This window comes from Ornithodoros turicata, chromosome 5 (assembly GCF_037126465.1).
Source record: "Ornithodoros turicata isolate Travis chromosome 5, ASM3712646v1, whole genome shotgun sequence".
Classification (NCBI taxonomy): Eukaryota; Metazoa; Arthropoda; class Arachnida; order Ixodida; family Argasidae; genus Ornithodoros; species Ornithodoros turicata.
The window spans coordinates 28,684,170-28,756,258 of NC_088205.1; the positions used below are offsets into that span (position 1 = coordinate 28,684,170).

Below are 72,089 nucleotides of genomic sequence, written 5' to 3' on the forward strand. Positions count from 1 at the left end.
TACTTCAAGAAAAATCTGAATAATCGGTTGCCGTTGTGATATGTACTGTGCACAGCTCATGAATGGAACATGTTACCTCATTGCATTGTCTCCATGTGAGCACTAGAACAGGCAGCTTTTTTGGTCGCTGTTTCCGTGTTTTTCTATTGTCTTTTTTTGTTTTCTGTTTTTGCAATAGCAAGCATGGCCATAGTGAATCACAAGCAACCAAGGACAGGATGAGACATCTACAATGCGACTGCTAGCTCTAAACTGATATATTTATTAGCAGACTCTGGAATATACACACATATGCTGCTAAGAAAATGACAATTTAACCAATAGAATAACGGACAAGAAAAAGGGTTATATATCTTCCCCTCTCCTCATTCTATTTCACAGGCAGCCCTAGTATCATTCTGAGTGTGTCCGTGCGTTCCCTTTGAGATAACGTATCTCTGACAGAAGCAAATCCAACAGCGGACTGCTTACGGATGGAACTATCTTGGATTTCTCTAACCACTTGTTATTTAACCGCTGCCTTGAGCTGTGTGTTCTGGAAATTTAGGCAGCATCCAGAGTCCCTGCAATGTGCTGCCATGTTTCGCGAGGGCCTGTGTTTCACTATGGCTCTCAGATACAAACTACCCCATTTCAACACAGTAGAAAACACAGATTTGTAAATAGCATCTGTTGATTGCACTGTACATACCCCCCACATAAAGGATCATAGTCGATACTACATCTTGTGCGATAATGTCAGGAACACAAAAAAGCTAGATTTGAAACCACTCTTACGTCGTAGTAGTAGTATTTGTGTGAGGCTGCGCAATTCCTGTCCTGCAAATAATTTAAACCACATGTTTCATCTGCCAGCTTGATGATCCCCTGAAAAGCAATCCACATTTGGCGGGAACTACCGGTTCTGAAACCTATCCCTGACATGTGTAGCCATCAGGGAGGAAACCCAAGGGCTGCGGTGGAAAAGACAAACACACACGGGCTATATTCTCTCTGTGTATCAGCTGCTCTGGCTACTAAGAAGAACATGTTCCAAATTAATATAACATGGCTTGACATGATACGCCAGCGAAAGCTAACCAATAAAATTAGTAGTTAAATGTACAATACGTAAACACTTGCCATAACATGACAGTTTCCTTCCTGCATTCATGCGCTACCATTCAACCCACACAAACAGTGTACTGAATTTTTTTATAGCATTACAGGTTGTTTGACAGAACTTGAACAAGATTATATAGCACACGATAAAAGTAGAGTGAACATAATGTGCAGAAAAAATGGCTGCAAGCAAGCGAGCTGGTGAAGATGATGCATATGTAAAACCCCGAGACTAGGGAACACAAAGGGACATGTTTGTGTCTGTCCCTTCGTGTTCCCTAGTCTTGGGGTTTTACATCATGGATAATGTGCAGGTTTCTATTCACGCTTAATGGCCGTAGCAGTAATGCATGAAGACCACTGCTAAGTTGTGTTGAGAAACACCACTTTATGTTTGCCATGTCTAAATGAAACGTACCTGACCTGATCCAAATTAACCGTTCTGAGTCTGGAACACACAAAGAGAAAAACGCAACACACGCCACAACATTAACAGATAGCAAATGAGCTGTAGCGAGCTCCACCTTGGGACAAAGTCAACAAGTAATTCACCAAAAGTCAATGAGCGCCTGAAATGTAACATCTCCAGTGGCGTAGCCAGACCTCAAAGGTAGGGGGGGGCTCGATACGAAAACTCGCCCCCCTCCCCCCTCTGATCCTGTGTCGACAACACACACACACTTGTGCACACTGCAAACTGAGGATTAAAAAAGGGAACGAAAATAGTTGATTTAGACGTTCACAGTACGATTACATGTATAGGCTGTCATGACCAATGAAGTGGTGTCATGAGATTGGAAGTATTTTGCTCATACTTGCTCATACCGGCCTAGAAAAAACTGTAAACTATAATGAGCAGTACGATCGCAGACTGAATATTGAAATTCATGGCGTACAGTACACCCACGGCGAAGAGCTTGTCAAAGTGCTTGATGAGCTCGCCACAAAGATTAAGGTTATGCCTATCGCAAATACGCCGGTAGAGGCTTATCACCGACTTCAGACTAGGTCAACGACTAAGCCGCCAGTTATCCTGATAAGGTTTAAGGATCGTTCCGACGTACAGTCGTGGCTTCTCGCAAAATCAGAAGTTAAGAAATTATCTATCGAGCATCCGTATGTAGGTCTGTTTGTGTGCGAGAACCTTACCCGCCAAAACAAAAACATTCTGCGGCTGGCCAAAGAACGAGCGAAAGAACAAGGGTACATGTACGTGTGGGTACGAAACGGTCGTATCTTCGTTAAAAAAAATGACAAAGCTGAGCGCATTTGTATTGAACATGTGAATGATATTCAGAGGCTGTAGAGCGGCCCTCACTGCTTATTTTTTTTTTCTTTTTTTGGTATGTCCCTGCTTTCTGTGGATGATTTCTGTGACGAAACGCACAACTCTGGCTTCTCTGCCGCGCATTTAAACATTCGTAGTTTATATAAACATTTCGATGATGTACAAACGTTGCTTTCGTCGGCAAGTATACAGATATTTGCTCTTTCTGAAACATGGCTTGATGATGAAACCTCTCAGTTTTTTCATATAACTGGTTACTCGGCAATCTTTTGTAACAGAGCTGAGAGAGAGCATGGAGGCGTTGCATTATACGTGAAGGAGGACTTGCCATTCAGACAGCGACCCGACCTGTCCATAAGTGTTCCAATGTGCGAAAGTTTATTTATCGAGTTACCGAAGCTGACTATCGACAGGGCTATGCCATTCAGAAACTCATCCCTGATTGTTGGTGTAGTTTACAAGTCTCCTTCAGTAAATGCCTCTGTGTTCTTAAATGAGTTGGAGGCTACATTGCACTCACTATGGACAACTAAATCAAATGTACTGATCCTTGGTGACTTCAATATTGATTGTCTGAAGCAGGGCTCTGTTGCTGTCAACTATTTGGAACTCCTAACGAACTATGGTGTAAATCAGTTGGTCAAAGTCCCGACTAGGTTTACAGATGATGGATCGTCAACCATTATTGATCACATTACAACTATTTTTTATGAAAATGAGGTTGTTTGTGAAGTTGTTGCAACAGGGATCACGGATCACGAACTAGTCTTCATTTCTGTTAAAGCAGCTTGTCCACGAGATGCTAGCATCAGGGAAAAGACGTTCACTGATTTTGTGGCATTGGGAACATTGCTGGAAGCGGTAGATTGGTCGTTCTTAAATTCTGGTGCCTCAGTTGATGTTAAGTGTAATGACTTTCTTACAAATCTCTCCACATCAATACAAGCTGCGACACATACTGTAACAGTTAGTAAGAGGAATAAGATAAGGAAGCCATGGGTAACACCTGCAATGCTAAGAAGCATTAAACACAAAAACAATTTATATAAAAAAGTTCGTATTCATCCACATAACGTAACGTTAAAGGATCGTTATTCCGCATACGCTGCCATTTTACACAGAGTGCTACGCCATGCAAAAATATTGTACTACCAGGAAAGCATCAATAACGCCGTTGGTAATAGCAAAAAGGTTTGGAGTACGATTAATCAAGTTCTGTGTCGAACAGCTCCAGTGAATGACGTTCCTGCGCTCCGTGGTACTGGCGGACAGCTTGTTAACGACAAGCAAACAATTGCAGAGATGCTCAGTGAAAGTTTTGTCATAAGCGATGTCGATGGAGATAATGATGTTCCAAAACTGCCACTGCCTCCGCGCAATCCGGACTCGTTTTTCCTTGCGCCAGTTACTCCATTAGAAATCGAGAGTATCATTCAGAAATTAAACAATACAAAATCAGCTGGGCATGATGGGATATCTGTTTCTGTGTTGAAACGCTTCCGACATGTATTATCTGTTCCTTTAGCTAAATTAGTTAACTCCATGTATCAAGAGGGGTCTTTTCCAGACGAATTAAAGATTGCGAAGGTGGTGCCTGTTTTCAAAAAAGGTGACAGGTTGGCTACCACAAATTATCGTCCAATATCTGTTCTGTCTGTGATCAGTAAAGTAATTGAGAGAAGTATATTATCCAGGTTGCAGAAATTTTTTTCTGATAAAAACTTACTTTCGCCTTCGCAATATGGATTCACGAAGAAAAAATCCACTGAAATCGCGTTGGTTGATATTGTTGAGTATTTAAAGAACAACATGGATAGCAAAATTTTAACATTGGGCACATTTATTGATTTTACAAAGGCATTTGACCTCATTAATCATAATATTTTATTAATTAAACTAGAACGCTATGGGGTACGAGGGCTACCTCTTGATCTCTTCAGGAGTTACTTAACCAACAGAAAACAGTATGTTAAAATTGATAGCAAACGCTCGTCAATGCGTGTGACTTCTTGCGGTGTCCCGCAAGGGTCTATACTAGGACCTTTTCTATTTTTGGTCTATGTGAATGACCTGCCCAAGTACTTATCAACAGTTACAGCTTTGTACGCAGATGACACAAACATTTTTGTTGAAGGCAATACTGTACCTGACTGTCTCTATGGGTCGCTGCAAATCAGCTAAAAATTAATCTAACCAAGTCATGTTACATGATTTTTCATCCACGGCAAAGGAAAATCGCAAATCACAGTTTGAATATTATTTGTTGTGATGCAACACTCCAGAAAGTCGACTCTGTCAAATTCCTGGGTGTACATTTAGATTCTTGTCTCACTTGGTCTCCACATATTCTCCATGTGAGAAAGATTTCACAGGGCTTATTTGCACTTGCTCGTTTAGGACACCTGGTGCCATTGAGTGTTTCTGTGTTAGTCTATCATGCGCTTATTCATAGTCACATTTCGTATTGTCTGGAAGCATATGGGGTTACCTACAAGACAAGTATTCAACCAATATTTCTTTTGCAAAAGAAGGCCTTGCGTATTATGATGGGACTCCCCCCATATGAGTCTGTTACATTTTGTTTCGCCTTACTGGGCATTAGAAACATCTATTCCTTAGTAAAATACAAATGTCTGTTACTTTTGTTTAAACTTTTGCACAATATGGTCAATTCATCATTAATTTCAGTTAGTTATGCTGCTAGTCAGTATTGCTTCAGAAATAGTGAATTTTGTGTAACGCTTCCCCAGCCCCGCACGAATTATAATCTACAGTTATTCTGTTACTTCGCGGGAAAGCATTGGAATAGTCTTCCGTCACAGGTACGAGAAGTACCTAGTTTCGAGATGTTTAAACGGCTGTTGTCGAATCTGCTGTGATTGATTTCTTCTATTTATTCCTTCTTGTAACGCTTATTGCTGTTTATGTATTTACGCTGAAACTGTCTCGGTAAAGTTATTTCTGATCTTTTTTTTTTTGTTGTTTTCATTGTCTTGTAAAAAGTGTTGTGTTTTTTTCTAGGCGTATCAGATCATTAGTAATCACTGTAATTTTTACGGGGACCGCATTACAGGCGTGCCTAGCGGTCCCGCTTATAATTTGTAATGTATAGAATGTTTAAATAAAGCACTTATCTATCTATCTATCATACTTTGAAAACCATTCAAGAGTGCTTCTTAGATAGACGCCATGAACTGCAAGAACTTTCGCGATAGTCACACTGGTCCCCCCCTCCCATATATTATGTTCTCGGATTTGCACGATTTGTGTGGGTCGGTCCGTGGCAGGTAGGGGGGCTCGAGCCCCCCCTAGCCCCCCCGTGGCTACGCCACTGAACATCTCTGACTGGTAACATGACGGTCCACGTTCAATTCCTGGTGCTAGCACTGACTGGCTTTTTCATGAATTATTTGTTGGAAGTTTTGATGTGCTTGAGAACCATTCGTCAACCATTGTATCCTCATGAGGTGATGAGGGTTTGTCATCCCAGAGAGACTCCCTTTCTGGCATGTGTCCTTATGGATGCTCATCACTGCAGAAAAAAAGAAAGAAAGAAAGGAAAAGCATTTAATGACAAGAAATGGATAGTCACATTTACTGTATAATGATTGTGCACAACAGAAAGAATACTTTTGCACAGAAGGCCTGTACTTCTTGATGTCTAACATCAAGTTACAAAATTCCAGAATATATGACATGTTGTAAGGTAGAGAATAAGTAGAGTTATTGGGTTGTCGAGTTCAGTTGAGGGGGGAGTTGTACCCCCTTTTTATTTTATTATATATGATTATACAATTATCTTTATGTCTGTACCACCCCTCGCTCTCTACATTACAACATGTTTTATATATTCTGGGATTTTGTAACTTCATGTTAGACATTAACAAGAGCAGCCTTGTGCACGAAAGTCTGGTCTCATTAAATTTAGATGCTCTCAACAGTCTTCTTTCTTTTGTGAATCTCTATCGCAGCATACCTGCACATTGCTGTTCTACGTACTGTGACTTTGCAGTAAGAGTATAGACTTTGGGTAAGAAGACTACACAGCACTGCTCAGGTATTTTTGCCTATCGAACAGTATGTATGCATGCAGTATGCACACAGTATTTGTGCACCGGACCCACTAAAAATGTAGTGAATGTGGCATTGCCCACGGTAATGCACCAAGTTGAACACAAGTATTGTAGAATCCAGGTATTTTAGCTTACATGTCAAGCCAGTACCACACCAGTATCCAGTGTGAAGTTTCCATTTTTCTTAGCTGTCAGAAAACAGACAGTGAATTAATAAGAGTAGACAATGTTAACATGAATTCTGGGCTATTCTTCAGTTGAAGATTCACAGATAGTAAAGGCACCTTCCTCAATGGACGTTGATGACACTGAAAATTCTAAAACGTTATCAGAGGCGACATCAGCTTCGGTGTGTCAAAGGATTGTATGTCCAACAGTAATCCAGCTAACAGTAACAAAAATGTGCAAAAGACAAATTAACTGAACTAATGTAACGTACCTTCTATATCAGACAGTGAAGCTTGTAACACCTCATCCACAGGAACCAGTGTCCAGACAAAAAAGTGCTTGAACTGGGAGATAGCAGCTAATCGGAATGGCGACCTTTGTTTTCAACCCTGAAAGCACAGGTTGTAACTTTGAGGGCAGATTTAAAAGTGGTGTCAAGATGTCTGCATGCGAGTGCACATGAAAAGTTGAACATAGATGAATACTCAAATTATAACATCACATTGTCATACCTGTTGGTGGAGGGGGACTGCAACTAACGTGTCAGCAATTTCTTCATGACCAGATGCAAGCCAGATCATGCTTCATTTCCGCCTTCAGCGTGCACCTGTGATAATTCAGAAGTTAGATTATCAATAGTACTATTGTGTTGTTTATCGGGGTTATATCAGAGTAAGCGCAGTAGGACAGCTGCACAGTCGATTCATTAAGCTTGCTATTTTTTATATCTGAACCTCGACTTACCATTTTCTGCACTCGTTTTTTGCCTTGATCCTCCGTGGCACGTTCAAAATGTTATGCGTCGGGCACCTCCGATTTTCATCAGACGATATCGTGCCGAGATTCCAAATTGCCTCTGGAGTCGCGCGTAACCTATGGTAACATTCGTGGACGAAATCCTTGCAGTGGAAATTACCAGGCACCACTGTCAGCCAAGAGCTTCGCACTGCTTGGTCTTTTGGCAGCTTATAATAGGTAACACTTGAATGCTCCGATGAACTGTTCTAACAGCGTAGCACTGTCGCATCTTCGACAACTTCGCCGTGGCATATTCACGAATCATATCGCTCCAGCCCATAAAAGGCAAGGTCAGAACAAGGAAGTGCACTTTCCAAACGACGCTGTGCCAAAAAAAAAAAAAACATTCACATGCTTTGTTTCCGGCTTAGCAACAACATAACAGCTGTTCGCTTATGTACGATGCACAGAGGAGGAAACGAAAGAAGCCAAGCAGCCAAGCCAAGAGTCCATGCCAAGCCAAAGACAGATAAACCGAGAGCAGTGACGTCGATGCGCCCGTGCGCAGGGTTTGCCGACGGTCTGACGGCCGGGCGTGGGAACTAAAAAAACTGTTTTCTAAAAAACTACGAACAGTTGGAGCAAGATATTTCGCACACATATTCAGTGTTCGGTAATGAACACACAGCGCGAGTATCGCTCAGTTCTGCGGCACTTCAAAATCGGCATATCTGACCTTTAACACTCCCCCGCCCGATGCGTCTCAAAAGCTAGACCTCTAGAGGATGAAGTAGCTGAATTGGTCTTCTGATGAAGGAACCAGTGACTGTCTTGAGCGTGCACGATCGTACAAGTCCATCACGTCCAGTATGAAGCTCCTGCACCCTTGCTAGCTTCCAAAACATCCTTGGCTGCCGCCAGTAGTACGAGTTGATGCGGTTGAACGCTGTTGGAGGTTGCATGCCGACTCAGGTTTGCAGATCTAAGCTGTAGCAAGTAGTCCTTGTTCCACTGCCTCCAGTATGCAGTGAGGAGCCTTTCCTTTGCTTGCAGTGACCAGCTCCGGTGGCGCAGCGGTAACGCGTGCGCTTGGAGACTGGGAGTTCCGCGGTTCGAATCCGCGGGCCGGCTGTGCCGTCTGGGGTTTTTCCTGGGTTTTCCTCAGATGTGTAATAGGCGTATGCCGGCACAGTTCCCCTGAAGTCGGCCCATGGACGCAGCTATCCTCCCCCCGAGCGGATTCCGCTCGGTCTTCCACTTCACCCTTTCCTCTCCACCACCTTTCCCTTCCCGAGAAACATGCCGCCTAATCAGGCAGGCAGACCTCTCGGGTTCCTCCCAACGACACTCCTCCTCCTCCTCCTTTGCTTGCAGCACCTCTAACGGTTCGGCGTCTACGCACGCTGTCTGACGTCTCTTAATTGGCGGCAACGCCGTGAGTCGCTTCCCCAATATCAGATGCGACGGAGACAAAGCTTGGGTATCGCCAGGATCTTCTGACATTTGTGTCAATGGCCGTGAGTTGACGATCGCTTCGACTTCTGTTAACACGGTCAGCAACTGTTGAAAGTCTAGCTGACTCCGACGTAGTGTTCTTCTGAGGGCATCTTTAACTGAGCGTACCATACGCTCCCAGAAGCCTCCCCACCAGGCGGCACGTTCGGCAATAAACTCCCATGTTATTCGTGCTTGTGTCGCATACTCCCGTACCGCATGGAACTGATTCGCAAGCAAGGCAGGAATCTCTCGAGCGGCTTTCTTAAAAGTTAAGAAGTTATCTGAATAGACCTTCCTTGGCAAACGTCGGCGTGCTACAAAGCGTCTGACGGCCATAAGGAAGGTCCCGAAGGATTGGTCGGAGACGAGCTCAAGATGAATTGCCCTGGTGACTGCGCAAGTAAAAAGAGCCACGTACGCTTTCCGTTGCCCTTCTGCCGTTCTGTAATAAAGTGGCCCCGCAAAATCTACACCAACGACTTCAAACGCAAGTTGCTGAGTGACCCTATCGGCAGGTAAGGGTGCCTCCTGCTCTGTGCAGGGGCGTGTCTTCAGTCGTCTACAAAAAAGACATAGATAAAGAGCATACTTCACTGACTGACGACCTTTGGTTACCCAGAATTCTTCTCTTAACTGGTGCAGAGTTTCCTGTACACCGGCGTGAGACATCCTTAAGTGCTCTCTGAGTATGATCAGCAACGTGAACCAAGCCTCTGACGCTGGCGGCAACAGTATGGGATGCTTGGCTGCTTGTGACTGCTGAGAGCACTGCAGACGACCCTCTAGTCGCAGTAGTCCATCGTTATCCTGGTAATGGCGAAAGTTCTCGACATGAGAGGACCTTTCTGTAAGTAGCTTTGTCTGAGTAGCCTTGATCCAGTACAGCTCTGATGACGCCATTTCTTCAGTAGAGAGGACCTGTTTTCTTGACGTTTGACCGCTTCGAGTTGTGTACGTAGCGCAGTATCCATGCGGTGACTCTAATAAGTCGACTGGCACTACTGAAACGTTCGGGTGAAAGTAAACGTGCCATGCAGCTGACCAATGCCACCTGAGCATCCAAGCATTCCTCGTCTCCTTCAGTATGATCTGGAAATGCTGTGTGCGGCCATAAATCTGGCTGAGCCAGCCATCGTGGGCCTTTCCACCAAACTTCACAGTCACGCAGCTCATGCCCCTTAATCCCTCTCGTGAGAAAGTCTGCCGGATTCTCTTCACCAGGACAATGACACCATCTTTCAGGAGAAGTCAGCTCATGTATCTGGCGCACCCGGTTTGCCACGTGGGTCTTCCATCTGGATGCCGATCCCTTGATCCAACGCAAGGTGATTAAGGAATCTGTCCAACATACATAATCGAGCTCTGTCTGCAAAGCAGTGGATACAAAGCGATATAATCTGGCAGCAAGAAGAGCTGCTGTGAGTTCAAGCCTCGGAAGTGTCTGGCGCTTGAGAGATGAGACTCTGCTTTTGCTAAGTAGAAATGCCATGCCGCGAGAACCGTCGTCGGACTAATGCTCGAGGTAGACTACCGCACCATATGCCCTTGGGCTGGCGTCTGCGAAAATATGCAACTTGCGTAGCCTGTCGACGAATGAGTTGCTCGCTATCACACTAGGAACAGATATATGTTGCAGTTCCGCGACTCCTTTGCACCACTCTCTCCACTCTGCATCGATGTCTGAAGGTAACTGATCATTCCATTGCAATCCTGCCTCCCAAATCTTCTGGAGCACGATCTTGCCCGAAATAGCGAAGGGTCCTAACAGGCCAAATGGGTCATAAATCCTGGAAATGGTCTGCAGTACATGTCTCTTGACACTCTTCTTTTGGAGAGTGTCCATGTCCTCTCATGGAGTCCAGGACAGACGCAACTGAACATCGTAACTGATCATGTTGAAGATCCCATATGACCCCCAGAACCTTCTTAGTCTGATTCTGTGTAGTCTCCGTTGTAGAGTTCCCCTTTTTAAACATCTTTCGTAGTTCCTCATCCTCGTCGTTCGTGACCCACTTCTTTATCTTCATGCCGGCCGCTTCGAATATGCTCAGAGTTTCCTCATGAAGTGTCCTGGCATTTTCTGATGTGCTGACACTGACCACTAAATCGTCCACGTAAAAGGATTGCTCCAAGAGCGTAGCAGTCTGCAAGTAATCCTTCTCTGCTTGCTGTAAATGATGATGAATGGTCGCGGGCAGCAGGAACGGACTAGATCGTGCTCCGAAGGGCACTCGTGTCATGCGCCATGTCTCAATAGACGGTGTAGGTTGTTCTGCGATCGGCGTCGTTACTTCAACTGGAATGGAACTTCCCTCGGACTTCAACTGAGCAAGAGATTTCCGGTCAATATTAGGAAGATTGCCGATGCAGATTTCTGATATCTCAAGAGCTTCAATGCAAACTTCCTCGGAAGTATACTGCGACCGAAGCCTGACTTTCACCCTACGATGCAACGATTCGGTTCCAGCCTTGCCTACCGTATTGATGACCAAATGCTCTTTCCCAACAGTCGGTAATTGCAACTTCTTGGACAGTGCTCGCTTAACGAAACTTCTTTGACTTCCCCCATCTATGAGGATACGGACGCACTTCTCTTTTCCTCCAGCCGCGCAAACGACTACTTGCGCAGTCTGCAGCAGGACTATGTCCTGTCGCAAAACTGTACGTTGCCACGTGCCACATGCGAGTACCGTCCCTCCAGACCTTGGTACTGTACTCTTCTGCTTGCACAGCACAGTTAAGTGTCGTCTATTACATTTTCTGCATTTGAGGCTACGAAATGATAGGCAGACCTTTGCTGTATGATACTGCTTGCTGCATCGGAAGCATCTGTGGCTGCTACGAAGCCTTTCTACCAACTCTGCCACATTTGCTTGTAAGTTGCAATTCAGCACCTCGTGATCATTCCCGCAAAGGAAGCAGGGCTCCGTCTTGTCACGAGCGGTAGTCGGTTTCCTGGCTTCGACGCCAAGAGCGGAGGCGGACGACAGTCTTTCAGAAGAAGTTTGCCGTAACTTCCTCTGGGTCGTCGGAATAGGCCTCCTCGTGTCGAAGACACTGTCTGCTGTAGCCAGTGGCAGTTGCTCCCTGCACTCAGCTTCCATCTTGATAAAGTCTAGCAACTTCGTGAGAAGTATCTCATACCGATCTTCTGCCGATGTAGTTCCAAACGCTTGTTCGTCGCCGTGAACCTTCCTCTGGAAGCTGAGATTCATATCTTGCGGAACCGCTTGTTGTAGAACAGGAAACAGTAGAGAGCAAAACGACTTTGAGGTACAGTCGGACCTCGTTTTATGAACCCTCGATATACGAATTCCCTCAACTTACGAACGGCTCCACAGGGAACCAAACTTTTTCCGTGTATTTTGACCTCGTTTTACGAACCCTCGATATCCGAACTATGAACGGATTATTAGGGAACGGACCCAAAGTAGCCAAGCCATTCTGACCTCGATATACGAACGGGCGTTATGAACGTACAGAGGACCAGGCCAATGGACCGGAGGATAATTAAAGTTCCTCAGTACATGCTGCCATGGTCAAACATACAATGTCCCAACGTCGCTACGTTCCACAAACATGATTCACCATTTCCTGAAAGAATAATTCGGGCGTTTACAGCCGAACGGTTGTGAGTTTGGACCAGGTCTCCGAGATGGAAACGTCTTGCCGTTCCAAGAGAAGGCGTTCAGTCCTGACAGCCGGTGACAAGCGTAATATTTGCCGTTGGAAACAGTCTCATCCGCGCGCGATACGGTACTTTGAGGACCGGGTGGTGAGTCAAGTATCAGACTTCTGTCATCTCTTCTAAACAGGATAGACCCCGCAGAAAGTATGGTGCAAAGCACAATTACGCAGTATTTTCAAAAATAAAACTTATTCAAATTAATTTCCCGTGTTTATGTGAGGTATTTGTGCACTGCACTCCTCGGACCTCGATTTACGAATACCTCGATTTACGAAAGATTTTTTGAGAAACGAAGGGTGTTCGTAAAGCGAGGTTTGACTGTAGTACCCAGCGCTTCTCACTCCTCAAACTCCTCATATGAGCATTCACTGTGTCGCGAAGACGACTCAGTTCGAGAACATTGCGGGAGGAGCGTACTGGCTGAAGACCTAGCAACCGCTTCAGATGAAACTGTACCAGCATGTTTGGATTTCCAAATCTTTCGTTAATCATCTTGACCGCAGTGCCGTACATATCTCCCGTCAGCTGGAGGCCCTTTATTGAAGCTGCAGCCTCGCCAGTAAGAACCGCTGTCAGGTAGGACATCTTCTCGTTGTTCCACAAGGAAGCATTGCTGTCTACCAGGGATTCGATCCTTATCCAAAATTCCTGCCAGTGCTCTTGACTGCCATTATATTTGAGGAGTTTCAACTTCGGTAACTGCGGTCTGTGACGGCTATCTCCTACAGTTCGACTACGTTCTCCAATGGGAAGCGCCATCTCACCAGGATTTCTGGACTCCAGTATGGAAGCAGCTCTCAAAGACTGTGTGACGATATGTTTCTTCAGTAAGCAGGTGATGGTGGTTACCCGGTCTTGATAGTCGATCATTCTCTCCAGTTCCGCTTCAACCTCTTCGACTGTAAACATAGGCTCCAACTTTCTGTCCACGTCATCCAGGCTGGCGGAGAATCTGACGATGCGCTGAAGCAGTACCTCACAACGAGTGGTGTGATCCTGAGAGCTTTCAACGACCTGCATAGCTTGCTCGGCTTCATTCAGTACAGTGGTCAATCTCTGCCGAAACGACTTCCTCTTTTGCAGGAGAAAAGCCCTCGCAGTCGATTCCTGTGACGCCTCCGTCATCGTGCTGGCCTGTGAATGTCCTCCACTCTCAAGTCCCTAGCAGGGGTTCCCGGGTTTCGGCACCAAATTTGTGTAGAGGAAGAGCCAGACGATCGGAGCCAAAGCAAAACGTTTACTGAACAAACCCCAAAAGAATAATAATGCACGCCTTCTTAGCTCGGGGATTACCACGAGCCCAGCTGTTTGTCCACATCTTCCTTAACAACGACATCGGGCCCGGGCCGGGTGCGGGCCGTAGCAGCCGGTCCAGGGTAGGGCACGGGCCTGAAAATTAGGCCCGTGCAGTGCTGTAGTAGGCAGTACTCCGGCACGTAGGTAAATGGCAACTCCGGCCGCTCAGTTGCCCTTGCCACTGCGACGCGCACCGCAGCATAAATGTTACATGGTCCACTAGAAAAAGTCAGTGGTCGATATCTCTGTTAAACTGCTGGACATAAATGTTTTGTGGTCCTCGGACTGTAAAATAAGCCGACGAAAATGCAGTCACGCCAGGGAAATTGCCAACAGCGAACACAGACTAACCTGGATGAAAAATGCAAACACCCAACTTGAACTACTCTGATAATACGCTAACCAACATGCTGTGCTTTGCTAAGCATGACGGTCGTCGAAATGTGGCTTTCATTGACTAAGACAATTTTGACAGATATCGAAGACTCGTGAAGCTAAGAGGTTAATCAGCACTATCCGCTTTTTAAACATGGAATGTCATCTTACGGAGCAATCAAGCATTATCTATGTTTCCAGGCCGCCAATTTCCAGGAAACGAAGAGGAAGCTCTGGTGGCGAATAGTCGCAATATTCATGAGCTCTGCATCTTTTGGTACGGCTAAGCCTAGCCGGGAAATGGTTTATACTGATGCACCTGACTACAAGATGATCCTGCCTATACGCCAACAGGTAGTGTCGCTTTCAACACTGTTCTCTTACAAGCTGACCCATGCGGCCGGCCTTACCGAGTGAACGACTTTACTGACGCCCTGAAGCAAATAATGTCGCCTCCTTTGGTAAATTCATGTTTAATCATGTCTGTGCCCTCACGTTGGAGTCAGCCCTTTTGAAGGAGAAGCTCCTTGTACAGAGGGAACTGCTGGTCAAAGGCAAGAAGTGCATAGTCCTCGACCCCAATAAAAGAGAACTTTCCGCCAAGATCTACTGGTTGCCAAACATGTTCCAGATGCAGAGGTGAAGAAGGCTTTGTCTGTATTTGGTAAAGTTGGAGACATTACCAGAAAAAAGTGGAAGCGCGACTTCTTTGCGGGTGTCGAATCTACCAACCGCAATGTTGTTCTGGAGTTCGACGGGGGCACCACTGTTGACAGTTTGCCGCACTTCCTATATATCATGGGTTCTCAGGTCCTTCTCGCTGTGCCTGGCAGGCCTCCCCCCTGCTAACGTTGCAAGCATGTCATCCACGAAAGCAATGCCACACACTTTGGTGCCGGAGGTGTCATGCCTTTGGCCACGTACGCTACTAGAGCTCAGGGGCACAACGTTACTTTTGATGACGCTGTGGAGTTTGATGATGGGGCGCATATTGATCCTGCCGCAAACCAAGATTGTACTGCTGCAAAACAAGATCGTACTGCTCCAAAGGAGATCGGTGCCATACAGAAGCAGTGACACCTGTGGTGGACGCAGCTCCGACGGGCTCCATGGGCAGCTGGAGCCCCTGGGTGCTTTGTATGGAGATAGACGAGCCTGTAAACAATGCGCCGTTGCCAGTACACGCGAAGTCAGAGGAGGATACGGAGGTGGATGGGAGGTTTAGCGACCGTGACAACGAAGAGCTTGCTGGTGCCAGATCCTGGGCTGACGCTAGCATGGGTGAAAAGGTTTCCTCGGAGCGGCCGCAGACGGTTCGTAGGGATACTAGCCAGGTCGGGTGGAACCGTGTGGTGAAGCGCCGGATGAGCGCGGCAGTCACTAGAAACGGTCGTCTAAGCAAGTGTGGGGCCGAGGGGCCTCTTTCCCAGGCAGAGCCAAGTACCCAGTGAGACTACAGTCGCAGCCCTGCACGTACACAATGCGCTACTCCAAGGGAGCTTGTGTTTGTGTGTGTTCGACTCTGTCAGTTCTTTTTATTTGCATCTCTATGGCGGGTAATAGGACGCCAGCCTCATGTTCTCTTCAGGACAAGTCTCCTACTATATTCCAATGGAACTCAAGGAGTCTTCGATCCAAGGTGTCGGAGTTTCGTCAATTTACCTGGAGGCACAAGTTTCCATTGATGTGCATCTCTGAATGTGGGGTCACAGAGGACATCCGCCTCTCCAATCATGTGACGTTTGTTTCGAGACCGTCTGGTGCGAAAAGCCGAGCTGCTCTGTTCGTCCGCTCCGATATTGCTGCAACTCGCAGAGACATACAGGTGACTGGAATTGACGAGCACGTTTGTTGCAGAGTTCGCTTCGGCCACCTGGACATCTCTATCATTTCGTTCTACCCCCCACCGGCAATTTCCTGCAACGTGGACAACCTTGAAGCACTTCTAAACAGCGTCCCCGCTCCGTACATACTATGCGGCGACTTCAATGCGCACCATCCTACACTCTAAATCGTTTTACACCTTAAAGGGTGTAAATCAAAATGTTCATGGCGCACACCTTTTAAGGTGTATTTTAACACCCTCATGGCAATTGGGATGCAAAGGGTGTAACGGCGAATAAAACTGTTGGGTTTGTGGCAATATGCTGGTAACTGTGTTTTCACAATTACCAGCATATTGCGTATAATCACATTGAGGTCCATATATGTATGCACATCAAGGTGACTAAATATGTATGTAAACATGCACAGCCGACATACAGACAATCATGTATGGCATGGCAGCTGTGCATGGCAATGAACCATGGCAGCTGTATATAGCTTTTCGTGAAACTGTAGACCTTCTCATGAGCAGGCACCTCCCCCATATGCATGTTCATTACTTAGAACGGTGCATTTATTCGCTGCATATTTCTTCAAGGCTTCGCAGTGTTGTACCCACAAATATCTAACCCCTGTAAAATGCATTACGTTGTTCATCATCCGCGACTCATCAGGATGTTTGGTCCTTTCCTATCTGTATGGTTGTACGCGTTTCGAAGGGAAACACCGGCATTTTAAAGATGTTGCTAGAAAAATCGACATTTTAAGAACATAACCCTTTCATTACCAAGAAGACATCAATTTTATCAAATGTATGTGTGGTCGCAGCCCTTCATGAGAAATGCCACATCTACTGATGGTTCCAAGGAGATACTACTTCAACATGCCCCAGAAGCAATTCAGAGTTACATTCATGACCGTGATATTCACGCAGAATCTATAGTCTATGTGAAAAGTGCAGTTGATAATGATAACACATTTGCTATTGGCTTGCCAAAGAATCTTCCGAGGAGGACTTACCCGTGTTCATTGAGATTGCAGGCGTACATGTTATTAACTCTGATACCATTTTTCTCATACAAACATTAAGTACAGTTGAGTATGATGAGCACTATCAAGTATTTGTTCTGTCTTGCAATGAGGAGCAACGTGTTTTAAGAAATTTAAGCACTATCTCAACAGATCTTCTAAATCTGCATGCATTACCAGATGGTATAGACGTGTTGTAAATCCAGGGCATGCACTTTTGTAATGTAACTTCCTGCTCCCTGTTGTTGTATATATTTACTTTTGTTCATGTGAACGAAAACAAACGTACTCCCTTTCTACACCCAGGTGACACACTATCGCCATATATTTCACCTGAGGGTGTAGTACACCATTGTTACACCCTCAGGAGCTTCCAAAACAAAGTTGTAGGGTGTGAAAGGGGTGTGATCTTTGTTAATACACCTATTTTACACCTTTAAAGGTGTGAAACGATTTAGAGTGTATGTGGGGCAGTGTTCGCTCTGACACGAGAGGTGCTCGTCTTGCTGCGCTATTCGAGCGAATGGACCTCTGTTGTCTAAACGACGGCACTCCAACGCTCATCCAGTCTACCCGTATGTCATCGTGTTTGGACCTTAAAGTTGTATCATCGATAGCGCAGCGCATATCATGGCTGACTGGAGCGGACGCCATTGGGAGCGACCATCTTCTCATCCTGGTTCACCTTCGTGGTACCATGGGTCCCCATCTCACGCACAATGTCAAGAAGACAAATTGGACTTATTTTCGTGCTACTCTCGAAGATGCAATCGTTCGAGGAGAAGTTGACTGCGGGCCCAATTTCTGTTGGACCGCCGCTAACGTCACGCGTCCTGCCACAAGGGAGTACCATCTACCTAAGAAAGTTCACTGCGGTCGACGCCAAGTATGAGCGACTGCGGGCAATTCGTCGTCGTGCCGAACGAAGAGCTCGTTGTTCAGGTCTTCCCTGCCATGTCGCTGATGCTCGCCGTATACAGAAGGCTATTCAAAAGCATCTTTACAGGCTTGCAACAGACGGCTGGAGAAGTTTTACGTCCTCTCTCTCTCCGGGGACGCCGCTCTCTCGAATATGGAGTGTGGTCAAGGGCCTATCTGCACCTGTCGTTCAGCGGAACCCTTTCAGGTCGTTGTCTGTGACCCCCGCGCGCTTGGAAGTCGAGATTGCGGATGAGTATCTCCGCCTGCGGATGAGTCCGCCTTACTGCAACGCCTGGGGCGGTGCCACCCTTGGCACGTGACATCCCTGAAGCCTTCGAGTCATCGGAAGATCCAGCTCTTGATGTTTCTTTTTCGCTAACAGAGATGTTGGCTGCCATCTGAAACACCCCTGCTCACACTTCTCCTGGACACGACCACATACGTACAAGGCGCTTCAGAACCTTCCTCCGATCGCTCATGAGATTCTTTTGTCCACTTACAACGACAGTTGGCAGAGTGGCACTGTCCCAAACGACTGGAAGCTCGCATTGGTTCTGTTGTTCAAGCATGGCAAGTCGCCACACAATCTGGACACGTTTTCCGACCAATAGCCCTACTAGTTGTGTTGGGAGAACTATGGAACGGATGGTGCACTCACGACTGAATTGGTATCTCGAGTCTACTCGATTCAACCGGGCAGTTATGGCTGGTTTTCGTCAAAGTTGGTCTGTGACGGACAGCATCATCGACCTAGTGCGGCGGTGCGTCCGAAGGTCCGAAGGTAAGCTTACCGCCGCTGTCTTCCTTGATGTGAAGAAAGTTTACGACACTGCTTTTCACAGCGCTGTTGTCGCGTCACTTCACGAGACCGGCGTGGGAGGTCGCACTCCTCTGGGTTCAGGATTTCCTCATTGACAAACAACTTTTGGTACGCACTACTGAGGGTGATAGCGCCGTCTACCCTGTGCAGCGTGGCATCCCACAAGGGAGCGTTCTGAGTCCACTTTTATTTAACGTCATCATGGCTTTACTCCCAACACAGGTACGTAACCATACCCGTATCACCCTCTACGCCGACGATATTTGCATATGGACTTCTGCTATCCGCCGGGATACTCTTCAGCGTAGTTTGCAGCAAGCTATGGACACCACGCTCTCCTATCTCGCGGAACGCGGTCTCTCCATTTCGCCAAGTAAGACAACAGCGGTGGTGTTTATGCGCCGCTCTTTCCACAAATACCCAATATTTGTGGAGGGCTCTGCTCCCACGTCCGCTATCTTGGCGTGATAATTGACCGCAGGCTCACGTGGGCACGGCAAATTCGGGCGATTGGTGCAACCACAAAAAAGTTTGTCAATGCCATCAGAGTAGTAATAGGCCTTGTCCAGACTACAGGGTGTACAAACTACAGGATCCCTGCCCTTGAGCGTATTTTTCCCTGCGCAGCGCGTTTGCGGAGGCTTGTCCGCGCGCTTATAACATGCAGAGACATGCAAAGAAGGGTCATACACAAAACGTACGAGTGAAAATATATTTATTAATGCCAATTGTAATGCCAATCAAGTTGCGATATATTTATTAAAGCCAATTGTGCTGGGAATTGTGCCAATTGTGATGCCAATCAGGTGAAGGAGAAAAACCCAGCCGAAAAACCTTCACGACCTGTAACAGAAGAAACACAATAAACATAATAAAGAATATACTTACTCATTGCCAATTTCACAGCTTCCATATGGGTATGACTCAACTGCATTAAAGAGATATCTCTTATCATCATAGGGCATGAGTGCAAGCTTAGTCGTTTCCACTGTATACATACATTGGCGCTTACTACATATGGTCTTTTGTGGATGACTTACCTTCACACTATTAAACAAAACATTTTTATATACATCATGATGCAATTCCCTATGAGCAATACTTTTCTTAACACCTTTTGCTCTAGCAATTTGACTATCGTCACTCAATCGGATAGAATACATTTTTGCTTTCAGAGCAACCACCTCTTCAATTATCCTACCTCCAGTCTCATCCTTGAAGTGGAACAATGCACCCTTATTTTTATTGCTATAGAGTGGATGATCAATGGGATAGGATGAAAGATCGAGGTGATCATCTGCAATCTTTTTGATTTCCTCTTCATACTCTGACGTATGAAACACACCGATGATAGAATCGGTATCCGAATACATGATGGTGATGGGACAATTCAACTTTTCCAAGAGAGTGCAATAGACAAATTCATACATTACCAACTTACTATAATCTAAAATACAAAAACCAATCTGCAATGGAAAGCTACACTTTACCTTCCTTTTCTTCATCTCATACAACACACAATTCTCAGACAAAATTTCAAATCGAATGCAGTCATTCGAGGAGCTATATCTTTGGGCCTCTTCTTTGCTGAATGCTATCTTAATTGATCTAAATCGCCTGGGGGAAAGGAGCGTCCTGCCATAAAGGGCATTACAACTTAATTTTAGTATCTTCTTCTCAAAGTCTGTTTGCGCTGCAATGCGTCGCTTAATGTTCATTTCAATGTACGGGCCAAAGATCGTACCCTGACGAAATTTCAACACTCTATGAATTTTGCTAACTCACATACCTAACTTACAATACAGACTCAACAAACGATAATGTACAACATACTCTGTTTTATCATTACAAGTGAGAAGTAACTTACCCTGTGCTGCAGGTTTGTAATTCAATTGGTCTTTTAGAGCCAACTGATACTCAGACAACCAACTCTCGTCAACCTTTTGCTTCATTGGAGCTAGTGGGAAATACCTGGTCTTCTGGTGTAGCTCCGGTGGGTAGACGAGGTCGCACACATAAATGTAGCCATACTCTGCATCCTGAGGATGGTTAATGATGTCCAAAGTCGAAAATTCGGATTCGGGTACCCACTCGAATCTTCCAATAGGCAATGGCAATGTCTGGCAACCAGCATACAAACTGTTTGCATCCCAATAGGAGATGTAACTTTGTGGTTTATCCGGGTCAAGGTTCGCACAATATTTGTTATTGGCAGCAGCATACCTCAATCCTTGTTGGCAAATACCACCTCTAATAGAAGACTCGATGGTTCGATACATATCTTCATCTGTAAGCAGCTCGATCTCAGCCTTTGTATACTTGAGAGCAGCCTGCCAACTGAATCCGGGAAGACTGACAAAGTGCAGCACTTCCAATCCATATGTCTTCATAGAAAGCTGTCTAAAATGCTGCATAACATCTAACAGGAGCAGGACATCACATTCCAAATAGATCATTGTATAATCTTTCAATGACTTGCAATCAAAATGATCATATGTTTCCCGAGCGAAAGCATAGTCATCTTCGCTGATGTGTGTTCCATTCAAATCATCATAAAAACCATCCTTGGCCGGCAGGCATTCTTCATTGTAGACTTGAAAGCTTTTGATCCAGGAATATGGGTACACACCTTTCCTAGTTAAACGTACAAAGTCATTACCATACACTTGCTGTAGGCACTTAAATGACTCAATTCCTTCCAACACCTTCAAACTATCCACCAAACAAGAAAGGGAACTATTTAAAAATTGTGTGGTGTCCCTGAACATGAGATTGCCATATTCAAAATTGCGAATCTTCTCCGAGCTCGTCGCGATGAGCCTGGGCGGGCATTTCCATTTCAAAGCATGGAAACAATGTAACAAGGAGCTGATGTCGTACTGAAGGTTGTGGATGAGCACAGGAATTTTGCCATGATTGCTGCAACTGACGTTACATTCGTTACAAATGCTAGCCGAAAAGTTGCTGATATTGCTTTCACGACTGTGATCGTGATGACGAACCTTTTTCCTGGCAACACTAAATAACACACCACAATACTCGCAGTGCGTTGCAGCGATATGCTTACGAGTTTCTTCGTCTGTGAGTTTAATGGGGGCAGGGCAACGGCTGATATCGACCACCTTGTTATGAAAATGTAGCAGGCAGTCGACGCACCTGGAAGCGGCATCGGGGTCTAAATATTTTTCATTTGCGAGTATTTTCGAATCATAGGTTCTGATTAGAATGCAGCAGAAGGAACTCATAACATGCTTCTGCATGGCACTTTTCACATTCGTATTAGGATCGAAGACAGACTCTGTATCGAGTCCGATAATACATGGAAATGCAAACATGTGACCAAACTTGTTAAATTTTAGAACATTCTTACCTGGCTCAGGGAACTCCAACAAAAGCTCCTCAAAATTCCTGCACACTCTCCTATGTGACACTAGGTTTTCCTGTGTTGCAAACCCCCTCGTACACTTTTCACAAAAAAAATCTACTTTTCTTACCATTCAATGTATTAAAATTCCTTATCCCAAAAAAATGATTATCAAATTCTAATAATTGCACTTTATCGTTAAATGCGAGACGCGGAACACGCGAAGTGTGGATACTCCCATCCTGATATGAGTACACATACACTTCAATTTGATTCCGTTCTTCAAATTCTGCAATCTCCGAATACGATACCGGACCGTCGGGCCACCATTTGACCCGTGCCAATGGATTCGAATCGAGATCCACAAGATAATTACGATATCGTTTCCAATCATTTCCATCTGTTTTTTGAGGATGCAATAGCGCTAAAGTATTATATTTGAAACACTCATTGTCGGGGCATTTTACATTTGTGAGTGTTTTCTTTCTTTTTTTCAATTCGGCAGGAATTACAGTGTCACAGCCAATATTCTTTTTTTCAATCGCGCTTATGTTCAATTCGATTTCGGATACGTCTCGGGAGACGTAACCGCTACCTTCACCCTGATAATTTTCAAGGTTGCGCGCTAACTCGCTAATCATTTCATTTAGCGCAACCATTATATCCGCGAGACAATGAATTTCTCGCGACACGGCACTTAGAAAAGCAAAATGGCTACTCATCGAATCGCCAACTTGCTTTACCATCAATACTTTCACACGCATATAAAATTTAAAAGGCATGGGATGTTGTTGTAATATGGAAACTATATCGTGCTGGTAATGTACCAGGTATTCGAATGGATCCTCGACAAAGTCATCATACGGTGACGCGAACAGGACGTAACGTCCAAGGTACCCTTCAAAGGCCGGAGCGGTTTCAAAGAACGGAAAGTATGGTACGCTAACACCAGGATGAGCCACCGAAACATGTTCCGCGAGATTGTTCACAACAGGCTCTGGGCTATCAGGATTTTGCACGGCATCTGCCGGCGTATTATCATCAAAAACTCCATCCATCAAAACCTGATCAAATTCTAATCCCCACTCTTCATCAAACAAAGCAGGATCTAAATTTGGAACGTTAGCATCCTCCTCCATGCGACGAATTACCTCCTCAACGCAATCATACCCACAGATTCCACAGCGAGGCACTAGAAACAGACATTCCATAAATTAAAATAAGAACAATAAGCAAGAAGCAGACTTACTTTTCAAAGATCTCGGCAGCACACCAAAACAAATTTTTTGGCAAAGGAAACAAGCACTGCAACCAGGGCAACAGAACTTGGTGGAAAAAACAACCCGCCAGCCACTATTTTATAGTAAATGTGGGCGGAACCGAAAATTGCATATAGAAAATCGTTAACCAATGGCATACTAAGAAAACCAATAGGCATCATTTCCATCTCATTCTCTCCCAAATCAACGATGGAAACAGACGAGTGCTATTCACTCTCCCTGGAGGACTGTGAGTTTTTTTACAGCTTTTCTCCTCTCTTTCCAGTAACTTAAGGAGATTTTTTTGTTTTAGATTACGCGTGTCTTCTGACAGGCGACTTGCCCATTGTGCAAACATTGAAGACACCACCCAGAAGTTTCTTTATACAAAATGGCGATCATCTGAGACAATGTCGCTGCGGGGGATTGATTTCATCGAAATCGTCAGACTGGCTAGATCATAACATCAGACCATATCTCGGATGTCATCCCAACTCGGATTGAGTATGAACTCGGCTGAGAGATTTCACTTGACTATACAATGGATGATGTATAAGGACCTGATGAAATTAAACTCGTATTTGAATTGCAACGGACCTGAGAGTGACTTCACACTCATCTTGCGATGTTTACCCTATCAACTCAAAACAAGACGTGGACAACTAAGGAAGAGACTACAAAAGTTTGTCGCTGTGAAATGTGACTTGTTAAGACGATACCGTGATGGTGAACAGATTTCACCGGCCATTATCAATGCCGGTTTGAGAAGACCGATCCTTCGGAATTATTACATTCAGCATTCGCACTACATCGTCCAACGAAAAGAAGACGGATCTCGCAAGATAGTGAGTCTGGAGGATTATCTTCAAAGTGCTTGTACATTGAATAAATGAGAGAATTTTTCTTAAATGAGGTATTCCTCTTCAGTCATTTTTATTACCTTGAGATCGTTGTGTACAAGGTTATTGTCAAATAATAACATAATGCTTTTGAGTGAATAATTCTTACAAAGATGGGAAGCAAATACGGAAACAAATAGGCCACAGTGGGAGCTGTAGAGACTCTGTATACACTTGTCACAATATTCGTCAACAGGTAGATCTAGCAGTTCCTCTTCAATTGGTGGTAGACCAAAGCTGTCCACATAGATGAATCTATCATTTCGATCCATCATGTACAACAACCAATGCTCTCCCGGGCCGTCGTATGGATGCGTATTAATGACAATGAAACCTTCTTCTTGAAGTGGCGAAACTCTGTCGACAGCGTAGGTTCCTCGATACATTCTCACAGTTTGAGGGTTCATTGAAAACAATAATTCAAGATCTAGAACGTCCATGATTTAATCCAAATGAATTGCAAGGTCAGCATTGACTGTCAATATCTTGGGGCTCTCACTTATAAGTATAATCGACACAGCGTGAGGCAATGGTTTTGCAAATGTAAGTTCAATTCTACAATTTCCCTTACGTATCGGATTAAAGTAGCCGCCAACGGACTCGTCTGCACTGAGGTTCCAATGCAATATGAATGAATTAGTTTTATAATTCTGATAACGCAGCTCGACGCTTCTATCATTCAGTTGAGATAGGAAATCATAATAGCTTCCTCTGCATAGGTCATTGTCCCAGTCATATGAGAGTTGTTTTCGATGTCCATCAATTGTTAGTGTTACTGAACTCACGTTGAAATGTTCAAAATTGAAAGGACTCAGTTTGAAGTCACCCTGATAGGCGTCGGTCCGTGTCATAACCATTGAGATCCGATCTGGAATGCGATCGGTGTATAGATTGTCGAAAATACCATCCACTGAGCCAGCAGTTATTGTCTTAATTTTGCTCTCTAAACCTCAGTAGTAATGTAACAACCCAAGATTTACACAGAAAATCCACGGCAAGTATTGCACATTTTACTTTAAATTATTTTAAAATTACTTTAAATTTTTTAAAAAAATTTAAATTTTTAAAATTTTGAAATTTGGCAAAATCTGACTCAGTGCAATACTTGTCGTGGATTTTCTATGTAAAACTCGGGTTGTATGAAATAAAAAAAACTAGATAGAAAGGAAGCAGACAGTAGGAAATGATTTATTTGAAAATCAACGACGCCATCTTGAAGAAATCCCGCCGGGGCGACTGGAGCACGACGGTTGCAGAGGCAGGTGGCACGCTAGTTCCAAGGCATCACACCAGATGGCGCCAGCATCGTAGCTCTATACGAGAAAGAGAACATGAAAGTACTAGCGACACGTAAAAATGGCAACACTGCTCGACAAGTCTAAGCATACCAGAGCGCGGGGAAAAGGCCTAACCGCTACTGCTAAACAGCACGGAGAAAACACTACACATCGGGGGGAAAGGCTTAAGGCAATCGACAAGGCCTAACCACAGCGTCACAACACTTCGCGGCTAACACAAGGCGGGAACCACACGATGGTAAACGTGCGTCAACAGGCTTGGACACCGCTAAACAAGTCTAAACATGCGAGAAAAGGCTTAACACGAGCACGGTAAAACAACGCGCAAACATCGGTAAATCACTCACCTTTTTTCCCCGCTGCGACGGAGCGTCCGCTCTCGTCGACAGCCAGGGATCAAGTGACGACGGAGCGAACGACCGCACGTCTTCTCCCAACGAGAGCCAGAGGTGGACTGACGTAAGCGCCACTCTACGGGTGCTACGCATGCGCGCGCTCCTAGCGCCCTCTGCTCCACCCGACCGCGCATGCGCGCGCGCGCTCCTAGCTCCCTCTGCGCCGCCCGCGGGTGTTTTCGGTTTCGGCTCTCCGCTGCGCGCGCGCGCGCTCCTAGCGGCGACGGGTGGCTTCTGACTTCCGGTTTTACTCTCGTTTCTTTGCGCGCGCGTTTATCTGTATAAAGGCAGCGCGCACCGCGCTCGCGTCATCACTACGTGAATATGTTCAGCTACCACTCTTTACAAAATTGTTCCCGCACCCACGCTTCTTGGGAAGAAGTGGAGAAGGAATGTTTCAACAGCGAAAGTCCCCGCAACGAGCTCGTCATCACTGCTTTTCGCTACGTGATAGACATGGTAGGCTTTGGCAATATAGGAGAGATCTCGCCGGGGCCGCTGCAGGAGATGGTGCGTCGAATTTACGCCCGTTACAAGAACGTCTGCATAACGGTTCCGGACGGACCCCTGGGACTAATGAGCGAATTTGTGAGCTTGTCCAACGCAGAATTCAACTACATCGCTGCAGACATCGTGGACCTTCTCGCTCGTGCCATCGCTCATATTAAGCACGCTCTACGGAAGCAGCGACATTTGCAAGCAGTCTACATCGCCAACTTTGTCATTGATTTATTGAAATACCGCTTAGTTATTGACATGCAACGCATTAAACAGTCCGAATAACGTTGACGAGACTCTGTCTTTTCTTTCACTGAAACATGTTTATTGAATACAAACAAAGGAGTTGGACGATAGATGCCTGCCCCCTCCCCCCTCCCTGACTTGTCTGATCTAACGAACAGAACGAGATGATCAGACGTGTCAGAAAAGGGGAATCTTCATCGCAGCGTCGTCATTGCACGGGTCACGGTACCAGTACGATGACGGTATGGACATTCTTTTCGTGCACCCATTCCGCTACCGCACTGCCACGATGACCCCTGCTTCTCCTGTCTGCGAGAGAGAGAGAGAGAGAGAGAGAGAAGCATATCTCGACTACAACTTTTATTCTCGATTACATGCGCGTGCAGCTCTTTGTTCCGCGGTTACTCGATCCCTGACGACGACGCTCTCGGGCTCTCTTCCGGGTTTTCCGATGCTGCACAAAGAGAGAGCACTATCGTAATCCTATACGCGTCAAAACACTAGGAAAGCTTACCGTATTCGCAGCTTCCATAAGGGAAGGAGTGTACGGAATCCACGAGATAGCGCTTGTCGTCGTAGGGGACCAAGCTCTTCTTGAGTCTCGAAATGGTGTACATTGTTTGCTTTATACTCTGGATGGTGCACTGCTTCTGAGAGACTGTCTTTTCATTGAACAGAGAATCTCGGTACACTTCGTGCAATAAATGTTTCCTCACCACGTCTTTCTTAACTCCCTTCGCTCTCGCGATCTGTTTGTGTGACCCAGCCAAGAGAATGCTGTACATTTTCGCTCGGATGGCTACGACTTCCTGAATAACACCACCTCCCGTCTCGTCTTTGAAGTACCCCATCTGGTTCGCGTGCTCGTCGTTGAAAAGCGGGTGGTCCGGTGGATAGGAAGACAGATCTAACTCATTCTCAATCTTCATGAGCTGTTCTTCCAGGCTTTCACACGTGAGAGAAAAAATTATGCTGTCCGTATCGCTATAGATCAATTGCACTGGACACGTCAAGCGAGAAAAGAGAGACTCGTAGATGAAGCTGTACATTCGGACTTTGGATATCTCTAGAATGGCAAAGCCCACGTAAAGGGGGTGCGTGCATTTGACCCTCCTATTCTGCATCTCGTATAAGATGCACTTGTCACTCAGAATGTGAAAATGCTGACTGCTGACGGAGCTAGCTTTTCGGAGCGCGCTTTCTTTGTCGTAGGCTATAGCGTACCTTTTCATGCGTCTCACATTTTGTATCGACTTACCGAACGTACTGTTGGACATGGTTTTGTACAAAAGTCGTTCGAATTTCGTGGTGGCGGCATTCCTCAACGTGACGTTTCTGTGCACGAAGGCTCGCAAAAAATTGTCTTGGCGGAACGAAAGAATGCTGTGAACACGCTTTATTTTCATGCCCAACCTCACATACAGTGCGAGCAATGCATAATGAACGACGTAGCGTTCTTTATCGTAGCACGTCAGCAAGAGTTTCTTTGTGGGAGGGGCGTTCAGCGCCAACGCGTCTTTCAAGTGTCGCTGGTAGGGGGAGAGTTCGTTCTCGTTCACACACCTGTGTTCGGGTGCCAGGGGAAAATCCCTGGTGAGTGCGTGCAGTTCTTCGGGGTATGTCAAGTCTACCACGTAGACGTAACCCACTTCCGAATCGTGAGGAATGTTGAGAAAATCGATCTCGCTCCACCTCGAAGGATCGACCCACTCAAAACCACCTGTCGGGAGATGGAAAGTCATCGCGTACGGGTACAAACTATTCACGTCGAGGTACTGGATAAAAGTCTTTTCTTGCTGTGGATCGTAATCGTCGCACTCCTCGTGATTAGCCCGACAGTATCTATGGAAGCTGTTACAAATGCCTCCCCTGATTCCTTTCTCGATCGTTTCGTACATCTCCTGATCACTTATGAGCTCGAGCTTGACTTTAGTGAACTTCAGAGCGCTGCTCCACGCGTAACTGGCAAGGGACACGGTGCGTAAGATATCTATCCTATCCGTTTCTTGCGCAATTCTCCTGAAATGCAGCACGACGTCGCAGAGCTGACAAGTGTCGAGCGTAACGTAGAGACGCGTGTAATCGCCCAGGTCCTTGCATTCGAACAATTCGAAAATCTCGAGGGCGTACTGATAGTCCTCGTCCGTGATCTCTTGGTCGTTCAGGTCACTTTTGAAAGCTTCCTTTGGCGGTAGTGCGGGCAAATTGTACGCTTCGAAACTGTCGACGAAGGTGTACGGGTAAATTCCCTTCTTGAGGAGGCGTCGGAAACGGTCACCAAACATTTGACGAGTACAATGAAACGCGCTCTCACCACCGCTGGCACCAGCGGCATGGCCGAGTGGGCTAAGGCGTCCGCTCGTTGGTGGTAACCAAGGTCGTGCTGAAGACTGGGAGGTGGTGGGTTCGAATCCTACCGCCGGCTGTGCTGTCTGAGGTTTTCCCTGGGTTTTCCGAAGACTTTCCAGACGAATGTCGGCACAGTTCCCCCTGAAGTCGGCCCAGGACGCATACTAACCCCCCTGTCCCCCACTCCTTCCTGCTATCCTCTCTCCGTCTGTCCACATCTGTACGTCGCTCATAGCCACAGTTGCTTCGCGGCGCTAACACCCAATCAAAAAAAAAAAAAAAAAAAAAAAAAAAAAAAACCACCGCTGGCGAGCAGAGTTTCCACCAGGTTCGACAAGGACAGGTTGAAAAACTGCGTGGTATCGCGGAAATGGAGATCTCCAATATTGAACCCTCTTATCTTTTCCGAACTCGAAGCTAAGATCCACGGTTCACCCATATTTAGAACGTGCATGTATCGGAGAAGGGAGCTCAAATCGTATTGCAGGTTGTGCACGCACACGACGAGTTCTTTGGTATTACGACACGTAAGGTTACACGTATCACACAGCGTCGCGACAAAATTCGAAGAACCGGGCTCTACGAAGTGGGTGTGGTCGTGATGCGACACTTTCCGTGTGTGTCGGTTAAATTCGATTCCACAAAATTCGCAGTGCGTAGCGCTCGCGTGCCGAAAGTGGTCTTCCACACTCATGACCAACGGTGAGGGAAGACGGTTCAGCCTATGGATTTGTTCGCTAAATCCCTTGAGCGCGAACAAGCATTTTTCTGCCGCGTTGGGTCCCAAATAGCCATCTACGCCCATTATTTTCCCGTCACAACTCCGCACTACAACGATGCTGTACGAACTCATCCTGTGCACACTCACGGCGTCCTTAACAAGTGCATCCTTTTCCAAGACGCTCTCCGTGTCTAACACCGCGAAATAGGGGTAGGGATGCGTGTACTGTATCTTGTTGAAGGAGACACTCTCCCCCGCTTTTGGCATTTCGAGGATCACTTCGTCTACGTCTCGACACAGACGTTCGTGCTGCTCCAACGCCTGTCTTGTCCCATAGCCGCTCGTACACTTCTCACAATAAAAATAGTCACCACGTCCCATGAAAGTGCTAAATTTTTTAATGCCATAGAAATGCTCCCTAACCTCGAGCAGATAGACTTTATCCTTATAGAGCGTACAGGGAACCCGTCCGGTAGATATCGAACTCGTCTGCTCGTCGAACACGTAGATGTACACGGAGATTTTGTTTTTTCTCTCCCACAGGGTAATGTCTTCGTAAGTGACTGGGAAGTAGGGGGGCCAGTACGTCACGCGCGTCTCCGGGTTCCGCGGATTCATATATTTGTGATATCTGACATAATGGTTTGCATTCCTCTTTAACGGATGCAAGAGTGCCAGCACGCTATACTTGAAACATTCGTTTTCGTGGTTCGGTGGAAGTTTGACGTTTGTGAGAGTCTTTCGTTTTCTTTTTAGCAGCTCGGGAAGCTCGATCGTGCACCCAATCCGCTTCGGTTTTAAGCGCGTTAGTTTTAAGTCGACACATTGGACGTCGTTCGAGGTGAAACCAGACCCTTCTCTCGCATAGTTTTCAACGCGTTGCGAGGATTCTGCGATAGCAGCATTTATCGCACCTTCGATTTCTTGACGGTTATGAACCACTCTCATGTGAAGGTTCACGTGAAGGAGATGAGAAGTCAACCCGTCGGCTCCGTCCTTAACCATGAGCGCTTTCGAGCACAGACAAATTTGAAAGGCATGGGATAAGCTTCGAGGACGCGCGCGATTACTGGAGCTATGCTCGGTAGATAGAGTCGCAAATCGTCGACGTTGTCGTCGTGCGGGGAGCAGAGAAGCGTGTACCTAGTAGCCGTTCCGTCGAATGCCTCGTCTGTGACAAAAAAAGGAAGGAATCGTCTCTCCGTGACGGAGGGATGATTCTCTACGACGTGTTCTCGCAATTCAATGATTCTACGACCCTGGACAGGCTCAGCTTCGTTTTGAAATTCTGGACTTGCACCTGGTGATTCATCTCTAGCCCAAGCAGACAGAGGAATGAAATCTGCATAGGACTGATCCCCTTCCCACATGAGCAATTCGTCTGCATTGTCGTGCCCATCTAGGGGTTCGTCGTCGTCGTCGTCGTCATCCGTTTCAGGTATTACGAAAGGAGGACTACTGACTCTGTCGTCGTCATCTGAAAGGACGACTGGGCTGTTACCGAGATTCTCTATTCTAGCTTCGTGCTCTCTTTCTACGGCCACGAGCATGGCATCGATGGGGTCGTACTGACATACGAGACAGCGCGGCACTGCGGTCAAACAAAATCAGTACGAGATTTCCTCTCACGAAACAATGCTCACTTTTCCATTCAGTTGAGGAACGCTTGAGATTGATGATGAGAGAAAGGATGGGATGAGTCCCTGTGTGTGTGTTCAGTGTCATGCGGTGACAGCGGCTATTGGTTCCTGAAAAACAATGTCATACATAGAATACACTCTCACAGCAGAGACGGTCAACTTACATTCTGCTCCACGAAACGCCTCGCGTCGTGGATGGATGCCCCTTGTGGGCTTTCGATCAATCGTCGTAGAACCAGCGCACCTTTTATAGTCGCTACACCGCTCTCCTCCTCGTCCTCGCATTGCGACGGTGTCGTCTGTACTTTGACCACCCCGCCTTCCGTCTTTCGCGCCTTTTTGCGATGTCGCATATGACAATGATAATACCATCGACGTTGAATAAAACATTACACTATTTTCTAGCTAACACTCTGGGCCGACTTGTATATGATGACGAGAAGACCCAGAGTGGGATTCGAACCCAGGATCCTTCTACACTGGGCGCGACACACTAACCACCAGTCTAATTCGTGCTGCGTGACGTTTTTCGTATTGCGGGGTTCGTGTCTACACACGTCACAACATGTTCAAACACGTCCAAACATGTTCAGACACGTTCAATGACGTCATAGAGAGGGTGAGAGGAACGAGTGTGTCCAGGGGCGACTTCGCCGCCCGTGTCTGAACACGTCCAAACATGTTCAAACACGTCTTAACATGTTCAAACACGTTCAATGACGTCATAGAGAGTGAGAGGCAAAGCTTTACTATAAATGTCGAAGCGAATGGTCGATCGTCATTCCATCATGATCAGCTTGGTAGATCCTCGTAAGTAATACCCATGACGTCATCATCGCCGAAATGTTTGAAGAGTTTCGTTTCCAGTGTACAACACTTTTGCTGCGCGTGAAGTCGGTTTTTTCCCGCCTCACATATTTCGGGAGATTGGCAGCGCCCGCTTCTTCTGCACCAATTGTGGTGGATTGTGGTCCAAAGGTACGCTTCCTCGTTATTTTTTTAATACGTTCTATAACCAGTCACATTTTTTTCAGAGCAAAAGCATTGGACGGACCGATTGATTCGCCCGTTTCTCGGTTGTCGGACGGTACCGTTCGACGTACGTTGCGAAGGACTTCGACTATTGAAGGAAGATGGAGAAGATGGACCATCAGTGTCACTCTGTGACTGAAGAAGATTGTACGTGTGTGTGTGTTTGAGTTAAAAAAACACGCGTTTCTCACACTCCTTTCGTTGCAGATTACGAATGGCTACTGACGGGAGATCTACCCCTGGTCCTAACCTTCAAGCCTCCTCCAAAGACCTTCTTTTTGCGAATCGGCGATCAACTGACTACCTGTCGCTGCGGTGGACTCTGGCCGAGAAACCCCAGCCATTGGTTAGACTCGAGCCTTCGTCCGTATTTGGGCTGCCTTCCCGGCTACGAAACCAAAGCTGGAGCCTAATTTTTGTGTAACGAGAAATAAAAAAAGGTTGTCTACTCTCATTCCGTCTCAGTCATGATGACGCCCGAGCAGAGGTTTGCCACCTTTGTGCAAACGCGAATGTATCGGGACTTGCTGCGATTACGCGATTATATTCACGGCGATAGCTGCGAGGGAGACTTTCGCTCGATTCTCAAGACGATACCCCTACGTCTGTTCACCGTCAGTGGGAAGATTGCAAAGAAAATGAAGCGTTTCGTAGATTACAAGCTCGAGCTGTTGGAAAAGTATAGACGAGGAGAGACAGTCGACCCGTGTCTCATCAACGCGGGTTTCAACCGACCTATCGTCCGTCGCTACTGGCTTCTCCACACATCCCTCGACGTCACGGTGCAGACCGGCGACGACGACGGCGGTGAGCGTCGGGTCAGCACGTTGGAAGATCGTCTCGCAAGGGTCTTGTGTATGTCGTGAAAAAATAAATAGTCTATTTTTTACGAAACGAGTTCGCTCACGAGGAGACGTTTTATTGTTTCGTCATTCTCTTCGAGGTTACAGGAAAACATGGATACACAACTTTTCAAGCTGTAGCGTTTCGACATGCGCGTGGCTACGTAGATACAAAAAAGCCCGCAGTAAGGCGAAAAAGGCGATTGAATACACTTGTCGTTATACTCGTCCACTACAGGTAAAGTCTTTCGAAGGTTTGCTTCGATGGGGGGAAGTCCGTAGCTGTCGAAAAACACGGCAGACCCGTCGTAGTTTTTCAGGTAGAGCACCCAGTGCTGCCCGCGCCTTCTTCGCTCTTCCGTATTGATGATTAAATAACCGGGCTTGCGTAAAACGAAGGCTTCGTCGGAAGCGCAAATGCCTCTCAGCATGGAGGAAGCGAGGGGGTTCAGGGACACGAGTTCCAAGATGTCGCTCTCGTACATCTTTTCTTATGGGAAGGTGACCGTACGGTCCTTGTCGACGTACATGAGCTTGGGACACTCGGAAATCAAGAGGACGGTGACCGCGTGTGGAAGGGCTTTAGCGAAGCGTAATTGCAGGCGAACGTTTCCTTTTCGCCACTCGTTCAAATGCGAAGGAGAAGAACACTTGTCCACGTCCAAGTTGAAGTAGAGAAGGAACCCGTTCGTTTTAAATCGCTCGTAGCTATACTTGAAATGTTTCTCTCCCAGTTCTTGCAAGAAGTTAAAGTAGGGAATTTTGACGAGGTCGTTCTGAAAGTCGTACTCGGCTCGCACTTGCTGGCCGTCCACGGAGAGCATCGAATGAGACAGGTCGTAATGACGGAATTTGTAGGGGTTCGATTGGATGTCGCCGAGAAAGTCGGACGTGGCGAGCAGGGCGACGCATAATTTGGAAGGTACCCTTTCGGGGTAAACGTTTTCAAAGTGAGCGTCCAAGCTCCCGGCACTCAAGCTCCGCACCTTGGTTTCCAATCCGCGTAACACGTAGATGGCCGGCGTGGTCTGAAGCCGCCGCTCGTATTCCAAAAACAGGGAAGGTGCCAGCGTCACCTTTTTCAAGTGTAACGTCATTTCTTTAATGTCCACCTCGTAATTGTACGTTTTCTTGTCTTTGGGGACCGATACGAGTTTAAATTCGTCGTTGTTTAACAGGAAAACGACGCGAATTTCGACGGCAGGTACCATCAGGCGCGGCTGTTGAAACAGGTCGGTATTGATCTGTCCGACCAGGTTAAAGTATTTTCCACCCTTCGTCGCTTCGTAACGTTGTTTCGGACCGCGAGACGAGACGTCGTAATCGTCCTTTAAATGTTCGTCGTCCTCGACATAAAGTCCAGCCGCGTGCACTGTTTCTTGAGCCGCGGGCGTGGAATGAAGCACGACGTCCAAAATACTCCTGTAGGCGTACAACTCGTTGGAACTGACGAGTTTGTTGTTCGCGTAAACGGTGACCGTCTTAAACATGCCGCTCAACAGGTGGTTTATTGGGAAAACGACATCTTTCTCGTCCATTTCTTCCCCGTCGTCGCGAACAATGCGCACGGTCAAAGACACGAAACTGCCGTAGAGATCCAAGTGTGCCCTTTGCAAATTTTGAATACAAAATTCGATCACGGAATTATTTACCCCGTTGACCGGATAAAAAAGTTGGTACGAAGTATCTTCCACGCCGTATTGAATGGAAGGGGGTTCGAATATCATCACGTCACTCGTAAGACAATGCGGTGACCGTTGCGTCTGTATTTTTGCTTTCGTTGACGTCATGGCGGAGCGCGCGCAGCGGATGTGTGACCTTCACGGCCTACCAAAGATATCTGCAGGTGCGTCGTGTGTCGGCGCCTTTTGTTGTCTTTTGCGGCGTTTCTTTCCATTGTTGTTGTTGTTTCCAGAGCCCTCCATGGAATCCAGCACGTCTCTCCCCGTTGCTATGGCCGTCTTTTTTACTGCGCGCGATATTCCTTCGCCATCGGCCAAATTCCGCGCCAAGCGCTTCAACGTTCTCTTGGCGATCGGTTTTATTTGCTGCCACATGGGAACGATAAACTTGGATATGTTGCTCAACACACTGCCCCCTCGTTGGAAAAGGGGTCCCGTGTACACGGGAATTATTTTGGGGGAATTACGGTACATATTTGAAATGCAACGTTAGATTGGTTCTGCCTTTGGACCGCAACGGCAAACGTCTTCCCGTTTCGTCCGCGAGAACGATCGTCACTGAGGGAATTTCGAATTGAGACAGGTTAAAATACTGGATGTTATCTAACGTGTAGGTGACGACGTGCTTGTCTTTCTCGTAATAAAAGGGTAGTATTTTTAATATAGGTTTTTTCCCGCTCCCCACGTACGTGGGTTCCACGATATCCGTGTACACGATTATGTTGTGAAACGGGGGTTCCAGGAGTACCTCGACGGAGCTCGTAGCATCCTCATCCCTTGTGAACACGGTACGCGATTCGAAGCCCAAAAGCACGGCCAGGTACTCGGAAAGTCTTAGGGTGGAGGTGCCCTCGGAAAGCCGAATTTTACATTTCTGTTCGGTTCCGTCGAAGCTGAAGCGCGCGCGTTCGCCTACGCGCTGATTAATCGCATTTAGAAGTGCTTGCGGCGTCGCATAATAGCCGGGAGGCAGATGTACTTGCAAAGATCGAGGAATTTTCGTCTTGATCGTGAAAGAAAATTGACGCGCTACGGGGAGAGAGACGCGTAGCGTTTCTTCGTGTCCCTCGACGGGTGTGAGATGTAGCAGCTTGACAAAGGGTTCCGGTACGTGCAACCCTTTCGGTGTTTTCAGAGAGTACACGTTATCCGCGAATTCTAGCGAGGCGTCCAGCTTGTGCGTCTGGAAATACTTGTTGAGTGTGTTCCGTAGGGACGTGGTTTCCGAATTCAGAGTGACGTCGCCGAAAGCGACGGGTGCGGCGTGCTCCAATAAGATGGAGGTGGCTTCGCGTTCGCTCAATTTGGGGGGTTTCACCGCACGACCTGCTTCGCGGGACGCTAGCGAGGCGTCGAGCGCCTGTGCGAGCCGAGGGTTCAATTCCACGGCTTTCACGTCCACGGGTAAGACGAAGTCGTATCGCGATTTATTGTACGCGAAAGAAACGTCGAATTCCGAAAGGGCTTTTCCCAAATCCCTCTCGAGATCCGAGGTGACACGAAAAGTTCTGCCGGCTTCCACCGTGTCCTCGAAAGAAACCTCGATTTTCGCATCTTGCCTTTCGTACCCGATATTTAAAAAATCGTTACTTATGCTGAGATCCATCAGACCGACTTTATACCGATTCGAGAGCTGAAGCGGACTATCGAAAGCTACCGTGAAGGCGTTGAGTTTATTCGAGGGAAACTTATCCATGCTGGCGTTCGAGAGCAGGTGGACGTAGATGTCCGACATCATTTCCCAATCTTGACCACGTCGCTGCTCGGAACCCAACTGTCGTGTTCTTTGTCGTAACCGAACCAGCGAACCAAGGAGAAGCTCTGACCGTTCAGTTGCTTCTTTCTGAGCACTTTCGTTACTGGCCAAGGCTGATTGGCGTCTCGGGTTACGACGAGTACCTCCTCCGGGTAGAAAGATCCGTCCACTTCCTTACCCCGGTAATCTTCCAGGTGTACGACGGGAGGAGAGGTGTCTCTCAGGCGGGAGACGGTGAAAATCTGAGGCGACCAACTCCCTTCCGAGCTCTTATGAAAACCTTTTCTGTGAAGTAGGACCCTCACTTTATCCCCCAGTTTGAGCTTCTTTTTCACGGAGGGTACGACGGGCTTCCCATTTATCTTATTGAACAGCTCCAATTCGTTTTCGGGCGTGACTTCGGACGGGCTGATGCCCAAAGTCCTGTGTTTGGTGGTGTTGTAGTCGCGCACGATCTTGGGAAGCGCGGAAACGAAGTGGTATTTTCCCGTTACTCTAAAATAACGGAATATTCTGTCGCGTAAAGTCGTATGACGCGCTCTGCCTGCGACGCTTTGATTACTGGAGAGAAGGTAGAATACATCTGTACCTTCTTTCGTGAGAGATACTCCTTGACGGTCTTGTTGTAGAATTCCCCACCTCTGTCGCAAAAGATGCGTGTAGGTACGTTACCTCCCCGAAAAAGTCTTATCATGGCCCTTTTCATTTCGGCGGGGCGCTTCGTCTTTAGCGGGAGGGTGCGCAGAAAGCGGGAGAGGGAATCGATTGCCACGAGAATGTAGCGGTAGCCACCGTTGAATCTCTTGTATTTTGAAAAATCGGCGAGGTCCATTTGCCACACGTCGTTGATCTTGAGCGCGATGATGCGTCTCCTATTAAACTTTCTTCTGACCGGATGGTGGAGCGTGTAGGCATCCAGCTTTCTGAGAATGGCGAGAGCCTTCTTTTTGCTCAAGTGATGCGCTTTTCTATAGCGTTCCACACCCCCCAAACCACCCTCTGGTTTCTCATATCCCTCCATAAGTCGTCCACGCAATGGAGGCTTGCTGCTGCTGCTGCTGCTGTTGAGGCTCGCGAGATTTGGGTAGAGAAATCAGACGCAATAGTTTCGAGACTTTGGGGAACCAGGAAGGTTTCTTTCCCGTTTTACGTTGCAACAAATAATTGACGAGTTCGTAAACGGAGGAGTGTCTGATGGGCTTGCCCGACACGGAGACACAACCCTCGCGATCCCAGGAAAGAACCTTCTTTAATTCCGAGACGACCCTTTCCGCTTCCTCTTCGTCCACCTCTGGAGAGAGGAGCGAATAGTCAAAGTCATTTGTAGCGTCGGACGCCTTGTTTTTATTGTCGTAGGGGTCAAATCCGTACTGCTTGAGTATACGATACAGTGCTTGCAGTATGAGTTTCACTTTGACGTCGTCACTCTCCTTCGAGGAAAGAATGTTTCCGATGGAGGTGGTCACTTCAATTCTCTTGGCCATTGGCGAAAAGGTTCAACACGGCGGAAAGCAGGAGAGGAACCACCGACGAAAGAACGCCCTGTCCTCGCTGCTGAGACAGATAGCGCTTCAAACGTTGCGGATTCTTGTGAATCTTTTTGTAGGCGAGCCGTCGTAAAAAGCGTTTGTGCTTCTTCAAACGCGCGAACGTATCTGGAGCTAGAGCCACCTTTCCGTTCAATACATTGAGGCAAATTTCGGAGAGGTGTTTCATGTCGGACGAGGACGAACGTCTCAAGACGTCGCGGCGGCGTGGAGGGGGTAGAGTGGAGAGTACTTTGAGTAAAGTGAGGTGAGGGCGGAGATTCATTTCGGAGCGTAGATATATTGACGTTCTCCCGGAAAGATATTGCTACGCAACCTGTGATCCTCGTGCGTATAGTTGTGAAGATCCACGAGTAAATATGCGTGGGGCGACGACATCGCTTGTTTATATGCGTCCAGAAAATACTCCAATCTTTTTCTGCCAAATAGCTGTTGGCCGAAATGTTCCATCTGGTGCACGCTGCGCACGGTGCGCCACAGGACGACGTAACTGGCGTTGTAGGATATTGTTCTAAAATGGCTACTGTCGAAAAAGATGTTTTGAACGAGTAAGAAGATCGACGCGTTGGCGTGGTGAGAACCCCGAATGAAAAGATCGGTCACCTCCTTCAAGGAACCGGCGTCGGTCATGTGATCGTCGACGACGATCAGCGTAGCGCGCGACGTGTCCCACTCTCGCGGTAGCTCCTTGGTAAATTTTACGGAGTCCCCGAATTCGTCCTGCATGCTCGGCGAAGCATATTTCTGCACGTAGAATATTTGTGACGGAGGCTTGTCTACCACGTCGTTCAGGTTCCTCAACACGTTAGCAACGAAAGTAGATTTGCCGCACATGGAGGGGCCGCTTAAGATACAGCGAAAGGGATGACGGAAACGAAAAGGTTCGGGGGAAGACATGTTGCGTGCGTACACGTTGCACGAAGAAAAAGAAGAGACTGAGACTCGAAGAGAAATGTATCGCTTTTATTTACACATCCTCGTCGTCGTCCTCTACATCGGAACTGCGTTCCCAATACAGATTGTCCAGGCTAAAGTTGGACTTCTTTTTCGCCAGTCTGTCCGCCGCTAAGATGCGGTCGAGCGTCTTCATCTTGTCCTGACACATTTCTTGACGCGCTTGCAACCATTCCAGGCGGTGGACTTGAAAGGCTTCCTCCACGATGCCGCGAATAAATTCGCGAAGTTCTTCGTTTTTTGTCTTTTCCTTGCGACGACGAGAAGCGCAGGAGAATAAACCACACATGGCGTTTTTCACGTATCGCTCAGAATGATGACGCGAGCGCGGTGCGCGCTGCCTTTATAGAGATAAACGCGCGCGCAAAGAAACGAGAATGAAAGCGAAACTGAAAAGCCACCCGTCGCCGCTAGGAGCGCGCGCGCGCGCAGCGGAGAGCCGAAACCGAAAACACCCGCGGGCGGCGCAGAGGGAGCTAGGAGCGCGCGCGCGCGCGCGCGCATGCGCGGTCGGGTGGAGCAGAGGGCGCTAGGAGCGCGCGCATGCGTAGCACCCGTAGAGTGGCGCTTACGTCAGTCCACCTCTGGCTCTCGTTGGGAGAAGACGTGCGGTCGTTCGCTCCGTCGTCACTTGATCCCTGGCTGTCGACGAGAGCGGACGCTCCGTCGCAGCGGGGAAAAAAGGTGAGTGATTTACCGATGTTTGTGCGTTGTTTTACCGTGCTCGTGTTAAGCCTTTTCTCGCATGTTTAGACTTGTTTAGCGGTGTCCAAGCCTGTTGACGCACGTTTACCATCGTGTGGTTCCCGCCTTGTGTTAGCCGCGAAGTGTTGTGACGCTGTGGTTAGGCCTTGTCGATTGCCTTAAGCCTTTCCCCCCCGATGTGTAGTGTTTTCTCCGTGCTGTTTAGCAGTAGCGGTTAGGCCTTTTCCCCGCGCTCTGGCATGCTTAGACTTGTCGAGCAGTGTTGCCATTTTTACGTGTCGCTAGTACTTTCATGTTCTCTTTCTCGTATAGAGCTACGATGCTGGCGCCATCTGGTGTGATGCCTTGGAACTAGCGTGCCACCTGCCTCTGCAACCGTCGTGCTCCAGTCGCCCGCACAGGCGGGATTTCTTCAAGATGGCGTCGTTGATTTTCAAATAAATCATTTCCTACTGTCTGCTTCCTTTCTATCTAGTTTTTTATTTCCTACAACCCGAGTTTTACATAGAAAATCCACGACAAGTATTGCACTGAGTCAGATTTTGCCAAATTTCAAAATTTTAAAAATTTAAATTTTTTTAAAAAATTTAAAGTAATTTTACAATAATTTAAAGTAAAATGTGCAATACTTGCCGTGGATTTTCTGTGTAAATCTTGGGTTGTTACATTACTACTAACCTCGCACAGTATAACACGCTGGATGTTTCTTCAGTATAGACTGGTGAGAGAGGAAAGTTGAGTTACTGACTTTGACTTTACGTAATGACAGTACTGCATTGTGTATCTTGATTTGATGTTGATGAGTTTCTCCTGGACCAGTCAATAAGCGATGCATGTCGCTGGCGTGCACAGCAGACACCCTAACATCCAATCCCGGTAATAATAGCTTAATTTGATCTGTCAAATCCGTATTAACACGCATGACAACTTCAAATAGTTTGCCACCACTTGTTCTAGAAATGAGTGCTTTAGCAACATGCGAATTTGGATCGTTTGCGGCATGTTCACCTGAATCATAAATATACATTCCGCAATCATCTACCGTTTTCTGAAGATGCGTGTTGGTGTGGAGCAAAGTATCAAGCATACATAGGTAGGAATTCAAACAATTTGGTGATACCAATCGCTGATTGATATACACATTAATATACTTAAACATTGCAGCTCCCAAGTTATTCACGGGGAATACAACATCGTTGACTACACCATCCGCCGTTCTTGTATACGGATCACTCCCATCGCTTCTCAATATCTGCATAGTTAGTTTAATGTACATACTAGGAACATCGAGATAGAGATCGGATAAGTTGCTTATATTCCATTCAATCGTAGATTCGCCGCCTGTAATTGTTGATATAGGGTAGAATAATTGATTCTCGCATGATTCTATAGAAATTTGAGTGGGTGGGATTTGAAAAAGCTCACACTCCCCCTTCAAAACCTATTCGGACTGGGCGTGGACTACGTTGACCAGTGACATGTTTGCGACTGAATACGATTGTCACCCTCTCCCATGTTTTATTTTTTAGGATTGTTTACCTGTAGCCACTTATTTCCCCTTTTTCCCACCCCTCCACTTCTTTCAAGTTGGAAGAGATTGTGTCGCTTCTAAGAAGAAATGAATCGTTTTCTCAGCTCTTTCTAAGCATCTTCCCATGACGTATGGTAACGAGTACAAAATCCGATCCCGTGTCGAGACCTCCGGCGTCGTTTCGCGACTCTTCCTAAGCAGCTTTTTATCGCATCTTCCCACGACCTATGGTAACGAGTACGAAATGCGATCCCGTGTCGAGACCGCCGATACCCACCACTTCTAACGGTTTTCTTTCAAATTGGACAACTCCGTGTCGATGCGCCGGTTCTAACGGCTTTTTTTACTTACCCCCACCGCAATCCGTTATCGTCGCGACCTCCCGTGTCGATGCGCCGGTTCTAATGGCTTTTTTAAGTGGACAGTCGCACTTATCCCCACCGCAATCTTGCCTTATTTCCCACATTTTTACTATCCAGTCAGACAAACGGACGCCAGCGTTGACGAAAATATTTATTCCTCACTCCAATTGGGTTGCTTGCCAAAGACATCTTTTCTTCTTCTTTTCCTACGTCTGCCACCGCCGCCAGCAAAATCTTTTAACACTTGCGACTTAAGCTCGGATGCACTGTTTCTAATGGCTTCTTTCAGATGTTGACCATCTGATAGCTTTCGTGCCAGGTTTTTTGCTGCATTCATTGCGGTCTTAGTAACGTATGGATGTGCTCGTCGCAGGAGTGGTAATGCAAACTTGCGCAATGATTTAAAGAATCCACTGCCCCTCTGGAACATCGGTCCTGAGTACGGCATAATATTGCCCAGTCCGTGACCGCAGTGGATTTCCGGGATTTCTTTAAGATACATGTCTAAAATGTAGAGCTAGAGCTGTTTTGCCCGGTCCTTTGAAGTGGAGAGGTCGACCAGAGTCGTCACACAACTTAATTGAAATGAAATTTATTTCATTATGCAATAGCTTAAAATATTGTATGTTTTGAAAAGCATAATGAATGATACTGTCTTCCTTTGCAGAGTATGGAACTAATTTTAATATGGGAAACTTCTTTGCACCCAAGTGCGATGATTCGATAATATCGCAATAAACTATAAAATGATGGAATAATGGTGTAAGTCTGAGGTGTGTGTTTCCAATTGTACTGTTCGCAAAAGTTGTAAGTGGTGCAAAACCTAGCCTATTAGAGAGGTATTCTGATAGATGAATAGTAACACCGTCAATTGGGTTGATAGTGCAGAGCTTTCTCTCGTTACTATATGTGAGTAGAGCTTTGCCTTCTAATTGATTGTTGATTGTATGTAGCAGTAATTTCGGAGTTTCATAATGATCTGGTGGAATAGTTATTCTTTTTGTAACAAGTACTTCTTTCTCTATAATCAAGTCATAAGTGCGTTCAAATGGATCTCCATAGTAGTAGGCTGTATCATCTTTTATATTAAAATTATTTAATCTGAGGAGATTCTTGAGCTGTTCTGGAATAGCAAAGAGACTGTGTAATGGCTGTGTCAATCTATAACTATTCTCCCGGAATGTTACATTTGCTTCAATTTTGTGTGTTTTAAAAAAGCGATTTCATGTTGTCTTGATAGAACAACCTGGAATGAATGCGATCAAGCCATTTGAAGTAAGAATAGAAATTTCTTCTAGTATGCATAGCTGCGAAGCGAATTCCTCTCGAAGGAATGTGTCCTGACGAGGCACCTTAGAACCTATCACAATATTGCCTTGAATGGTTGACACTCCAATGGTCTCTTGCAAGTTTTCATCTATAAATTTAATTGACCGAACAGAATGTGGTAAACGGAATACATATCTCCCTTCAATATAATTGATAGAACTGTTCAAGTCTTTAAAAAGCTCTAGAAGGGCCATTTCGATAGTTTTTTTAACGATAATAGTCTTGCGAACCTCTGCAAATTCTTTGTAATCAACCTGCATGACACCATCATCACTCCGCGGTATATTGTAGAATAGATTACAGATCGATAGTTCTTGTAATCCAACTTCATACTTTCCACTCAGTTGTAGGGGTGCATTCAAAGCAATTGTAAAGTTGTCCAGTGTATTTGTTGGATATAATTCGGTACAATCATTGGACAGGAGGTACATATAAAACTCAGAGCCTGGCAACATCGTGCACTGGAACCCACGAATTAAATGAATCGTCATAACCAGCCCACTTCACTTTATAATGAGTGACTCCATCAATTTTCTTACTGGATATATTTTTTTCAATTGGATATGGGTCATCAGGCTCTTTAATAACGCGCTGCAATTCGTTTGCATAATATGTGCCCTCTTCTTCTACACCATCTGGGCCTGCAATGTAAAAGACAGGTGGATCTGTTTTCTTATACCTCGAAATTGTATAGATAACGTGAGACCAGTGTCCTGTGTACCCCTTGTCAAATATTGATCGATTCAATAGAACACGAACTTGCTGGCCAATTTCGAATGGTATTGTGATGTCATCATCTTTTTTACTATTGAGTCTATTGAAGAGCTCAACCTCGTTACTTTCATTCACTTCATTCGGTGCCATTTTAATAGTTCTATGATAAGAATTGTTATAACCTTCTATAATCTTTGGAAGAATTTTAAGGTACTTGTGATGTCCTTTACTACGGAAATAACGGAATAGGCGACCTTTAATAGTCCTAACGGCACGCTCTGCTAGACAAGATTTATTAATTGAAAAAGAATGATAGAGGGCTATACCATGACGCCTACACCAAGCCTGCACATGTTTGTTGAAGAACTCAGACCCCTGATCCACATGGATTAGCCGTGGGGTTTCCCCTCTCTGTCGATAAATCTTCATAAATCCTTTCTTCACATCTTCACCTCGCTTGGTCTTGAGAGGTGTGGCCATGACTTGCCTCGACAAACAGTCTATCACAAGCAGTATGTATGAGAATCCTTTATTGTATTTCTTGTATTGGATGAATGAAATGAGGTCTGCTTGATGTAGATCATTCAGGTGGAGTGAGATGACTTTCCTTCTCTTAAATCTTCGTCTTGCATCTTTGTGGAGAGTATAGACGTCATCGCGTTGTAATTCTTGTTGTGCTTCTTTCCTTGTGATTTTCCGTGCTTTTTTATATCGTTTGACCCCTCCGAGCCCGCCGTCAGGTGATCTGTAGCTCATTCGTCCGAGAAATATTCTTCATCCGAAGATGAAATCAACTTTGTTCTTTGCGGCGACTTGTAGGTCTCCCACAATATTTTCTTCTTTGATTTTCTTTTCTGTCTGATCTTGTGTGATGGTAGAAGTTTTGACACCTTTAGAAACCAAGCGGGCCTCACTCGTTTATGACCGGATAGGTACAAGACCAATTCCATTATACTAGAGCCTTGAATGGTTTTGTTGTTATGAATGATTTCTCCTTTTTCATTCCATGACAAACTCCTCGGTATCGCTGACACTATGCGCCTAACTTTTTTAATATTTATATTATCTGGTAGAGCGTCATAATCGAACTTTCTGCTAATACTTTCCTCCATTTGTAATGGTTTTATTATTGGCGGATCTGATTCTATTGTCGGTTTCAATTGATTTTTTATAGTGTAGTACATAGCTGTTAGCATACGCTTTACCTTTACATCTTCACTTTCATTAGATTCCAAAATAGTGTCCACTGGATTTAATACCTCGATTTTTGTTGCCATTTTCAAACACCGGCTACCTTAGCTATAGCCCGCCCTGCTACACCACCTAATATACTAGTCAAGCCTGTCAGTAATAGTGGGAGTAATGGGACCAAACCTCCTCGTTGTCGATATAAAAACTTTTGTAGCTTCTTTGGTGATTTGTGCAATGTTTTATATGCGATGTATTGTTTTGTAGCTTTATATTTCTTTAAATCTTTGTATAGTTTCGGTGAAAGTTTAACATTACCATTCAATATATTCTTGCAAACTTCGGAAAGAGCTTCAATGCTGTGCGGAGGAGCCTCCTTCAATATATTTTCCCGTTCTTTTGGAGTGCAGGTTGCAAGCACTTTAAGGAAAGTTAAATGGTGACGTAGACTTTTCATTTTGGTATGAAAACAAATTGTGACTCGAGCTTGGTTATACCTGTTCGCAATCTTTTATCAGACTGGGTAAGTGGGTGTAGGTCAATCACTAGATAACCAAATGGTTTCTCTGTTGCTTGTTCGAATGCATTCAGAAAGTATGGCAACCGTGATTTCCCGAAGATTTGTCGTCCTAAAAGTTCGAGTTGCGTACGAGATCTTAAATTATTGAATAATATTATATATGTGCTGTTGTGTGATAGAGTGCGGTAGTTTACATCGTTATGAAATAAGTATTGGCAAAGAAAAATAATTGATGCATTCTTGTGATGGGACGCTCTTGTATAGAGGTGAACCATATCTTGCATAACATTCTTTTCAGTCATGAGATCATCAACTATAATCAGTGTTGGTATGTTCTCATCCCATGTCGTTGGTAATTCTTTACTAAATGTAATTTTAGTGAATTCATTCTGCCAGCTAGCGTCATATTTACTAACATAAAATATTTGTTCTGGGACTACACTGAATACTGATAGATTTCTAAGGATGTTACAAACTAAGTAAGTTTTTCCTGACATGGAAGGTCCACATATAATAATTCGTGCGGGGTGGATGAAAGAAAACGGTCTTACGTCAGACATTGTGTCACAGAGGTAGAAGTGAAACTGATAATAAGGTGTATTGATAACTAGATTTATTACCGTCCACCATCGATTTGATCAAATTGACTTTTCGCAGACTCTTGTTTGATCCTGAGGAGACGTTCGTGAGACAAAACGCGTCTGATAGCTTCAGCTTTTGCTTCATGAATTTCTTGTTTCAGACGCCATTTCCTGTCTTCGGTAGACTCAACTTCCTCCTCTTCACATTTCTTTCCGAAACAGCGACGAAAGAGCTTCCACATAATTATTTTTGGGAGAGAGCTCCTGGTCTGGGGAACGAATGGAAAAATGAGGAGGTGGGCTCGCTCGAACGGTAATAAATGGGAAAGAGTGGAGAGGAGGTTGTATGATAATGAGGATGCGCGCGTTTAAAAGTTTCTTCCTCGCTTGACTGACACATTCCAAAAAAATGTCCAACGAAAACGGTAAGTTTTTTGATCCGCAACGTAGTTCTTTTTTCTCATAGATATTGTCTTTTTCAGAGCTCAGCTCGAGCCCAATATACTTTGAAAACGGTAAGGAATTATAAAGAATATGAAAAAAGTGTTTAAATTTGATTTCATGTTTCAGCTCCAGAGTCACCGCCACCGATATGTATGTATTATTGTGTCGTGTGTGTGTGTGTGTGTGTTATTAATTGATAATATCTTTTCAGCGTACACACCAGTATCGGATCAGAGCAGTAAGTTTTTGATTTACAGTGTAGTTCTTTTTTTCTCATGGCTGTTGTCTTTTTTTCAGTATTTAGCTCTAGTCCAACATTTTTTCCAAATGGTAAAGAATTACAAAGAATATGAAAAAGATGTTTAAATTTGATTTCTTGTTTCAGCTCCAGAGTCACCGCCGCCGATATGTATGTATTATTGTGTTTGTGTATAGTTGATGTTGTTGTTGTTGTTGTTGTTGTTGTGTGTGTGTGTGTGTGTGTGTTATTAATTGATAATATCTTTTCAGCGTACACACCAGTACCAAGACCAACGCCTGAATGTAAGTAAAAGTTATAGCATAATTACAATAATAAATGATGTTCACTTACAGATTACTGGGGTCCGTCGCCACAGTGTATGTATTAATGAAATGTATAAACTGATATTAATTTAGATTCGCTTACAGATTACTGGGGTCTGCCACCACAGCATTGTATGTATTATTGAAATATAAGTGTGCTTTCATATAATAACAATATCCACTTTTCAGGTCAGTGCTGTGTCCAACGTGAGTTATCGTGTGGTAAGCAAATGTGACGATGTTAATTTTATGTTTTCTTTCAGGAGTGGAAACAAAAGAGTTTTTAAAAAATGTAATAATAGAGACATTGAACGAAATATTTAGAGAGCAATAAATGTATGCATTCTTTATTATGTGTATTGTGTTTCTTCTGTTACAGGTCGTGAAGGTTTTTCGGCTGGGTTTTTCTCCTTCACCTGATTGGCATCACAATTGGCACAATTCCCAGCACAATTGGCTTTAATAAATATATCGCAACTTGATTGGCATTACAATTGGCATTAATAAATATATTTTCACTCGTACTTTTTGTGTATGACCCTTCTTTGCATGTCTCTGCATGTTATAAGCGCGCGGACAAGCCTCCGCAAACGCGCTGCGCAGGGAAAAATACGCGCAGGGCTCAGGGGCAGGGATCCTGTAGTTTGGACACCCTGTAGTCTGGACAAGGCCTATTACTACTCATCAGGCATCTATGTGGATCATCCTGGGGCCTATCGAGTGCTGACCTCCGCCAGGTCCACTCTTCGTTGGTCCTCGGCACCTTAAGCTACAGTCTACCAGTGTTGCACGAGCTCACTGTTTTTGGTGACAGGGCAATACTCGGTGCTCAAGCTAGAAGCCTTCGCCTTTGCTTAGGTGTGCCTAAAACAACAGAGACCTTCTCTGTTTTGGCAGAGGCGCGAGAGCCTCCAGCCCACATTCTACGCGACAAAGAAACTCTTGGTTTTTACGCCCGATTCGTCAGCCGACATACCCATCATTACCTGCGAGATAACTGTGTGACTTCCCCGTCGTCCGCATTCTGTCCTGCTCTGCTTTGTCTTAACGGCTGCATCCCTCACCGTAACACCTCTGCTGTATACGCGCCATCGACGTGGACGCTGAATCAGCCCATCGTACATGAATCTGTGCCTGGCATTGCTAGCAAAAACAACATACCACCTGTCGCTCTATGTCAACTTACCTGGACCACATTCATGTCTTCCATAGCCATAGAACGGAGGTGTACACAGACGGGTCAGTGCGGCAAGGTTCGTCGACGGCGGCGTACTATGCCCCTAGCGACGACTTTGAGCATGCGTCTCGGCTTCCCAATGAAGCGTCACATGTAGAAGCTGAGCTTGCTATTCTTGCTGCCTTGAAGCATATGTCTGCCTCTCCGCCTAGTGTCTGGAGGGTATTGACTGACAGCAAAGCGGCCTTAGCTATCTTGGTGTCTTTCTCAGTTAAGATAGTCTGCGACGTGCATACCCTGATCCTCGTAATCTATAATGAGCTCCTGTCCTCGGGCCACGCTGTGTGGTTTCAATGGGTTCCGAGTCATGTCGGCATCCCCGGCAATACTCGCGCTGACGCGTGCCCATGCGTTAGAGCCGCTTGGTGGAATACACATCTCGACATCCGCCTGCCAACTGCAGCGACGCCGCTTCCTTACTGCCAATACCAAGCTGTTTGCCAAGAACGCTGCCAGGACCAACCCATACTTGAGGTCCATTGACCCAGCGATGGACTACACTATATGCGGTCGTGTCTCAAGGAGGGAAGAATCTGTCATTCATCGGCTCCGCCTTAACGTCGCCCGCACTCCGTCACTTCCGTTTAAAATGGACCAGCAAGCCACACTTTTATGTTCTACCTGCAACGTTGAGGCACATATTCCTCACCTTCTGCTCGACTGCCCCTGTTCCAAGTCCTTCCGCGACAACCTCAAGTCTCGCCTAACCAGCCTCGGGTACTCCATCTCTCTCGCAACACTACTTGGCACACGGAGTAGTGGAGTAACCGTGGCGCTTCTCCACTACCTGGGTGATACCGGTCTCCTCAGCAGCCTGTGACATCGTGTGTGGGACGGCAGAAGACCTCTGACCCCCTATCGCCTTACTTTTAACTACCGCAGGACTACGCACTAACGAATCATTTAATAAGGAATAGCAAGCCATCCATTCTGGTGACCTTTCCTGTGAAAATAAAAAGATCCCCCCCTCCGCGAATTTCTGTGAGACCAGGAATTTCGCAACGGGGAGTATCTCGGCCCTCAAGAATAATCATACCCTATGAGTAAGAACCACGTGCTGTATAACCTAGCCTACAGTATTGCAAAATACTTGCAATTCCAGTTGAAAAACAAACGAAAAGAAAACGGCCTATTTAATACAGATGCTGGTTCGCTGTGCACGCTTTGAAAGTGCTCACAATCCTGATTCAATCTATCTATCTTGGGACTCTAATCTATCTTCCCGTAGGTCACAGAGATAACACTGGAAACTCTAGACGAAAAGCTTTCAAAGCTCGGTTATAACCAAGCAAAAAAGGGCTGTCTTGTGTTGCAGACGACAAGGCCACACCCGCATTTGTATGACGTCACAACCCTAGCTTACCCTGCTTTGGAGCAGAATCGACAAGGGATGTTACCAGGGTTAACCCTGGCTAATTATCGCGGCAGAATTATGACCTCATTTCCGCTACCCTGGCTACTTTTCGCACACTTCGAGTCACTCGGAGTTGCCAGAGTTGAATAAAAAAACACGCCCTTAAGATTGAAAGTTGAATCAGAAATGTAGAGCACTTTCAAAGCGTACACAGCGTACCGGTGTCTGTATTAAATAGGCCATGTTTTTATTGGAATTGTAAGTATTTTGCAATACCATAGGCTAGGTTGTACGGCACGTGGTTCTTATTCATAGGGTATGATTATTTTTGAGGGCCGCGTTAGGCCTAGGGGCGCGTTTTCTTATTCAACCTGAGTAACCCGCGAGTTTGGTATGACGTAGCATCACGCGACCCTGGAGTAGCCACCCTTCGCCGTGAATTTTCGAACTGCCCGAGTCATTCTGCGCTCAAGATGGCGAACATTGAAGTTTCGGTTTGCGCCAAATTGTAATGTGTATTCAGAAAGAGGAATGGGGAGAACAATATGTTTCTGTTTTCTCTGAAATTCGAGATGAAATTGGGTGCAATTTGCACATAGGCGTTGTTACTTGCTGCTGTTACTCTTGTTACTTGCTTAGGTGATTGTTACTTGATGTGCGGCAAGCAATATTCTCAGTAAAAGTTTCATGTAGCTGGTGGTCAAGCCTGCATTCCTCAAGAATCCCTCGTGGGTGTAGTTCGTTAGCCGGACCACTGGGTTCTAGAAATTAGTGAGATCGTTTGAAAGCTAAATACCGCATATGCGAGTGAAAGAGGGTCATATACGTAAACTAAAAATGTAATTAAAATTGTGCGATCTAGAACTTTTTTATATGCTTTACAATAAAACAACCTGAAGCACTTCTACAGTAGGACAACCTGCATAGAAAATGCACCCACCATGAACTAATCTATTAATAAACTAACCAACATGCTGTGCCGGCGCGTTCGCCCTGCTAAACATAAAGGTTGTTAAAATGTGGCTTTCATTCGCTAAAACAACTTAGACTGATATGGAAGACAATATCCGCTTTTTAAACACGGAATGCCCGAGCAGCACAATTTACTCAAAGTCGGGTGCAATAGGGGTGGACGGTATCTATCTTATCAATGTCCTTTAGTTTCACTAGTCTGTTCAAGGCCTTCCACCTACCCGTCCACCCCTATTGCACTGGACTTTCAGTAGATTGTGCTGCTTGTGAAGCAGTCGAGCATGAATGAATTTGTGAATTTCTGTGAGATCAGGAATTTCGCAAGCGGAATATCACGGCCCTGAAAAATAATCCTACCGTATTAATAGAACCACATGCTAGCCTACAGTATTGCAAAATACTTGCAATTCCCGTTGAATAAAAAACGACCCTTATTTAATGCAGACACGGGTGCGCTGTGCGCGCTTTGAAAGCGCACTACATTTCTGATTCAACCTTCTACACCCTTAAAAAAGGGGAGTACTTTAACTCATTTTTTTTGCCACATATATAACACCCTTTTCGACAGAACAATTACTCTCAAAAAGGGAGTCTCCTCACTCCCTCATGGTAGTAGAGTAACACCTTTCTCCCTACTGCAGAGTAATATTACTCTCCGGCAGGGAGAAGGTGTTATGCTAGTCCCTTGAGGGAGTGAGGAGACACGGGTGTTATATATGTGGCAAGGAAAGGAGTTAAAGTACACCATTTTTTAAGAGTGTATCTTAGTAGTAATCTTCCAGTAGGTCACAGAGATAACACTGGAAAATTTTCCTAAAGGAAAAGCTTTCAAAACTCGGTTATGACCAAGCAAAAGAGGGTCAACAGTCGTGTTTAGCAGACGACAAGGCCACACGCGCATATGTGTGACATCATAACCCTAGCTTACCCTGCTTTGAGACGAGTTGTTATCAGTGTGAACTCTGGTCACTTTTCGCCGCAGAGTTATGTCCTCATTTCCGCTACCCTGGCTACTTTTCGCCCACTTCGAGTCACTCGGAGTTGCCAGAGTTGAATAATGGCGAATTCCATGCACTGGTCGATCTGGAGCGAGCACCCGAATCCCCGTGAGAGCAACGAAATCCGGCACGGCACCAAATCCGAATCCACCACTGAGAAACAATCGCGCTCCGGCCAAGATAGTGGCGGAAGCCGTCGTCCACATCCGGCGGCTCTTCCAGCACTTGCTGTTGCTCGACCTTGAAAATGCGGAAGTTACGACAATGATTCGTTGAGGTTCCGGACGAATCCGAGCTTCCTCGGCGGGCAAGCAGGAGCACTCCACCGCGGACCAAGTTGATTTGAAACGACCAGTGAAACAGATGAATGCAAGCCGAACCGACCAGTGGAACACGCTTTCTCTATACCGCGGAGCAGACGCTCCAAATCGACCACTGGAGTAGTAGGAGGGAGTGCCGAGGCTACATGGGTGAGAGTTAGAAACCTGGACCCCTGCCCTGAGCCCTGCGCGTATTTTTCCCCGCGCGGCGCGTGTGCGGAGGGTTGTCCGGGCGCTTATAGGCGGGGGAGGGCTGCGCGTGCGCTCATCGTAGCGTATTTTTCAGCCTGGGCAGACTTCTTTGGCCATACGTGGGCCGACTTCACATATTTTTTCCGATACAACAGGTGAGCGGTTTACATGCAGAGACATGCAAAGAAGGGTCATACACGAAAAGTACAAGTGAAAATATATTTATTAATGCCAATCCACTTGAGATATATTTATTAAAGCCAATAGTGCTGGGAATTGTGCCAACTGTGATGCCAATCAGGTGAAGGAGAAAAACCCAGCCGAAAAAAAAAAAAAACATTCACCACCTGTAACAGGGCGGTGCTCGGGTGGAAGGCTGCTGTGGTGGGCGGAGCGTGACCGGAGGGCTGCGTGCGCGTTTACCCTTCAGCCTGGGCCGCCGACTTTCGTCATTTTCCTACTTGGGCCGACTTCCTTCCTGCGACAGGTGGGCGGCGCTAGAGTGGAGGGCTGCTGTTGTGGGCGTCGCGTGGCCAGAGGGCTGCGTGCGCGTTTACCCTTCAGCCTGGGCCGCCGATTTTAATCGTAATTTTTCCAGCTTCAACAGGTGTGCAGTAGGCTGTTTACATGCAAAGGATAGCCATACACAAAAGTACAAGTGAAAATACAGTACAGTACAGTACAGTTTGACTTCGTCGAAACTTACATCCCCATTTTTTTCTTTACTCACATCACATCACAAGTGAAAATATATTTATTAAAGTCATTAGGAATTATGACTCTGCGTGAATGGGAAAAACTTAGCCAAAAATCTGAAATAGAAGGAACACAATACACGTAACAAAGAATATACTTATTACAGGTATGATACATTTGCATTGAATAGGTATCACAAATCAAACACAATATTTTTATTAACAGTAATCACAAGTTTTCAATGAATCAGAAGTGAAAGCGCATTTAATCAAAGAAGATATTCTTTATCAATACGATTACAATCAAATTACAAGTGCTATTATAAAAAGTCTGAGACGTTAGAATCTGATAGGTGTAAGTAATTTCGAGCACAATAGCTAAGTTTAATATTCCAATATGACACAAATTTAATTAATCAATTTCTATTGAAGTGAATAGCGCAGACATAAGGCAATAATTCGATTCAACACATGGCTTTAATATAGAACCAATCCTCCAACATGTAGGGAAATAATAGCTACACCATATCGAAACGAGAAACGATCACCACATTTAATCAAAGAAGATATTCTTAATCAATATGATTATAAACAAAATTGTAAGTTGTATTATAAAAAGTCTAATATTCCTATACGTGAGAACCATCAGTGCAATAGCTGGAAGTTCTGATAGTTGTATGTAATTAACTGTGAACAGCAGAGACCCTGGAAGACTATGGGACACGAACACAAGACGAAATAAAATCTATACCACTACATTGGTTAATCAAAACAACATAGTAATCTATCATTCAGAAAATCAGAAGAAAAAATCAAACTCATCAGAAAATAGACATGTTAAAAACTTCACCACATAGCACGCTCCTAGCCAACAAACAGAACAAGGAACGACACGAACACAAGAGGAAATAAAATCTATACAACTACAAAGAAGATATTCCTAATGAAAACAACAGAGTAATCTATCATTCAGAAAATCAGAAGAAAAAATCAAACTCATCAGAAAATAGACATGTTAAAAATGAACTGCACCACATAGCACGCTCCTAGCCAACAAACAGAACAAAGAACGACACGAACACAAGAGGAAATAAAATCTATACCACTACAAAAAAGATATTCCTAATCAAAACACCAGAGTAACCTATCATTCAGAAAATCAAAAGAAAAAATCAAACTCATCAGAAAGTAGACTTGTTAAAAATGAACTTCACCACATAGCACGCTCCTAACCAACAACAAGATCTGATGATATCTGCCCCGATTTGTTGAAGACTGGTGCCGATAGATGTATGGAAGACCGCGGAACACGAACGACAAGAGGAAATGAAATCTATACCACTACAAAGAAGATATTCTTAATCAATATGATGACAATCAAATTACAATTTGTATTAGAAAAACTCTGAGACGTTAGAACCATCATTACAATAGTGTGAATATCTGTCATAACATTTGGAGCGCAATAGGGAATCTCAGTTTCATATTCCAACATTACTCAATTTTTAATTTCTTATTAAGTGAACAGCATAGACGTAAGGAAATAACGGGAAACAACACAAGCAACAGCTACAATTAATAAAGAGCCAAACCTGCGCACCATCCAACACATAGAGAAATAATAGCTAATCAATCTATCAAAGGCGAAATAGCACAGACTTAACGCTGAAGAACAGAGGAACACGCGGCGACACGTAAACAACAACAGAGGAAAATAATCTATCATTGAACCATCATAAAATCGACCAATATACAATTTTCATTCTAACAAACACTACGAACCTTGATGGAGGTATCCAAGACGTAGAAAATATGCACTGTTTTCACTCTTTTCCTCAAAGCCAAGAGACTTTATGTCTCTGTCTATGTGACCATAGCACCAGGCATGCTTTATCACTCAAAGGGTTAGGGGCTATATTACTTCGTCCAGCAAACGGGGCGCTCTAGAGGTCAGATAAGAGAGTTCAAAGGCGATATATTTCATTGTGCAGCGCAAATAGATGTCGATATCACTCGCGGGGGTCACTATCTTTTCGCATCCTTTCCCTGAAACGGAAATCTTTCGTCAAAGTGGTTGACAAGTCGGCTAAGTTTGTAGAGATGCGATATTGTTATTGAAGATGTAGAGAAAGTCCAAATTATTAATTGGTAGCAACGATACTCAATCAAAAACGAGAAACAAATTTAATCACATCAATTTTTGTAATATCTTGCAACAGAAATTTTTAATGAACCACACAGAAATATCAAATGTGAAATGCAACTCAGAGTTATGAGGCATTCCCATCTTAGAGATACTTACTTATGTCAATCGAGTGAACAATTGAAACAAATGCAAGACAATAATTATTTCAGGCAGTAAGTTCCCAACTCATAGAATATCAGACGAGTGAATATTTGAAACAAAGTCAAAACAATAATTCTCACGACAGGTGGAGATTATAGCATTCTAAACCAGATAATAAAATTTTAATCAATAAAATAAATATAGATATGCTTTTAATTAAGTGTAGATCTGCACTTGAAAACAGAAGGGAAAATTGCTCTACATTGAAAAGATGGACAGATTTTGTACTCGATACCATAAGTCATGGGAAGATGTGATTAAAAACTGCTTCGAAAAGGAGGAGCCGCGAAACGATTTCATTATCGCTGCATTTCAATACGTCCTAGACATGGTCGTATTCGGGGATATGATACAAACTACAGAACTGAAGGTGCAAGAATTTATATGCCGAATCTACAATACTTATAAAAATATCTGCACATCAACGTCAGAAGGGCCACAAGGATTGATGGCGGAGTTTTTGAGATTTGCTAACGAAGAATTGAAATACACTAGACCAGATGTAATTGTAATCATTGCAATGGGCATTGCGTTCATCAAGAAAGCAGTCGGATCAAATTATCGTATACAAGCGGCCTATATCGCACGTTTCATTACGGATTTGTTGAAATTACACATATCTGAGATGGAAAGTACATAAAATCTTATCACGTGATATGTTCCAATACCACGGCAACGCAATTATTTTCTTCTACCAGTCTCTGCAACGATGTCGAATCAACAGAAGTTCAATATTGTCGTGCAAGGTCTGATGTATTATCACCTGTTGAAACTCAACAAACATATCAATCGCGGTGGACCACCCGACGATTTTCATCTAATACTCTCTTGTACGCCATTCAAGAATCTTCATACAAAGAAAGTTTTTAATAATAATAATTGGGTGTTTACGTCGCGAGACAACTGAGATCATGAGCGACGCCACAGCGGTCGGTCTGTGGATTGCTTGTGCCCACCTGAGGGTTCTTTAACGTGCGATGAAAGCTCATCACACGGCAACCCGTATTTAACGTCCCTCGCGGAAGACGGCGTGTCTAAGCAACTTGTACCCTGCCACCAAGTTGCTGGCGTCCTCGGCCGGGTTCGAACCCGCGATCTTGGGATCAGAAGGCGAACACGCTACCGACTGAGCCACCGAGGCCGGTCATACAAAGAAAGGAAACATCAATAAGAGACTGTGCAAGTTCATCGCGACAAAGTGCAAGTTGTTGAAGCAATACAAACACGGCGACAACATAGCGCCTGCGTTAATCAACGCTGGATTCAAGCGCCCAATAATCAGAATAAACTATTTAATGTCTTCGGAATTCATCAAGGAAGACAACAAACGAAAACATCAGAGTTTGAAATCGAACTGTAAGTTATCGAAATAAACAAGTGTATACCTGAAACAATAAATGTAATCTTTGTCATCATTATAATGAATTCTGCGCATCACAATGAAAACACCTTATGATTAGATTGAAGACTGCTAAGGAAACGAATATTCCATTTGTTAAGAAGTTGTTAAGTTCCATTTGTTAATTTGTGTAAGAATTCTCATATGGAATGAGACCCGACCACCAAATAGGTTTTACTCGACTACACTCTGTACAAGTTCATCACCCGAAGGATAGAACTGCCGGAGAAGGATCGGTCATTGAAATTTAGAGACATGATGCATCAGTCTATGATTACAAAAAATGATCAGTAATCTCATGTGAAAACTTATCATATTTCTCAATCAGTTGCACTAGCCTAGACATAGTAAAAGAAGAAAAGGCGTCTTTGACACGCAACTCGATTGGAGTACGGAGCAAATAAATAAATATTTTTGTCAGCACAGTTGTCCATTTGTATGACTGGATAGGAAAAATGAGCCGTCCAAGATATGACAAAACGGGAAATAACAAGGCAAGATAACTGATCGCGGCGGGATAACTCAAAGCGTTCGCGACACACTGTCATCGACTTTTACAATCGCATTCGGGTTCAGTGCCTGGGAGATAATACGAAGCCTTTGCGAAAAGCGAATCTATTATCAGATGCCACAATGCAAACGAAAGATTTTACGAGCATGACGTGCAGGCCAAGTCTACATGTCTAATCACGTAGTCTTCATAACACACGGCACACAAACGTATATGAAATAATTTCCAAGTGGCAATCAGATTTTGGGAGAAGCTGATCACACAACAGCCATCAGAAGGGCTTAACCAATATACAATGAAGATGAGCGTTATGCATACACACAATGGAAGATATGTTATATTAATTATAATAAGCAGATCAGCGCAGGTCACACATAAACATAGATCCAATTCACAAAATATACTAGAGATTTCCCGTAACCATACAGAAAAACTATCACAATATTTTAGTGTCATAGCATCCGAGCACTAGAAATGGAAAGGCCATACTTTAATTTTTTAAGTCTTTAGCTCATAACGTTGTAACACGCAAATTCCACACTAAAGATCATTTTCTTCTTTAAATTTTCAAAGTCAAAACTGCACGCTATTTCTTGCATTTTTCTAAAGATATAGATTAAAAAGTTGTGCATATACTCACACATACTATACAAGATATTTGATTGTGGATTAATTGCTAAAATTTATCGGTTCACATTCAGGAGAAGTGGTGACTACCACACATCAGTAAGAGTTTAATTACAATTTGAACAGGTATTGCGATTTATGATCAGTGTTGTAGAATGTGTAATTTCACAATACGCAAGCTTTAGGTCGCTCACTTTGACGAGCACTCTTTCACGATGTCAGAGAAGTTATTCGAATGGATTGATATTTTCTGTATACACTATAACATAATGCGAATTCTTTATGTCGTGGATATTAAAAGTTACGGATATTTTTCGAACGAAAATTTACTTAAGACTCGAAGAAAGGGTCACCCGCGTCGACGAACCCGTTTCCGGAAAAAGCAACACGCTCGCGTGCGGTACCGCGTTAACGCGTCGGGCACAGAATCGCGTTCGGTTTCGGGTACGGCATTAGGGAAACGCGGCCCGGCGTGTTGCCGAAACGTCTTCGACGACGCGGGTGACCCTTTCTTCGAGTCTTAAGTAAATTTTCGTTCGAAAAATATTCGTAACTTTTAATATCCGCGACATAAAGAATTCGCAATTCCTTCTCCGGTAATTCTATCCTTCGGGTGATGAACTTGTACAGAGTGTAGTCGAGTAAAACCTATTTGGTGGTCGGGTCTCATTCCATATGAGAATTCTTACACAAATTGTGGAATATTCGTTTCCTTAGCAATCTTCAATCTAATCATAAGGTGTTTTCATTGTGATGCGCAGAATTCATTATAATGATGACAGAGATTACATTTATTGTTTCAGGTATACACTTGTTTATTTCGATAACTTACAGTTCTATTTGAAACTCTGACGTTTTCGTTTGTTGTCTTCTTTGATGAATTCCGAAGACATTAAATAGTTTATTCTGATTATTGGGCGCTTGAATCCAGCGTTGATTAACGCAGGCGCTATGTTGTCGCCGTGTTTGTATTGCTTCAACAACTTGCACTTTGTCGCGATGAACTTGCACAGTCTCTTATTGATGTTTCCTTTCTTTGTATGAAGATTCTTGAATGGCGTACAAGAGAGTATTAGATGAAAATCGTCGGGTGGTCCACCGCAATCGATATGTTTGTTGGGTTTCAACAGGTGATAATACATCAGACCTTGCACGACAATATTGAACTTCTGTTGATTCGACATCGTTGCAGAGACTGGTAGAAGAAAATAATTGCGTTGCCGTGGTATTGGAACATATCACGTGATAAGATTTTATGTACTTTCCATCTCGGATATGTGTAATTTCAACAAATCCGTAATGAAATGTGCGATATAGGCCGCTTGTATATGATAATTTGATCAGACTGCTTTCTTGATGAACGCAATGCCCATTGCCATGATTACAATTACATCTGGTCTAGTGTATTTCAATTCTTCGTTAGCAAATCTCAAAAACTCCGCCATCAATCCTAGTGGCCCTTCCGACGTTGATGTGCAGATATTTTTATAAGTATTGTAGATTTGGCATATAAATTCTTGCACCTTCAGTTCTGTAGTTTGTACCATATCCCCGAATACGACCATGTCTAGGACGTATTGAAATACAGCGATAATGAAATCGTTTCGTGGCTCCTCCTTTTCGAAGCAGTTTTTTATCACATCTTCCCATGACTTATGGTATCGAGTACAAAATCTGTCCATCTTTCCAATGTAGAGCAATTGTCCCTTCTGTTTTCAAGTGCAGATCTACACTTAATTAAAAGCATATCTACATTTATTTTATTGATTAAAATTTTATTATCTGGTTTAGAATGCTATAATCTCCACCTGTCGTGAGAATTATTGTTTTGACTTTATTTCAAGTATTCACTCGTCTGATATTCTATGAGTTGTGAACTTACTGCCTGAAATAATTATTGTCTTGCATTTGTTTCAATTGTTCACTCGATTGACATAAATAAGTATCTCTAAGATGGGAATGCCTCATAACTCTGAGTTGCATTTCACATTTGATATTTCTGTGTGGTTCATTAGAAATTTCTGTTGCAAGATATTACAAAAATTGATGTAATTAAATTTGTTTCTCGTTTTTGATTGACTATCGTTGCTACCAATTAATAATTTGGACTTTCTCTACATCTTCAATAACAATATCGCATCTCTACAAACTTAGCCGACTTGTCAACCACTTTGACGAAAGATTTCCGTTTCAGGGAAAGGGAAAAACTCTCTTATCTGACCTCTAGAGCGCCCCGTTTGCTGGGCGAAGTAATATAGCCCTAACCCTTTGAGTGATAAAGCATGCGTGGTGCTATGGTCACATCGATAGAGACATAAAGCCTCCTGGCTTTGAGGAAAAGAGTGAAAACAGTGCATATTTTCTACGTCTTGGATACCTCCATCAAGGTTCGTACTGTTTGTTAGAATGAAAATTGTATATTGGTCGATTTTATGATGGTTCAATGATAGATTATTTTCCTCTGTTGTTGTTTACATGTCGCCGCGTGTTCCTCTGTTCTTCAGCGTTAAGTCTGTGCTATTTCGCCTTTGATAGATTGATTAGCTATTATTTCTCTATGTGTTGGATGGTGCGCAGGTTTGGCTCTCTATTAATTGTAGCTGTTGATTGTGTTGTTTCCCGTTATTTCCTTACGTCTATGCTGTTCACTTAATAAGAAATTAAAAATTGAGTAATGTTGGAATATGAAACTGAGATTCCCTATTGCGCTCGAAATGTTATGACAGATATTCACACTATTGTAATAATGGTTCTCACGTCTCAGAGTTTTTCTAATACAAATTGTAATTTGATTGTCATCATATTGATTAAGAATATCTTCTTTGTAGTGCTAAAGATTTTATTTCCTCTTGTCGTTCGTGTTCCGCGGTCTTCCATACATCTATCGGCACCAGTCTTCAACAAATCGGGGCAGATATCATCAGATCTCGTTGTTGGTTAAGAGGTGTGTTGTTTTGATTAGGAATATCTTCTTTGTAGTGGTATATATTTTATTTCCTCTCGTGTTCGTGTCGTTCTTTGTTCTGTTTGTTGGCTAGGAGCGTGCTATGTGGTGCAGTTCATTTTTAACATGTCTATTTTCTGATGAGTTTGATTTTTTCTTCTGATTTTCTGAATGATGGATTACTCTGTTGTTTTCATTAGGAATATCTTCTTTGTAGTTGTATAGATTTTATTTCCTCTTGTGTTCGTGTCGTTCCTTGTTCTGTTTGTTGGCTAGGAGCGTGCTATGTGGTGAAGTTTTTAACATGTCTATTTTCTGATGAGTTTGATTTTTTCTTCTGATTTTCTGAATGATAGATTACTATGTTGTTTTGATTAACCAATGTAGTGGTATAGATTTTATTTCGTCTTGTGTTCGTGTCCCATAGTCTTCCAGGGTCTCTGCTGTTCACAGTTAATTACATACAACTATCAGAACTTCCAGCTATTGCACTGATGGTTCTCACGTATAGGAATATTAGACTTTTTATAATACAACTTACAATTTTGTTTATAATCATATTGATTAAGAATATCTTCTTTGATTAAATGTGGTGATCGTTTCTCGTTTCGATATGGTGTAGCTATTATTTCCCTACATGTTGGAAGATTGGTTCTATATTAATGCCATGTGTTGATTCGAATTATTGCCTTATGTCTGCGCTATTCACTTCAATAGAAATTGATTAATTAAATTTGTGTCATATTGGAATATTAAACTTAGCTATTGTGCTCGAAATTACTTACACCTATCAGATTCTAACATCTCAGACTTTTTATAATAGCACTTGTAATTTGATTGTAATCGTATTGATTAAGAATATCTTCTTTGATTAAATGCGCTTTCACTTCTGATTCATTGAAAACTTGTGATTACTGTTAATAAAAATATTGTGTTTGATTTGTGATACCTATTCAATGCTAATGTATCATACCTGTAATAAGTATATTCTTTGTTATGTGTATTGTGTTCCTTCTATTTCAGTTTTTCCCATTCACGCAGAGTCATAACATAATTCCTAATGACTTTAATAAATATATTTTCACTTGTACTTTTGTGTATGGCTATCCTTTGCATGTAAACAGCCTACTGCACACCTGTTGTAGCTGGAAAAATTACGATTCAAGTCGACTCAGGCTGAAAAATGACGAAAGTCGGCGGCCCAGGCTGAAGGGTAAACGCGCACGCAGCCCTCCGGCCACGCGACGCCCACAACAGCAGCCCTCCACTCTAGCGCCGCCCACCTGTCGCGGGAAGGAAGTCGGCCCAAGTAGGAAAATGACGAAAGTCGGCGGCACAGGCTGAAGGGTAAACGCGCACGCAGCCCTCCGGTCACGCTCCGCCCACCACAGCAGCCCTCCACCCGAGCACCGCCCTGTTACAGGTGGTGAATGTTATTCGGCTGGGTTTTTCTCCTTCACCTGATTGGCATCACAATTGGCCCAATTCCTAGCACCTATTGGCTTTAATAAATATATCTCAACTTGATTGGCATTAATAAATATATTTTCACTTGTACTTTTTGTGTATGACCCTTCTTTTGCATGTCTTTGCATGTAAACCGCTCACCTGTTGTATCGGAAAAAATATGTGAAGTCGGCCCACGTATGGCCAAAGGAGTCTGCCCAGGCTGAAAAATACGCTACGATGAGCGCACGCGCAGCCCTCCCCCGCCGATAAGCCCGCGGACAACACTCCGCACACGCGCCGCGCGGAGAAAAATACGCGCAGGGCTCAGGGCAGGGGTCAGGGGTCCAGGTTTCTATCTCTCACCCATGTAGCCTCGGCACCCCCTCCTACTACTCACTGGAATTCCTCCTACTAAGAAAACGCGCCCCGCCGGTTAGGCAATTCCGGATCTCATAGAAATTCATGGCCTCGAAACATAGATAATGCTCGATTGCTTCGTAAGATGACATTCCGTGTTTAAAAGGCGGATAGTGCGGATTAACCTTTTAACTTCACGAGTGTTCGATATCTGTCGATGTTGTTTTAGCGAATGAGAGCCACATTTTAACACCGTTATGCTTTACAGGGCGGACGCGTCGCCGCACCATGTTAGTTAGCTTATTATCACAAGTTGGGTGCTTGCATGTTTTTTATTCAGGTTAGTCTGAGTTCGCTGTTGGCAATTTCCTTGGCGTGACTGCATTTTCGGCGGCTTATTTTGCAGTCGGAGGACCACAAAACATTTATGTCCAGCAGTTTATTTTGCAACAGAGATATCGACCACAGACTTTTTCTGAAGAAAGAAAATAACCTGGTAAACCGTTACAGAATTATTGTAGAATTGTTACAGTTGGTTACACAATGAACGTCGTATGGCTGTGTGTAACACATGAAAACTAACTAGTATCGCCCATTTCTTCAACGTGATCCGCCATGTAGGCTTAGGAGGTAAAGACACTTCGTCGGCACAGTCTGGTGTCGGCGAGACTATCTCGCACCCCCCCTCCCCCCCCAAAAAAAAACAATGGAAAAAGTGCCCTGACCTAACCTGAACTAACCTTACCGAGGTGCGCTAAGCTAACTAGACGCTTCCTACATTTCACTAGATGGCAACCTCCAAATCCCGTTAGGCTTAACAAGGCCGCGGTTTGCCTGTTGTAGAAGTGCTTCAGGTTGTGCTATTCGAAAGCACATAAACAAGATTCTAGACCACACAATTTTATTATTCTTATATTTTTAGTTTCCGTATATGACCCTCCTTCACTCGCATATGCGGTATTTAGCTTTCAAACACTTTCACTAATTTTTAAAACCCAGTGGTCTCGATAACGAACTACACTTGCAAGGAATTCTCGAGGAATGCAGGTTTGACCACCAGGTACATGCAACTTTTACTGAGGATTGCTTGCCGCACAGCAAGTAACAAACACCTAAGCAAGTAACAAGAGCAACAGCAGCAAGTAACAACACCTATGTGCTAATACCACCGGTTTCATCCCGAATTCCAGAGAAAACAGAAACATATTGTTGTCCCCATTCCCCTTCTGATTTCTGAATATACATTACAATTTGGCGCAAACAGAAACTTCAATGTCCGCCATCTTGAGCGCAGAATGACTCGGACAGTTCGAAAATTCCCGGCGAAGGGTGCCTACTCCAGGGTCGCGTGATGTTAAGTCATACAAAACTCGCGGGTTACTCGAGTTGACTTAACAAAAACGCGCCCGACTCCCAGCGCTGAGCGCACATGTGATAAGAGTTTTGTGTGGACATGCAAATGCCGACGACGCCGACGCGATCTCGGCCAAGTCGCCACTATACTGCTAACGCTGAAAAAAAAAAAAAGAATGACCAAATATTCTACACAACGGGGGACTGGAGGCTACAGTAATCCTCACACAGCTCTCCGTTTGCGCGCCAAAAACGAAGGGATAAAAACTATCGAAAATGATTTTTTTCAATGAAATAAATAAAAGCACCGGAAAACTGGAAAATAAGGAACGGCTTTCTTATGTTTCTTAAAAGATATGCAAACTCTATACGAAACACACCACCCAAACCATCCTTCAGTCACAGAAATAGAAAGAGCAGTAAATAGTACATTAGAAAGTTTAAAAGCATGGACTGAATGCAATTCAATGACAACAATGAAGGCAATGTTTTTTATACCCACGAATAAGGTATTGAGGGAAGACGTCAATATTCTCTATGCTGGTCCACGAATTAAAAAGGCATCTTTGTTTAAAGCATTAGGAGTAACATTTATTGAAAACTTAACTTGCAATGTGCATGCAAACTATATTGTGAAGAAAGTTGCAGCAGTAAATGGGACATCTATTGCCATGAAAGGTGCTGTTACAGGTATAGAACGCATTATTTTACTAGCGGTACAACTGTTTGTTTGTTTGTTTTTTAGTTTGGGGCACTGTCACACTTGTAAGTATGAACAGTGTGTAATGCAAAAAAGAGCACTGACAGTGGTCGCTGGTGTAGATCGTCTTTCACATACAACAAGCATATTTGACAGATACAGAATTATTCCAGTTTCGAAGTTTTATAACTATAAACTATCCTTAACATTTTGAACTTGCGCTCGAAAAAAAAAATACTGTCTTTCTTGAAATACGTAATTTATGGAGACTAACGCGATACCGCTACCGCTACCGCTACCAAATAAAAGTAACGTAGATACTATGACGCTACTTTTCTATAGACCGTTTACAGCAGCGTTATCTGGGCGCCGCCATCTTAGCGCACGTAACCTTGCGCGCCACTGCTTGCCTTCTCTTTCGGCTGCCTGTTGACATGGAGCACGTAGTACGGCGGTTCAACCCAGAGACGCTTTCCACGATTTTAAACTTTTTGCAATGAATTCCGGATGAAAGGATGTCATGAGGCTTTGGCCGAAGCTTCAACGCTCAGGTGAGTGCATTTGCTTGATTTAGAGTGACATTTGTGTCCTCGTGCGTCCCACATGGTCGCCCCACTATGCTCGAGTTACTACATATTTCGGCGTTTTTTTTTTCTCTCTCTTCTTTTGTTGGGCATACGTTACGTTGTGGGTACGTTCATATCGTGGGTGTAATATCGTAAGATCGTGATTTCTTGCTTTTTATTGCAAGAGTTGCGGTACATGAAAGCTTGTAGCCATTAAAGGAAAGCTTAAGTGTTTTATAATTTTGTTGTTACAACTACCTGAGAAAGATATGCATGTAAGGGCTGTTATGTTGTCGTTATGTAGTAGCATACTCTTATTGTTGATTTCAAATGTATACAACCACATGATCAACGAGCTAGAGGGAGACGGAAAGCCTGCTCTGAAATACAGAGAATTCACAAACGCAAGGAAGCTGTTTGACAGCGGCCATGTCGGTGTAGTACTGTGCCAGTGCAACGATGGTGTATGAATTTTAAAGGAGCTCTGAAAGCCATCTCAAAAATTTTCCGTTCCGAACGCGTTGTGGAAGCAGGTAACTTAACTTGATGATTAACACGAAAATTTTCTCTGTGCGCGATGTTTTTCGTAGAAAAAAAGACACTTGAACATCGCCGCGCGTGTTCCCACTCGACTCGCTCCTCCGGGTCAAACGAGGAGGAGAAAGAAAAAAACGTCATTGGTGACGTAATAAAAGTTGAAAGCGGCGACCGCGCTTCTATCCAGGTCAGTGCTGACTGGTTTTCTTTTCTTTCTTTCAGTTTTCTTTCACCCTGCTTTCTCTCTGACAAGGGATGAATAAGGGAGGACCTCGATATTCATGGTCGTGAAACCCCCGTTCTCAAAATTCATGTTCTGGAAACAAGGAAAAGGGGAAATGCTGCTTCGTAAGATGTTATGCCGCGATTAAGAACATAACATCACTATTTAACCACTCAAATTCAGGAATTTTCTATATGTGTTCAAGTCGCCTTAGCGAACGAAAGACACATTTAGAAGCCATTTGGCTTAGCAGGGCGGCATGTTGGTTGGTTAGTTGTGTGCTTGCAATATTATGGGTGGGTTAGTCACAGTTTGCCGTTGGCAGTTTTCCGCGCGCAACATGTGCATTTTATAGTCAGCTAAAATTTACGCTAGTCACGTGTTGTTTCAGTGCACGCTGATATGTCGTCGGACGCAAACTTAACTGGCGTTGTCGGTCACTATATGGTGGATAAAACTGATGCACTATATGGTGACAAAACAAATGGCGCCGAGCACGGATGAACTCAAACTTGCGTGTCTGCGTCGTCCACATTTGTAGTCTGCACCGGCCAATTCTCGTTTAGCTTGATGGTTGGTAAGTTGACCATAAATTGTGGTGGTCTTATGACACTGCTTGGCTATGTTGATGTGTAACTCAGGCAATGAATGTTCAACTCCTGATGCCACGATGTGCCGGCGACAGCATATTGCGATAGATTTCACTGGATTGTATCTGACAACGTATGGGCAAGAACACTCCTCCAGCTGAATAAGGAATTAACTGAATGGCTACCAAAGTTGCTAGTCAAAGTGACGGGCACTAGTGATCATAGCGAATTAGTGATATAGCGTATATTGATATAATGACATAGCGGACTGAATTAGTGGTCATAGCCATGCAGCCATGCAGCCATGGTCATCATTTCGAGGCGTGAAGTGAAGCAGCGCTTAGTGCCGCACTGTGTTTATACGTATTGCCACCAACGACACAACAAGAAACAGTCACCACGATAACGAACAGCATACAAAACACAGACACGGACAGAACAGCGTTCAACTGGCACCTGAAGTTTATTTTCATAATCCACCTACTCCGGAAGGTCGCTTTAGGGAAAGCAAGGTCAAGCGGGGAGAGGTTGACCGATTTTCGGTTGACTTCGCTCGGGGAGTTCAATGAGGAGGCCTCTACAATCTCACGGTCTAACCTTGAACAGTGTCTGTAGACCAGTCTTCGTTTACTGTATCTGATAAACCAAAGAAAAAGCAAAAGAAACTTCGTCCACCGTTGCAGCGGGGTTCCGAGTGAAAAATAGCAGACGACGTTCTTCGATATCAATCAGGGGCTCCACCTTTCTGACGTCAAAATGACGCAAGCGGCTCGACGGCTCGTTCCGGGTATTGCGACCGTTGCGCACGGTCGCGATTTTCAAAATCGAATTCTGCGATATTTATGCACCTGTTGATAGTATTACTTCGCATGGTGCATTTTAATATGCTTATTAACCACTTGGTTCAAAAAAATGCTAGTGATTAAAGTGCTTTCCTAGCTCCTTTAAAGGCCGACATCAGGTCGACACAAACAGTGAGAAGAACGTGTAGTACAGAGACTAGCTTCGGGCCCACTTTGGCGGCAACATGCACATGTAAAGCGGGTTTGAGCAGCAGGTGCAGTCATATTTGTAAACTGGTCATCAAGGTTGTAGAGGCGACAAACAAGGGGCTCATGAATGCTTCGTGCACTGACAAGGCATGTACATGGAACGGTTCAACTGCGAGGAACGTGACCCCTGCTACTATTGTGGAAGTTTATTCTCACAAGCATCAGCCAACGCCTACAGCAGAGTTTGGGGCTCACACAGAAATGCTGCGCCAATTTGAGGGCTGCATTACTTACCCTCGCTGACTTGAAATCCTTCCCGATTTGAAGTCCTTCCTCTAAAGATTCGATACCTACCATTGTCAAGTCAGCTTGTTTTTCTCTCTTTGTGGAAACCCGTGCAATGCGCGGCAGTCTTTGTATAGCGACGGCTCGTGAATTTAACAAACAGCTTCGTCCCACACGATCAGATCTCTGTCACAGTTTCTACACTCAATCATGGAACAGGTCTTCCCTCTGCTTTTCCAGATTTTGCACAGAACTGTAGCACAGCGGCAAAAAAGGTCGGAAGCACTCGCATAGACAAAGGCACTCGCAGAAGGCAAGCAATGGCGTGGCTACTGTGGCGCCATCTATTAGCGCCCGAAGCAACTTGCTGCTGTAAACGGTCTATAGAGGCAACACTTTGCCGTAGGCGTCTCGTTGCCGAATATGCCTGAAGGCAATACTATTTATGTGTTCCCTCACATAGCCAGTATGCATTTTAAAGTATACCTCAGTGTTGTGCCAGTACCCAAGCAGCACAAAGGACTGGGATTCGGCTGGGAACGTAACGGGGACGATGGGTTGGAGGTGGCCGATATCGCCGTCACGAGCCCGACTTCTTCCCGACTATGTGAGGGAGAAGAACTGAGAGGGAGAGGGAAAATACATAAAATTAGTTCCCGATAGATCCCCGTTCGTGTCCCGGTCAGAATTCTTTCCCGATAGATTCCCGTTTGCGTCCCGGCCACGATTCTTTCCCGATGGATCCCCGTTAACGTCCCGATCTGCTGTGGTGTACTGGCTAAGTATTTCTTCCTGCTCGTCTCACAATGTTTATGCAGATTCGGTAACGCGTGATCGGATGGCACAGCTTGAGACAAAGTTTCTGAAACACGGGTATTCTGTATTGGACTTCTCCCAGCCACCTTTGGGGAATGCTTGTTGGACAGAATCCTTGGGAAAAATCTGCTTAAGGATTCTGTTCAACAAGTGTTCCCCTTAGGCCGCAGGGGAGGCGTGGAGAAGTGAAATACAAAACACCCGTGTTTCAGAAACTTTTGTCCCAAGCTGTACGACACAGTGAAGCATCCCTTCAGGAAGGAATTTGGCTGTCTGGTATGAGGTAGCTCTTTCAAACATTGGGCTGCAGTTCACTTCATGTGTTGTATAGTTCGCTCAGTTTCAATGACTGAAAACATGCACACGCAGCAGCCTGAACAGAAGTATTAATGGAGCCTCACTGCAAAGCAGGCAAGTACAAGATACTCGGGAAGAGTCGGCCACGCCCGAACGAAACGACCGAATCCCCCGCAACGAAACTAAGAGAGCTTTAGCAAGTCGAACTGATCGGACGAAAACCGCTGCACCGAAACCCGCAAAGACTACGCTGGAGCTCCCTGCATTTGGGCTACCGCGACTGCCATCGCCATCGTCTTTGTTTTGGTTGTCATTGCTGGGTGCAAATGGCCGGCGTGTGTGTTGTTAATGTTTCTGTGCGACAAGTTTTGCAAAGTTTGGTTCGGAGGGAGTATGGAACGCCGTTTTGTGGTCAACGTGGCCACAGTGCCTCAAAAGTACTCCTGCCGCATTCTGGTCACTGTTATAAGTGTGATGCCCTGACACCATCAGCAGCTTTTAAGTAGATTCATGGCACAAGGAACCTGTGATGTACACGATCACGAGAAAAATGTAGCATTTAACCTTGCTTTCCTTTATTATAAAAAAAAGAAAGAAAGAACACTAGAGAAAGGGTCGGCAACACAGTGAGTGTTTTTTTTTTTTTTTTATTCCACCGTTCTCTCGCTGTCAGATTGCACTGCCGCTCTGTTGACAATCGTAACTAACTAATAGCTTAGCTTTGGGCAATCTCATGTTGCAATTTTGCTTCAAACACAACATTCAGTGATTCTTATGAAAACAGCAGCATTTCCCGAAAGATCCTGGAACGGCCACAATCTCAAGAGGTAGTACGATTCTACCGTCGTCATATTTCGTCCGCCAAGCCATTGCGCGGAGATGTTGGCTCCATGCCCATTTCAACACAGGCTCACCGCACTCGCCCGTCGTCGCTTGTCTTCTCTTCCATGCCACCAGCCAGTGCTGCCTGTCGCGCATGCGCTGTTTTTGTTGGGTTCCCTTTGGCTGCTGTAACGGTCGTTTCTCGTCGCCGCGTGTAGTTCGCGTAATTGCGAGCGTTCCAGCAAGTCTAAAGCGTTTTAGAGGCTTTGTATTGTTGTTCTCACCCGATGCTGTCGTTCTTGCAACCAGTCTGATATTGCAACTGTCCGTAAGTGGAAGCGTTTCTTCTAACCGCGAGCAGACCAATCGGTCTCGTTTGACATGTCAAAGAGTGAAGACGCTGCCTTGCATGTCTTGATGCTGATGTTGACATGAGAGCTGCATTGATGCTGGTTATGGCAATCTTCAAAATGCTGCAGTCTGCGTTTTCTGAAATGTTCTGCAAAGAGAGCCCCTCGTGCCTGCGGTAGATGAGTACCGACAAGAACCCTCACGAAACAGAAGATAGCAGCAACAAAGCATTTTATTCATCACTCCGGAGTACGTACCTTTCAACGCATATCCATTTATCATCAACATACCTGAACGTTGAACTCACGGGGGCACAAAACTGGTAATGATCGAACGGTGAACAACAACGAAAAAGAGCACACCTTGGTCAGGGGCGCGAAGCTGTAGTAGAAATCTATTGTAGCTGAAAACTCACGTGACCTCCGGAGCTCGACCAATGACTGAGGACTAGCCACCCTATTTTTTTTCTTTTTTGATTATGTCGCGAATGACGTAAATGACGTGTCATCCGTTTCTCTCTCACTACTTTCCTCCTCTCTGCTCTGCTTCCCGTCTTCTCTTGTTGTTCCTTTTTTTCTTCCATGCACTGTTTTTTTGGTTCGCGTTTGTCGGAATGCAGTGGGAGTTACAGGAATACGACAGAGCCTTGGTTGTTTGTCACATGAAGTATTTTATTGTGCAACATACGGTTATGCAAGCAAGACGTACACAGGATGACATTAATATTGCTCCAGAATTTGCTTGAAGAACCTTGATGATGTCGGACTGCCTCTGGCAAGGACTGCTACTGGGAACTGGAGCTCAGTGGCTGCAAGATGAAAAAAAAAATTGTATCAGATATACGGTTATGCATGTGAAAGTTGCAATGTAAATAGAAAGAATAAAGGTGCTATTGAACGCGAAAAATAAGAGCGGTGGTAGGGTTGTGAGAAGCTCGCAGCCATGGGGTGTGATAAGCGACCTTAGTATAAAAAATACCTTTTATTGCGCTACTTCACAATGATATATTCCGACCGATTAGCCTGACAATCTTGGCTTTGGCGCTACGTACAGAACAGCTACTAAGTCAACGCGTCGTACGAAACCTGTCGAGCGAAATCACCAAGAATCAGACTTACAGTAGCGTCATACCTTTATACAGTACGACGTGAACGGGTATTTAATCATAACGTTTAGATGATATTGTTTCACGAAAAGAAATATAGTCTACCATCGTATCTGCAAAGCTACGCTGTCTGTCTCGGTCACCGCGTATTCCGGTAAATGTTCAGCAACTTATTCACAATACACGAAGTGAATGTATGTATGTAAAGTGTATGTATGATGTTGTAAGGCAACAAGCAACGACAAATGACTTCCCTCTCGGCAGTCGTTGACCAGGTATCGGGTACGAGGCGTTCGGGCGCTCGAATACTTTCTACACCAAGAAGCAGAGCACAAATGTTACGCAGGCATCTTCCCTGGCAGCTCTTACTGTTCGAGGACACTCACATGATACAGCTTGCGTTTTTAAACAGGAAAAATCAGAACTCATAGTCCAACACAACCGCTACACAACACGAGCCGTCCGAAACGGACGCCGTCGACTCCGTGGACGCCGGTTCCAACCGGCACAGCCGCCGCGCTGTCGCCTGTTCGAGCGCCCGCGAACAAATTTGAAAACGGCCAATCATCGCCCAGAAAACGAATTCATCCTCATGGGAACCAATCAGTAATCACTAGCCACCGGATGTCTCCATGACGTTCAATTTATGACGTTTTCTGACGTCCAATGACGTGAAACGCATGAAGCGCCTCACTTTATCCCGCAAAGGAACTGGCGAGTTTCGGGCCCTTGCCTTGGTCCTCATTTCCGGTTCAACTTGTCCGTCTTCCGAAAAAGCACTTCGAAGCGTTGTCATGTAAAGCAAGAGTCCC

General features: G+C 44.8%; 1 protein-coding gene and 3 long non-coding RNA genes across 4 annotated transcripts; 2 read left to right on the plus strand and 2 right to left on the minus strand.

Annotated features, from left to right (window-relative positions):
* Nucleotides 1–12,805: 12,805 nt before the first annotated feature.
* Nucleotides 12,806–13,678, minus strand: LOC135395660 (uncharacterized). Its single transcript, XM_064626758.1, has one exon. It carries the CDS (start codon nucleotides 13,676–13,678, stop codon nucleotides 12,806–12,808), a length of 873 nt encoding a protein of 290 aa, XP_064482828.1.
* A 4,945-nt stretch (nucleotides 13,679–18,623) lies between these two features.
* On the plus strand, nucleotides 18,624–19,635 carry LOC135395443 (uncharacterized). The gene is made up of 3 exons (XR_010423090.1): nucleotides 18,624–18,779; nucleotides 18,841–18,926; nucleotides 19,041–19,635. It is a non-coding gene; the product is annotated as an uncharacterized LOC135395443 (long non-coding RNA).
* A 5,875-nt stretch (nucleotides 19,636–25,510) lies between these two features.
* Nucleotides 25,511–26,101, minus strand: LOC135395444 (uncharacterized). The gene is made up of 2 exons (XR_010423091.1): nucleotides 25,986–26,101; nucleotides 25,511–25,653 (listed from the first exon to the last, which is right to left on the minus strand). It is a non-coding gene; the product is annotated as an uncharacterized LOC135395444 (long non-coding RNA).
* Nucleotides 26,102–39,848: 13,747 nt separating this feature from the next.
* On the plus strand, nucleotides 39,849–40,464 carry LOC135395445 (uncharacterized). Its single transcript, XR_010423092.1, has 2 exons — nucleotides 39,849–39,984; nucleotides 40,318–40,464. It is a non-coding gene; the product is annotated as an uncharacterized LOC135395445 (long non-coding RNA).
* Nucleotides 40,465–72,089: the final 31,625 nt, after the last annotated feature.

Coding starts and splice junctions, on each gene's coding strand:
- LOC135395660 (XM_064626758.1), bottom strand. CDS start 13,678: ATGACGGAGGCGTCACAGGAATCGACTGCGAGGGCTTTTCTCCTGCAA.